This window comes from Physeter macrocephalus, chromosome 8 (assembly GCF_002837175.3).
Source record: "Physeter macrocephalus isolate SW-GA chromosome 8, ASM283717v5, whole genome shotgun sequence".
Lineage (NCBI taxonomy): Eukaryota > Metazoa > Chordata > Mammalia > Artiodactyla > Physeteridae > Physeter > Physeter macrocephalus.
This window is the reverse complement of record NC_041221.1, coordinates 30,066,825-30,121,541: the sequence shown is the minus strand read 5'-3', so window position 1 is coordinate 30,121,541 and position 54,717 is coordinate 30,066,825. Positions and strand designations below refer to the sequence as shown.

The 54,717-nt window shown below is 41.6% G+C and overlaps 2 protein-coding genes across 2 annotated transcripts; both read right to left on the bottom strand.

The window, feature by feature from the left end:
- Nucleotides 1–10,031: 10,031 nt before the first annotated feature.
- On the bottom strand, nucleotides 10,032–20,658 carry LOC112065329 (cytoplasmic 60S subunit biogenesis factor ZNF622-like). Its single transcript, XM_024125711.3, has 6 exons — nucleotides 19,922–20,658; nucleotides 18,998–19,246; nucleotides 18,619–18,781; nucleotides 16,255–16,367; nucleotides 11,329–11,472; nucleotides 10,032–10,159 (listed from the first exon to the last, which is right to left on the bottom strand). Exons 1-6 carry the CDS (start codon nucleotides 20,529–20,531, stop codon nucleotides 10,032–10,034), a joined length of 1,407 nt encoding a protein of 468 aa, XP_023981479.1. The 5' UTR covers nucleotides 20,532–20,658.
- Nucleotides 20,659–30,667: 10,009 nt separating this feature from the next.
- Nucleotides 30,668–39,385, bottom strand: RETREG1 (reticulophagy regulator 1). The gene is made up of 6 exons (XM_028492823.2): nucleotides 39,259–39,385; nucleotides 37,073–37,157; nucleotides 35,026–35,163; nucleotides 33,908–33,972; nucleotides 33,588–33,714; nucleotides 30,668–31,227 (listed from the first exon to the last, which is right to left on the bottom strand). Exons 1-6 carry the CDS (start codon nucleotides 39,316–39,318, stop codon nucleotides 30,734–30,736), a joined length of 969 nt encoding a protein of 322 aa, XP_028348624.1. The 5' UTR covers nucleotides 39,319–39,385; the 3' UTR covers nucleotides 30,668–30,733.
- Between the last annotated feature and the right edge of the window lie 15,332 nt (nucleotides 39,386–54,717).

Here is a 54,717-nt window from a genome sequence, read left to right as displayed (position 1 = left end):
GAGTGTCCTCATAACATGGTTGCTGGCTTCCCTCAAAAGTAAGCAAAGTGGAAGTCACAGTATCTTTTAGGACCTAGCCTTGGAAGTCACACAGGGTCATTTCTACGATATGCTGTTACTTAGGAAAGTCAGCTCTGTTTAATGTGGGAGGGACTTTGTAAGGGCATGAATGGGGTGTCATTTGGGGGCCGTTTAGGGAAATGGGCCACCACTAGCATTTGTTGTTTGTCCCTGATTTCCCAGTTTTAGCACTGAAAGTCCTGTATCCGACAAACCCCCTCCATCCTGGGCAAACCAGGATAGTCAGTCCCAGTATAGGTTAGTCATGCACCTCCAGACTACAAGCTCCATGGGAACAGGGACTCCTTTCCTTGCTGTGTACCCCAAAGCTAGAACAGTGCTGGCACATAGATTGTTCAGTATTTGTTAAACACATCTTTTGTAGTGCAAGTTAAGTCTGCTGCTTTTTATTCCAGAAGATTTGAGTTTTAGATTATCAAAATCTTTCACAATAGCTGAGCCCTCTGGACAGATACTCACTTTAAAAATGTAACTAGTATTAGTCATCAACTGGGATAAACAAAACAATGTATATATTTCAAGACTCTCTAAAAGTAAAGCAAAAGATGGTTTTATAAAGTAGAGAACTTGTTTTCTCTTTCCCACTATCGTTCACATATGGTTCTTCAAGCATCTGTTCCTTCTCCAGGTCATTATTTCCTCCCTGCCTCCTCCCATCCATTTTCATGACCCATTTCAGCATCTTTAAACTCTCCACAGTTTTTTTTTTTTTTTACTTTTCCTTCAAAGGGACATTATTTTCTCCACCATGTTAGATTTCCCATGGGCTGCAATTCTACTGCAGTTTCCTGGACAGCCTTCTCTTTCCTCTTAGTCTACCCTACATCACATAATCACACTAATTCCTCTCAGCCATTTTTCCTGTTGTGTCACTCCTTTTGTTCAAGAATGGTTATCTGTTGCCCATAGATGAAGTTTAAATTCCTTGCCTGGTTTTCAGTATCTCCTGAGACTAGGAAGAGGGCCCTCACCTCTCTCCTGTGCTACCTATATCTCCAGGAATATCTGGTTTTTTTCCAGACTACCAAGCAATTCTCCAACACCAGCTGGGAGTTCTCCAATTCAACTCAATTCTGACACTGTTTACCTGGAGATGATGTCAGATCCCACAGGTTAAGGTCTCAGTCCTGCAAGACTTGCCCCACTTTACATGTGAATCCCAAGTCTTCTGACCAACTGGTTATAAATCAAAAGTTCTGACGATCCCCTCCTCATGTTTGATTAATTTGCTAGAGTAGCTCACAGAATTCTGGAAGCTAGTTTACTTACTAGATTACCAGTTTATTCAAAGGATATTAAAGCATATAAATGAACAGCCAGATGAAGAGATACATAGGGTGAGGTCCACAGAGATCCGAAACATGGGAGCTTCTGTCACCATGGAGTTTGGGCTGCACCATCCTCTCAGCTGGCTACCTAAGGGCTTTCCAAAAGTCAACTGGTTAACATAACAAAAGATACCTTTATCACTCTCATTACTGAGTAGTATTCCATTGTATATATATACCACATCTTCTTATCCATTCATCTGTCAATGGACATTTAGGTTGTTTCCATGTCTTGGCCAATGTGAATAGTGCTGCTATGAACATAGGGGTGCACGTATATTTTTGGATTATAGTTTTGTATGGATATATGCCCAGGAATGGATTTCTGTCATATGGTAATTCTATTTTTGGTTTTTTGAAGAACCTCCATACTGTTTTCCATTGTGGCTGCACCAATTTATATCCCCACCAACAGTGTACAAGGATTCTCTTTTCTCCACATCCACTCCAAATTTGTTATTTGTAGACGTTTTGATGATGGCCATTCTGACAGGTGTGAGATGATACCACATTGTGGTTTTGATTTGCATTTCCATAATAATTTGCGATATTGAGCAACTTTTCATATTCCTGTTAGCCATCATTCTGTCTTCTTTGGAAAAATATCTATTCAGGTCTTCTGCCCATTTTCCAATTGGATTCTTTGTTTTTCTGATATTGAGTTGTATGATCTGTTTGAACATTTTTGATATTAACCCCTTGTCGGTCACATCATTTACAAATATTTTCTTCCATTAATCGGGTTGTCTTTTCGTTTTTATGGCTGGTTTCCTTTGCTGTGAAAAACCTTTTAAGTTTAATTGGGTCCCACTTGTTTATTTTTCTGTTATTTATTTTGCCTTAGGAGACTGATCAAAGAAAACATTGGTACAATATATGTCAAAAACTGTTCTGCCTGTGCTGTCCTTTTAGGAATTTTATGGTTTCAGGTCTCACATTTAGGTCTTTAAGCCATTTTGAGTTTATTTTTGTATATGGTGTAGGGGAATAGTCTAACCTCATTGTTTCACATGTAGCTGTCCAGTTTTCCCAGCACCACTTCTTGAAGAGACTGTATTTTCTCCATTGTATATTCTCACCTCTTTGTCATAGGATGATTGACCATGGGTGCGTGGGTTTATTTCTGGGACTGTTCCATTGATCTATGTGTCTGTTTTTATTCTGATACCAAGCTATTTGATTACTGTAGCTTGGGAGTATACTCTGAAGTCTGGGAGGGTTACACCTCTAGCATTGTTCTTATTTCATTATATGCCAACAAATTGGACAACCTAGAAGAAATGTACAAATTTCTAGAAACATACATCCTACCAAGACTGAGTCAAGAAGAAACAGATGATTTGAATAGACCAATCACTAGAAGCAAATTTAAAAACAAACAAACAAACTCCCAGCAAATAAAAATCCAGGGCAGGATGGCTTCACAGGGGATTTCTACCAAACATATAAAGAAAAGCTAATACCTGTCCTTCTAAAACCATTCCTAAAAATTGAAGAGGAAGGAAATTAATTCTGCGAGGCCAGCATTACCCTTAACCAAAACCAGACAAGACACTACAAAAAAAAACCCCCAAATTGCAGGCCAATATCCTTTATGAATATAGATGTAAAAATCCTCAACAAAATATCAGCAAACCAAATCCAACAATACATTAAAAGGATCATACACCATGCTCCTGTTGGATCTATTCCAGGGTCACAAGGATGGTTCAACATATGCAAATCAATGTGATACACCACATTAAAAAAAGAAATAAAAATCACATGTTCATCTCAATAGATGCAGAAGAACCATTTGACAAAATTCAACATCCATTCATAATAAAAACTTTCATCAAAGTGGGTATAGAGGGAACATATCTCAACCTAATAAGGGTCACTTACGACAAATCCACAGCCAACATAATACTCGATGGTGAAAAGCTGAAAGCCTTCCTGCTAAATATAGGGACAAGTATGCCCACTCTTACCACGTCTATTCAACATAGTATTGGAAGTCCTAGCCACAGCAATCAGACAAGAAAAAGAAATAAAATGTATCCAAATTGGAAGGGTAGAGGTAAAACTGTCATTATTTGCAGATAAGAGGATACTCTATATAGAGAAAATAAAGTCTCCACCTCTGAATCCCAAGTAAGAAAAGACACGTCTCTAGCAAACGACAGCTGGTGAATACACAGTAAGAGCAAAAGCAAAATCTCCTGGCATCCTTGAACTCATTCCTCAGAAAGACCACTGCACTGACCAGAACATCACCTTCCTCAGCGGGGTACCTGTTCCACCAGAGAGAACTTGAAACACTTATTTTGTGGTGGGAACTGAGTGATGGGTCCCTTGCTGATATAATTAACCGCACAACAACCTGTGAGGTAATAAATACTTCATTTTATGGATTCTAAAGACCAAATCACTTTTCCAATGTCAAGACGTTAGCTCATGGGGCTTCCCTGGTGGCGCAGTGGTTGAGAGTCCGCCTGCCGATGCAGGGGACACGGGTTCGTGCCCCGGTCCGGGAAGATCCCACATGCCGCGGAGCGGCTGGGCCCGTGAGCCATGGCCGCCGAGCCTGCGCGTCCGGAGCCTGTGCTCCGCAACGGGAGAGGCCACAACAGTGAGAGGCCCGCATACCGCAAAAAAAAAAAAAAAAAAAAAAGAAGTTAGCTCAATGGATTTTGAACTTCATATTTACTTTCATTTTCAATATATCATGGCCTTGCTGTAAACCATCTAAACTGTGAATCCATTGAGAGACTGAACCCTGAAAACATTTACACATTTTACATTTATTTTCTTCCCACTCTAAAGGCAACCCTGGATCACATTTAGAAATGAAGACCCTTGACAGCAAGCCACTGACATGCCCTTTGACTTTCCCTGGGTTTAATGAAAGTGCCCAAACTGTCACCATCTCTGGAGCCACAACGTTCGAAGAGGGACATGCAACTCTGCTCCTCCAGAAGCTTCAAAGCCCCCTTACACAGGTCCCAGCGCCATGATACGGTAAGGTGTTCTTCTGAAAATTAAACCAGGTTTGGAGCAGACAAGCTGCTCTTGAATTCCCCACACTATTCTGAAAGCCCTAAATCAGTTTCAAGCCGAGACAACAAAGCAACTCTCAGAAGGGCAGGGCCGGCGTCCAGCTGACACAGCACTCACTTGGTAAAAACACGACATTTCAACCCTGTCCAAAAATTACACTGGAGAGCCAATATGATTCTGACTTTTATTATCAGGTCAGGCCAGAGGAAGTACAGGGAGAAGTAGCAGCAAAAGGGTCTGCTGTCCAATCCGGCTTCCACGGGTCCCCAGGCAAGGAGGACGCTTGTGCAGGAGACGGGCGATGACTCAGCCCCTGGCCGACTCAGAACGGCACCTGGGGCCTGAAGTGCACCTGCCTGGTGGCATTGTTCTTCATTCCCACCCTCAGCAGCCATTTCGACTTCATCCTTTGGACATACTGCATGTCCCGCTGGCGCACGAGAGCTGCTCCTTAGGTTGGAAAGGGGATAGGAAATGAGGCAAAGGTCTGCGACCTGTGATCAGAGAAGACCCAGCTTGGCAGAGAATCGAAGCTAGTTTCGGGTAAGTGGGTTCTCCTATTTTAACAAGAGTTATTATCTGGGGTCTCTATCCAATGGGCCTTGGGGGGTTTATTGCATACCAGAACTTCCCTCTATATACATTCTTCTGGGATGAGCCTCTTTAGTTTCCATCATCTGAAAAGGTCTATAAGCCCAAAAGGTGAAGCCCCATTGACCAAAAAGGACTGAGAAAGGCAGACTATAAACCAAGTCAGACGAGAAGTCCTGACAAGACTAAGATGAAGTCAGTGTCCACTAGATTTAAGTGCCCTCACCGCTCACAGGGAGCCATAGTGAAGGAACCCACGTGTAATATAAACACAGAGGCATTTACAACGGATTCCAGTGTCAGAGCTTCCCAGGCCATCAGAAGGCAGCTCTCCCCCTTCTCCCCCTACTGTTTTCAGTGGATGGAGGTTCTCCTTGAAGACAGCAATCTCAACAATTTCAGAAGATAGCCTCCTTTATTCTTCTGACTCTTAACAACATTTTCTATGGGAAAATTACAAAAAGGAGGACTGACAGCTGGCCTTTATTATGTACATGTACTAGTCATACATGCTTTATGATATTCAACCTGCACAATTCCACAAGGCAGGTCCTATTATTATCACCTCCATTTTGCAAGTGAAAAAACAGAGACTTCGATTAATTAAATTACTCATATTCATGTTATAAGTACCAACAAGAATATCAGGGAAGTCATGTTTGACTCCACAGCTCAAGCTATTGACATAAGAATACCATTTCATTCCCCTGTGAAACATCCAGGAGAATTTCAACCTTTGTTGATCACTAAACAATTATTTTTATTACTATTATCTTCTGAAAAATTAGGGGTATATATGCAGTTTTTAGAAAGTTACTGTGCCAGGAATATGAAGTTTTAAAGTCATGGAGCTTTGGACTTACTGCCAAAAATGTCTCAGGTGGTCATAGAAGCCCCCAGAGCCAAGAAGGTAAGTTTCCCCTAGAGCGGACCCACAAGGACAAAGAAAAAAAAAAAAAACAGTTCACCCGAGGCCCTTTGTGTGATGCAAGTTCCTGGCCTGGTCCTTGTGGTCCACGTGGACGTACCTGTGCTGCCAGTCCATCCCAGGGCTCTGTACTGCTGGAGGACCCGGCCCACGGCCTTCTGATTTTTAGCAACTACCACAGCTCTTGACAAGCCAAACCGCTGTTTGTAGTATCTCATCAAGGAGCGATGACCCACTCTGGCACCTGTTTTTCAAAAGAACACTATTGAAGCACTGAGTTGTAAAATTTTTCAAAATGGAGCCATAAAGCAAGGGCTTTCCCAATCAGAATTTTCACTTTTATCTAGCTAGAAAATGCATGTGACAGAAGAAAGAGTGCTCTACTGGCTGAAGAAAGATGAAGCCACATGTTAAAAAATAAAGGAAGGAATAGAGAGATTTAAGAAAAGAGACAACAGTAAAAAGCTAAAGCATTTCCCCTAAGATCAGGAACAAGACAAGGATGCCCACTCTCACCACTTTTATTCAACATAGTTTTGGAAGTCCCAGCCACAGCAATCAGAGAAGAAGAAGAAATAAAAGGAATCCAAAATGGAAAAGAAGTAAAACTGTCAATGTTTGCAGATGACATGATGCTATACATAGAAAGTCCTAAAGATGCTACCAGAAAGCTACTAGAGCTCATCGATGAATTTGGTAAAGTTGCTGGATACAAAGTTAATACACAAAAATCTGTTGCATTTCTATACACTAACAACAAAAGATCGGAAAGAAATTAAGGAAATATTCCCATTTACCAAGATATCAAAAAGAATAAAATACCTAGGAATAAACCTACCTAAGGAGGCAAAAGACCTGTACTCCAAAAACTGTAAGATGCTGATGAAAGAAACTGAAGAGGATACAAACAGAGCCCAGAAATAAACCCACACACTTACAGTCAATAATCTATGACAAAAGAGGCAAGAATAAACAACAGAGAAAAGACAGTCTTTTCAATAACCGGTGCTGGGCAAACTGAACAGCTACATGTAAAAGAATGAAATTAGAACATTCTCTAACACCATATACAAAAATAGACTCAATATGGATTAAAGACCTAAATATAAGACCGGATACTCTAAAAACTCCTAGAGGAAAGCACAGGCAGAACAATCTTTGACATAAATCACAGCAATATTTTTTTGGATCTGTCTCCTAGAGTAATGGAAATAAAAATAAACAGATGAAACCTAATTAAACTAAAAAGTTTTTGCACAGCAAAGGAAATCATAAACAAAATGAAAAGACAACCTACAAACTGGGGTAAAATATTTGCAAATGATGCTACCAACAAGAGATTTATTTCTAAAACATACAAACAGTTCATACAGCTTAATATAAAACAAACCCAATCCAATCAAAAAATGGGCAGGAGACCTAAACAGACATTTCTCCAAAGAAGACATACATACAGATGGCCAAGAGGCACATGAAAAAATGCTCAATATCACTAATTATTAGAGAAATGCAAATCAAAACTACAGTGAGGTATCACATCACACCTGTCAGAATGGCCATCATCAAAAAGCCTACAAATAATAAATGCTAGAGAGGGTGTGGAGAAAAAGGAACCCTCCTACACTGCTGGTGGGAATGTAAAGTGTTGCATCCACTATGGAGAACAGTATAGAGGTTCCTTAAAAAACTAAAAATAAGGTTACCATATGATCCTGCAATCCTACCCCTGGGCATATATTGGGAGAAAACTCTAATTTGAAAAGACACATGCATCCCAAAGTTCACAGCAGCACTATTTACAACAGCCAGGACATGGAAGCAACTTAAACGTCCATCGACAGATGAATGGATAAAGAAGATGTGGTATTATATATACAATGGAATACTACTCAGCCATAAAAAAGAATGAAATAATGCCATTTGCAGCAACATGGATGGACCTAGAAATTATCACGTTACGTGAAGCAAGTCAGAGCAAGACAAATATCATATGGTATCACTTGTATGTGGAATCTAAAAAAAAATGATACAAATGAACTTATTTACAAAACAGAAATAGACTCATGGACATAAAAAACGAACTTAGGGTTACCAAAGGGGATAGCGGGTGTGGAGGGGAGATAAATTAGGAGTTTGGGATTAACGTATACACACTACTATATATAAAATAAACAACAAGGACCTACTGTGTACCACAGGGAACTATATGCAATATCTTGTAATAACCTATAATGGAAAAAAAATCTGAAAAAAAAATATATAAACTGAATCACACTGCTGTACACCTAAAGTAACACAACACTGTACATTAACTATACTTCAATAAAAAAGAGAGAGACAGTGGTAAGTCACTGTCAAATGCAAATCTCAGCATCTGTACTTACTTATATAGAAGTGCCTCCCTAGAAATTCACATAGCTGCCCCTACTAATACAGATAAACGTGCCCTAAGAGGTAAGGAATTTTAACTTTTTTTTTTAATAGAAAAGAGATTAAGCACAGATAATGGCCCTGATGTTTAGGTCTACAAGCCACAGTCTGAGTCTAGAAGAGACACCAATCCACTTTTCCTTTGCTTAAATTCTCTATTGCAGTGGTTCTCAAACAGGCGATTTTATCCCCAGAGGACACATGGCAATGACTGGAGACATTTTTGGCTGTCACAGCTAGAGGGAGGCTCCTGACACCTAGTGGGTGGAGGCCAGGGATGCGGCTAAACATCGTACAATGCACAGGACAGCCCCCCAAACAAAGAATTATCTGGCCCAAACGTCCACAGTGCTGAGGCTGAGAAACCCTGCCCTACTGCTTTCTAAATGACGGAAATCTCCTGGTGAACCATAATTTTAAAAGATGACTAAGATGAATTCTCTCTCCAGGTTTCACTTACTGAGAAGGATCTGATACAACCATGCCAGTCAATCACGCTTTCAGAAATGAACTCTTTGGACTATCTGCTCTTTTACAGGAAAATTGCGCTCACCCCTGGATCTCTGCTTCACAGTAGGTGAAAGGGAAGGGGGCAGGCTTCAGTGATGACTCACTCCAGGCTCCATCAGAGCCCTGGCTCTCGAAAAGTGCTCCCGGGCCACCGGCATGAGATCACCTGAGAGCTTACCAAACCCAGGCTATACTTTCACAAGAGTATTAACTAGAACATAAGCAATCAAATACATTCCCAGACAGACATCGACGCATAGAAATTTAACAACAGCATGCACCCAAGGCGCGGAACAGCTATTTCCACTGAAAATGAATAAAGGAAATACAGCCACGTAGAACCATGTGTACGGCTGCTATGGAAGTTTTACACTTATATATATAAAATCATTTCTTTCAGAATATTTTGTGCAGAAAGACCATGAACAGAATACTGTTAGCTATTGTAGATGACTATATTCGTTTGTAGGACCTAGATTTTTAACTTTCAAGAAAAAATTATGTCAGGTTATTTCGTTTCAAGTCCCTATACCTGGCAAGCTACCTGGGAAGCAGTCTGCTCTCTACACAGATATGGAAAAGTGGTTACTTCCAGTTGACTGACTGGCGATCAGACGCAAGAGATGACAAAAAGAAACTTTCAATTCAGAGATGATATGGCCTTTGGATACTAATATGGATGAAAAGATGCTTCCCAGGACCTGACTGTTCTGGCAGCAGAAGAGTTAACAAAGCTCCTAAACCACAAGAAATAAGTGAGACACAGCGGATGGAGAAGGACTCACTCTTAAATCGAGGCTCTAGCAGGAAAGCCCAGCACTGCTGATTATGACTTTCTATTTATAATGCAGGTCAGGATGCTCTGAGTTTGCAATGATGATTTCCTCAAAATCATTAAATGATAATGCTGCTGGTCATTAGTACTTAATAAATCGATTTAGGTACATTCGTAAGCAGCATTTAGAAATACGTTATTATTGAAGGTTGGCTTTTAAAACATGCTTGAAAAGGTTTCATTAATCAACGCCAAGGTTTCTGACACCTGACAGGAGAACTCCAAACATTCAGTGTTTAAAGTTACTCCTGTCCTGTGGCAATGACAGCGAGCACATTAAGCACCAGACTCAGAACGGCACCTGGGGCCTGAAGTGCACCTGCCTGGTGGCATTGTTCTTCATTCCCATCTTCAGCATCCATTTCGACTTCATCCTTTGGACATACTGCATGTCCCGCTGGCGCACGAGAGCTGCTCCTTAGGTTGGAAAGGGGATAGGAAATGAGGCAAAGGTCTGCGACCTGTGATCAGAGAAGACCCAGCTTGGCAGAGAATCGAAGCTAGTTTCGGGTAAGTGGGTTCTCCTATTTTAACAAGAGTTATTATCTGGGGTCTCTATCCAATGGGCCTTGGGGGGTTTATTGCATACCAGAACTTCCCTCTATATACATTCTTCTGGGATGAGCCTCTTTAGTTTCCATCATCTGAAAAGGTCTATAAGCCCAAAAGGTGAAGCCCCATTGACCAAAAAGGACTGAGAAAGGCAGACTATAAACCAAGTCAGACGAGAAGTCCTGACAAGACTAAGATGAAGTCAGTGTCCACTAGATTTAAGTGCCCTCACCGCTCACAGGGAGCCATAGTGAAGGAACCCACGTGTAATATAAACACAGAGGCATTTACAACGGATTCCAGTGTCAGAGCTTCCCAGGCCATCAGAAGGCAGCTCTCCCCCTTCTCCCCCTACTGTTTTCAGTGGATGGAGGTTCTCCTTGAAGACAGCAATCTCAACAATTTCAGAAGATAGCCTCCTTTATTCTTCTGACTCTTAACAACATTTTCTATGGGAAAATTACAAAAAGGAGGACTGACAGCTGGCCTTTATTATGTACATGTACTAGTCATACATGCTTTATGATATTCAACCTGCACAATTCCACAAGGCAGGTCCTATTATTATCACCTCCATTTTGCAAGTGAAAAAACAGAGACTTCGATTAATTAAATTACTCATATTCATGTTATAAGTACCAACAAGAATATCAGGGAAGTCATGTTTGACTCCACAGCTCAAGCTATTGACATAAGAATACCATTTCATTCCCCTGTGAAACATCCAGGAGAATTTCAACCTTTGTTGATCACTAAACAATTATTTTTATTACTATTATCTTCTGAAAAATTAGGGGTATATATGCAGTTTTTAGAAAGTTACTGTGCCAGGAATATGAAGTTTTAAAGTCATGGAGCTTTGGACTTACTGCCAAAAATGTCTCAGGTGGTCATAGAAGCCCCCAGAGCCAAGAAGGTAAGTTTCCCCTAGAGCGGACCCACAAGGACAAAGAAAAAAAAAAAAAACAGTTCACCCGAGGCCCTTTGTGTGATGCAAGTTCCTGGCCTGGTCCTTGTGGTCCACGTGGACGTACCTGTGCTGCCAGTCCATCCCAGGGCTCTGTACTGCTGGAGGACCCGGCCCACGGCCTTCTGATTTTTAGCAACTACCACAGCTCTTGACAAGCCAAACCGCTGTTTGTAGTATCTCATCAAGGAGCGATGACCCACTCTGGCACCTGTTTTTCAAAAGAACACTATTGAAGCACTGAGTTGTAAAATTTTTCAAAATGGAGCCATAAAGCAAGGGCTTTCCCAATCAGAATTTTCACTTTTATCTAGCTAGAAAATGCATGTGACAGAAGAAAGAGTGCTCTACTGGCTGAAGAAAGATGAAGCCACATGTTAAAAAATAAAGGAAGGAATAGAGAGATTTAAGAAAAGAGACAACAGTAAAAAGCTAAAGCATTTCCCCTAAGATCAGGAACAAGACAAGGATGCCCACTCTCACCACTTTTATTCAACATAGTTTTGGAAGTCCCAGCCACAGCAATCAGAGAAGAAGAAGAAATAAAAGGAATCCAAAATGGAAAAGAAGTAAAACTGTCAATGTTTGCAGATGACATGATGCTATACATAGAAAGTCCTAAAGATGCTACCAGAAAGCTACTAGAGCTCATCGATGAATTTGGTAAAGTTGCTGGATACAAAGTTAATACACAAAAATCTGTTGCATTTCTATACACTAACAACAAAAGATCGGAAAGAAATTAAGGAAATATTCCCATTTACCAAGATATCAAAAAGAATAAAATACCTAGGAATAAACCTACCTAAGGAGGCAAAAGACCTGTACTCCAAAAACTGTAAGATGCTGATGAAAGAAACTGAAGAGGATACAAACAGAGCCCAGAAATAAACCCACACACTTACAGTCAATAATCTATGACAAAAGAGGCAAGAATAAACAACAGAGAAAAGACAGTCTTTTCAATAACCGGTGCTGGGCAAACTGAACAGCTACATGTAAAAGAATGAAATTAGAACATTCTCTAACACCATATACAAAAATAGACTCAATATGGATTAAAGACCTAAATATAAGACCGGATACTCTAAAAACTCCTAGAGGAAAGCACAGGCAGAACAATCTTTGACATAAATCACAGCAATATTTTTTTGGATCTGTCTCCTAGAGTAATGGAAATAAAAATAAACAGATGAAACCTAATTAAACTAAAAAGTTTTTGCACAGCAAAGGAAATCATAAACAAAATGAAAAGACAACCTACAAACTGGGGTAAAATATTTGCAAATGATGCTACCAACAAGAGATTTATTTCTAAAACATACAAACAGTTCATACAGCTTAATATAAAACAAACCCAATCCAATCAAAAAATGGGCAGGAGACCTAAACAGACATTTCTCCAAAGAAGACATACATACAGATGGCCAAGAGGCACATGAAAAAATGCTCAATATCACTAATTATTAGAGAAATGCAAATCAAAACTACAGTGAGGTATCACATCACACCTGTCAGAATGGCCATCATCAAAAAGCCTACAAATAATAAATGCTAGAGAGGGTGTGGAGAAAAAGGAACCCTCCTACACTGCTGGTGGGAATGTAAAGTGTTGCATCCACTATGGAGAACAGTATAGAGGTTCCTTAAAAAACTAAAAATAAGGTTACCATATGATCCTGCAATCCTACCCCTGGGCATATATTGGGAGAAAACTCTAATTTGAAAAGACACATGCATCCCAAAGTTCACAGCAGCACTATTTACAACAGCCAGGACATGGAAGCAACTTAAACGTCCATCGACAGATGAATGGATAAAGAAGATGTGGTATTATATATACAATGGAATACTACTCAGCCATAAAAAAGAATGAAATAATGCCATTTGCAGCAACATGGATGGACCTAGAAATTATCACGTTACGTGAAGCAAGTCAGAGCAAGACAAATATCATATGGTATCACTTGTATGTGGAATCTAAAAAAAAATGATACAAATGAACTTATTTACAAAACAGAAATAGACTCATGGACATAAAAAACGAACTTAGGGTTACCAAAGGGGATAGCGGGTGTGGAGGGGAGATAAATTAGGAGTTTGGGATTAACGTATACACACTACTATATATAAAATAAACAACAAGGACCTACTGTGTACCACAGGGAACTATATGCAATATCTTGTAATAACCTATAATGGAAAAAAAATCTGAAAAAAAAATATATAAACTGAATCACACTGCTGTACACCTAAAGTAACACAACACTGTACATTAACTATACTTCAATAAAAAAGAGAGAGACAGTGGTAAGTCACTGTCAAATGCAAATCTCAGCATCTGTACTTACTTATATAGAAGTGCCTCCCTAGAAATTCACATAGCTGCCCCTACTAATACAGATAAACGTGCCCTAAGAGGTAAGGAATTTTAACTTTTTTTTTTAATAGAAAAGAGATTAAGCACAGATAATGGCCCTGATGTTTAGGTCTACAAGCCACAGTCTGAGTCTAGAAGAGACACCAATCCACTTTTCCTTTGCTTAAATTCTCTATTGCAGTGGTTCTCAAACAGGCGATTTTATCCCCAGAGGACACATGGCAATGACTGGAGACATTTTTGGCTGTCACAGCTAGAGGGAGGCTCCTGACACCTAGTGGGTGGAGGCCAGGGATGCGGCTAAACATCGTACAATGCACAGGACAGCCCCCCAAACAAAGAATTATCTGGCCCAAACGTCCACAGTACTGAGGCTGAGAAAACCTGCCCTACTGCTTTCTAAATGACGGAAGTCACCTGGTACGCTGGAATTTTAAAAGATGATTAAGCTGAATTTTCCCTACAGCTTTTGCTTATTTGTAAGGATATGGTAAAACCATGCCAGTGGGTCAAGCTTTAAACAGACTAAGACTATTAAACAGTCAAGACTATTAAACAAATAGTCTTAGAAAATATATTATTAAACTTATTTCTGAGGTTCTGCATTGGTGTTTTTCTCAGAGGAAGATGAGATTAGGTCCTCTGTGATAATACATAGGCCTGCTTTGCTACTATGTATTGTATAGGCCACAATATTCTGCTGCATTACAGCTTCCCTACCACTGTAGAAGAATTATATCCTCAAGACAGGTTCTGCCGGCACTTTCCTTTCACTGTCATTGTCTAAAGCTGCCCTTAGCCTTAGAAGGTTATTACTCTGGGTTAAGCAGGGCTCTCTATACCGAAGCCGTGATATTCCAGGTGGAGAGCAGCACCTCAGGGTGGCTTCTTCATGGCAGACGTCTCCACTGGCAATGTGGCTGTTCCTGCTCCCACCATTACTGCAAATCTCCCAGGCAGTGGAGAGAAGTGGGGAAAGGGCTTCACTGACGAGGTCCACGATCCTGGGTAAATTACTCAACCTGCCTAAGCTTCAGTTGGCTCATATGTCAAATAAGGATAACAGAATCTAACTCAAAGACTTGATGTAAAGATAAAATAATATATCTGCCTGAATGTGCTAACTGCTCAGAAAATACGAGGTATTATTAGGATCTTATTATCTTATCCTCCCATTCCCTGTCCTTTTCAAATGCATCTTCTGTAGCTGCCCCCATTCCTATTAGCTAAGCATAACACTGTAAGCAATACTGCATAATTCTCATTGTCATGGCTTTCCTTCTTCTATTCATATCTGGGACAAAATCCTGCCATTATGAATCCTGTTCCCCAAAGGAGAAGGCAGAATTCAAACTCCAAGCCTCCCCCTACACCCAGAATACGGACAGGAAACCTGGGCGCTGTCAATCAGGTCCACCCATGCCAGACTAACATGTGCAAGTTGAGCCACCATAGAAACAGGAATGAGTTCAAGGAATAAGAGCAAAGTCAAGTTTAACAAGAAAAACCTGGATGGGGCCAAAAAAAACAGATAATAAACAGAATACAAAAGGTCTATGTATTGAAAAGAAAGGCAATGACTGATTAAAGCATTACGAACCGCAACAAGTGAGGAAAACATTGATGCAATTTAAACAAAACAGCCAAGACAGAGCTACGGGGCAACCTTCAGCGTGTACCTCGTCCAGGGGAACACAAACACACACCTGAAGTTGAAGGGTCTCTCCCGTCGGTGTGGAAGGGAAGTGATGGGAACACGCCTCTCCGATAACGTCAGCAGCATGAAGCTATGTATTTGGACAACCGCACTTACCAGAAGGGAGAATCAGCTCCATGGTGTCACCATCGTATTCCAAGGCCCTCTCTGAGGGCAACTCCTCAGTCTCACCAGGGTCCTCCCCTTCCTTGTGACCTGGGTAGCTACCCCTGGAACCAAGGAATGGCGTTAATACAGAGACCAAGACCCCAAATTTAATTAAAAGACATATATTTTATTTGTCAATGTGAAAAACCCACTTGCTACCTAAAGGGGTTGGGGGACAGGGATAAATAGATGCAGAAATTGCCAGCTGAAGGATTTTGGAGGAAAAAACAACTTGTTAGCATTTTTCTGTAGTAAAATACACAAGTTACCAATGAACTTAAAGTGGACCACAGACTTAAATGCATAAAAACTCCTAGAAGATAACATGGGACAAATTCTAGATGACTTAAGGTTTGCTGACAACTTTTTAGGTACCACACCAAAAGCACCGTCCATGAAAGAAAGAATGGATAAGATGAACTTCATTCAAATTAAAAACTTCTGCTCTGTGAAAAGCAATGTTGAGAGAATGAAAATACACGACACAGACTTGGGAAAAATATATGCAGAAAACACAACTTTAAAGCATTACGAACCGCAACAAGTGAGGAAAACATTGATGCAATTTAAACAAAACAGCCAAGACAGAGCTACGGGGCAACCTTCAGCGTGTACCTCGTCCAGGGGAACACAAACACACACCTGAAGTTGAAGGGTCTCTCCCGTCGGTGTGGAAGGGAAGTGATGGGAACACGCCTCTCCGATAACGTCAGCAGCATGAAGCTATGTATTTGGACAACCGCACTTACCAGAAGGGAGAATCAGCTCCATGGTGTCACCATCGTATTCCAAGGCCCTCTCTGAGGGCAACTCCTCAGTCTCACCAGGGTCCTCCCCTTCCTTGTGACCTGGGTAGCTACCCCTGGAACCAAGGAATGGCGTTAATACAGAGACCAAGACCCCAAATTTAATTAAAAGACATATATTTTATTTGTCAATGTGAAAAACCCACTTGCTACCTAAAGGGGTTGGGGGACAGGGATAAATAGATGCAGAAATTGCCAGCTGAAGGATTTTGGAGGAAAAAACAACTTGTTAGCATTTTTCTGTAGTAAAATACACAAGTTACCAATGAACTTAAAGTGGACCACAGACTTAAATGCATAAAAACTCCTAGAAGATAACATGGGACAAATTCTAGATGACTTAAGGTTTGCTGACAACTTTTTAGGTACCACACCAAAAGCACCGTCCATGAAAGAAAGAATGGATAAGATGAACTTCATTCAAATTAAAAACTTCTGCTCTGTGAAAAGCAATGTTGAGAGAATGAAAATACACGACACAGACTTGGGAAAAATATATGCAGAAAACACAACTGATAAATAACTGTTATCCAAATGTAGGAAGAACCCTTAAAACTCAACAATAAGGGCTTCCCTGGTGGCACAGTGGTTAAGAATCCACCTGCCAATGCAGGGGACACGGGTTTGATCCCTGGTCCAGGAAGATCCCACATGCCACAGAGCAACTAAGCCCATGCACCATGACTACTGAGCCTGCGCTCTAGAGCCCACGAGCCACAACTACTGAAGCCCGCGCCTAGAGCCCGTGCTCCGCAACAAGAGAAGCCACCGCAATGAGAAGCCGGCGCACCGGAACGAAGAGTAGCCCCCTCTCGCCGCAACTAGAGAAAGCCTGCGCGCAACGAAGACCCAAAGCAGCCAAAAATAATAAATTAAAAAAAAAAAACCCAAAACAAAAAACTCAACAGTAAGAAAATAAACAACCCGATTAAAAAATGAGCCAAAGACCTTAACAGATTGCTCACTAAGAAGATATACACATGGCAGATAAGCATGTAAAGAGATGCTCCACTTCATATGTCATCAGGGAAATGCAAATTAAAACAGTGAGATACTACCACACACCTATCAGAATGGCCAAAATCCAGAACACTGACAAGACCAGATGCTGGTGAAGCTGTGAATCAATACGAACTCTCACTCAGTGATACTGGGAATGCCAAAGGGTACAACCACTGTGGAAGACAGTTCGGAAGGTTCTGGCAAAACTGAACATACTCTTACCACAGGACCCAGCAATTGTGCTGCTTGGTATCACCCAAAGGAACTGAAACTTATGTCTATACAAAAACCTACAAATGGAGGTTTATAGCAGTTTGATTCACAACTGCTAAAACATGGAAACAACCAAGATGTACTTCAGTAAGTAAATAAACTATGGTACATCCAGACAATGGAATATTTTTGGAATTTACCAAAAAGAAATGAGCTATCAAACCAGAAGACATGGAGGAACCTTATACGCACATTACTAAGTGAAAGAAGCCAGTCTGAAAAGGCTACATACTGTATGATTATAACTATACTATGTTTTGGAAAAACTATGCTGACATTAAAGATGCCAGGGGTTGGAGTGGAGGGGAGTGATGAACAGGCAGAGGACACAAGAGGATTTGTAGGTCAGGGAAACTACTCTGTATGATACTTTAATGGTGGATACATGTCATTATATGTACATTTGTCCAAACTCAGACTGGACAACACCAAAAGTGAGCCCTAAACTATGGACTTTGAGTAATAATTGATGGGCCAATATAAGTTCACCAACTGTAAGAAATGTACCTCTGAGGGATGCTGATAATGAGGGAGGCTGTGCACCTGTATGGTAAGGAGTATATAAGAAATCGCTGTACCTGCTGCTCGGTTTTGCTGTGAACCTAAAATTGGTTTTTAAAGAGTGAGCAAATGACCTATAACTGAATTCTTTCCCCTAGTATTTGATTCTCTTTAGGAAGGTTCCAAGATGTGACGCCTAACTTCCCTGCCTGTGTTCCTGAGGTAACTGGCAAAACTGAACTTCTGACCATGGAAACCACAACAAGCAAAAACAAGTTTTCAAACCACACAAACTGACAGTTTGGGCCTGAGATCTTCTCTTGGTCAGATATGTGTGTTTAACTCTGTGATACTCAGTTTCTCATCTACAGAATGAGAGGAAATAACTACCTCCTAAAAAAGTGTGCTAAGAGGTATGAAGAATACGATACTGGACAGAGCCAGACACGGACAGTAATCAGGTAGGGGCACATGCAAATCCATTGCAAATGTGATCAGTTGGCTTCGCTCGATATTACAAACCAGACTTACCTAAAATCATAGAAGTCTGCAAATTCCAAAAGCGCATCCCCATCTGTGAAGAGCTTGCAGTGACTCCTGTCGTTCATGTGAGCCTGTACAGCTTCCGTGGAGTAGAAGGACTTCCCCCTCTCATTGCACCACAAGCAAATCTTCCCCACACCAACTTTCTCTCCTGGAAAAATAGGTTGAGAAAAAAATATGAAAGCAGCTTTTTGCAGCCAGATTACGGCTCATTGTCTATGTCCACAATTCAAAAAACAGCCACCAAGTTCCTGATTTTCACAAAATTGGGTGGTCATTCAATCCAAGGTAGAGAAGAAGCCCCAAACTAAAGCCCCCCAATAATGTGGTATTTTGTCAATAAAAAGGAAAAAACGACTGAACTTACCCAAATATTTAATCAGTCCCTTAAGATCTGAAAGATACTCTACATCAGGAATAAAGAAGCTGTGGACTTTAGTCATATGAGCCACATTCTTCGTGAGGGAGCTGGAATGATGGGGACAAAATAAGCAGTCCGTGATGGGGATGGCACCAAGCGGGGTGCTTCCTCCAGCCTCTTCCTCCTCCTCCTCCTCCTCCGTGGCTTCAGCATCCTCCCATTCCAGTTCCTCATCAGAATCAATATCCTCCCAGTCTGCAAGCCAGAGATTTGAAAAACAAAGTTAGCTGAAGATCTCAAAGTCAGCCAGTCATCCACCAAACACCGGTCGGCATGGCTAAGGAATGCCTTCATCCTTCTTTTTCAGCGCACAGTAAACCCCTTGAAGGAAGCACGTGCTCCTTTCCTATGCATATAAGAACGCATGCAATCAGCGTCAGTGGGATGAGGGAAAAATAGCTCCTCAAGTCAAGAAGCCTAGGTTGCTGACTCCAGCCTCACACTGCAAGTTAGCTAGCGGATTCTGAGCACCTCAAACTCAGAGCAAAGCCATCATGACCAGAAACCCAATGGAATTAAACATTCTGCAGCACATGCTGTGAGGGTACTATGTTCTCCTTCTGCATATGTTAACAATCTCCTCCTTCAACAGAGGAGGCATCCCTTCATTCTACAAATATTTACTAAGTAACTATTCCCCCCAACCCCCGTTAAGGTTTCAGTCCCCGAGTTGACAACAGTGAACTAAACACACAAAATGCCCTGTGGGGGTGCTGGCCACCCTAGCCACTTCAGAAACCAAGGAAACACCCTCACGCATCACCTTCACCTGAAAACGGACACCTCCCCCCTCCAACCTCAAAGATAAACTAGAAGCTTGAGGACCAGCCCCGTCCCCCGCCCCGCCCCGCCCCCCAGACAGGCCCCCACCATCTGCATCCAGGTCCTCCTCACTCTCCTCCTCCCCCTGCTGCTTGGCCAACTTCTTCGTCTGCTGTTCAAACCACTGCAGCCGGGGAGGTTTCTCGGCCGGGTCTCGCTGCTGAGTCCCACGTCCTCCAGCGGCCACGGTCACGGGATTCCGGGACTCCGCCTCGGGCGCTGGGGCCGCCTCCTTGGGAGACGTGGACGGCTGAGCCTTGATGACCTGCTGGATGGCCGCGTTCACCGCATCCTTGTCCACACTGTCCACGCCCAGCCCCTTCTCCAAGTTCTTTTCATTCAGGATCGCCACTTTCCGGCTCACCGCCTGCTTCTCCAGCTCCACGTGCCGCCGGGACCTCAGATGGTTTTCGTAGGCCTTGAAGGAGGCAAACTTCTTACTGCAGACGGTGCAGTAGGTGGCCGCGCCCTTGCTCTCCGGCTCCGCCAGGGCCCGCTGCGCCCGCACCCGCTCCTGGAAGCCCTCGGCGCCGACCGGGGCCATGCCGGCCACTTTGCGCCTCAGGTTGTAGCGGTGCCAGTCCGTCTTGTAGTGGGCCCGCTGCGCCTCCGCGTCGTCCAACAGGGCCCGGCAGGTGTTGCAGGTGTAGGTCGCCATCGCCAACCGGGAAATGCCAACCGAGGCAGGAGTCTAGCGACCACTGAGTGCCCTGACCCCACCAGACACTCGGACCGTAAGCCTCAAGGCCCACGAAGAGCCGGGCTGCGAGCCGACTTCCGGTCTGGATCCAATTATTGCCGGCCGGACAGGAAGTCCCGCCTCCCGACCTGTAGCCACGCCCCCGCCGCGGAGAGGCCAGAGGCCCCGCGAATGTGGGGGAAGCCCGGGAGGGATCCGGCCCCGCCCAGTCGGCCTGAGGTGGGTGTTGATTGGGTTGGAGTAAGGAGGGTTGTGATTGGATGGGCCGGAGGCGGGTGGTGATTGGATGAACCTGAGACGAGTGGTGATTGGATGGGCCTCAGGTGATTGTTGTTTAGGTCTCCGCGAGGTGTGGGATAGGTGGATCCGCGTGAGCTGGGTTGACCAGAAGTAGTAGGTGTTCATTGAGTCGACCGAGGTGGGTGTTGCTCTGAGCTGGGTGTGATCGACAGGCCTCGCCCCCGCAGGTTACTGTCCTTTTTGGCTGTGCTGTGAGGCGTGCTGGGAAGGCGACCACCGCGCGGGACGGAGGACTGGGGAGCCGGGAGGACTGATGCGTGCGACCACCCGACAGTCTGGATTCTCTGAGGTCCGCGCCCTGCACCCCTGCAGCCCGGGGAGTGCGTGTCACGAAAGCCGGGGATGCTGGTCAGCCCGGGGGTCGGACCGGAGACTCGGGTTAGAGGCTGAGGGAACTCACAGGAAAACCGGAGACTCCCGGCCAGAGCCTCGGCCTAACTGGGGCGGGAAGGGCGCAGGGGAAACTCCTGGATGGATAGTTTACATCTCGGAGCGCAGAGCCCAGCCCCGTCGCTGCCCAGTAGAAATAGAATCCCAGACAAGTAGGTCCTCTTGAATCTAATAGTATCCACGTTTATATTAAAATGGAAAGAGAAATGTAAGATGGACATATTTTATTTAAGTCAGTATATCCAAAATATTATCATTTCAATATGTAATCAAGCCAGAAGATTTAGTGAGACGTGTTACATTCATTTGTTGGTACTAAATCTTGGGATTCCAGTGCGCATTTTATAATTAACAGCAGACCTCACTTCAGACGAGCCTCGTGTCCTGTACTTAGTTGACTATGTCACGTCATGCGTAGCAGCCCGGTTCTATAGGAAGCATGAATGTTAAAGGCTTAGGGAGTTGTTACACTCGTCTGCGCAGCCTAGCTGAACCAGTCCGTCCTTTTTCAGAATTGGACATTGCATGTTTAAAATCCAAGCGGCCCATAGCACCAAAGAAGATACCGACGTTTTTTAAAATGTAGGTTAAGTCGCATTGTTCTTCTTGCTGAAAACCTTCAGTGGCTTCCCCTGACTGGGAATCAAGTACAAACACATTCCTTCTCTGGTCTGACTGTTTGTGCCACCCCCGTCAAAAAGGAAAAAAAAAATTCATATATTGACAAACGCATTCCCAAAGTGATGGTATTAGGAGGTGGCACTTCTGAGAGGTGATTAGATTCTGAGCACGTAGACCTCAGAGACCCAGAAAGGGATAGAATAAGAAGTCAGACTAGGAAGAGGCCCCTCACCGGACCATGCTGGCACCCTGATCTTGGACTTCCAGCTTCCAGAACTGTGAGAAAAAAAAAAACTGTTGTTTATAAGCCACCCAGTGTGTGATATTTTGTTATAGCAGCCCAAACTGACCAAGAGGATTGCCTTTCTACTCTAGGAGGCCCTACCCCTCCTTCTGACCGCCTGTCACACCCCCTGCCCCACCCTGCTCACCCCACTTTGGTCACACTGACACTTGATGTTGCTCTAACAAGGCTAAGCAAGCATCTTTTGTCTCAGATGCATACTAAGTCTCAGAAATCCTTTACTGTTATGCGTGGATCGACTATTGCTGTCTTGCTCCCTTACTTTGAAGGCTTCTGCCCAAATGCGTTTACAGGAGGGGCCTATCCATATCCTCTTTTCACAGTAGTGCCTATCGCAACTCATCAGTCTTTCCTAAGCCGACCTTTCCTCGGTAGCACTGTACTAGCCATCTAGTACTCCATATCACGTTACCCCAACATTTAGCAGGAAAACAACAAACTTTGCTTCTTTCCATTTCTGTAAGTCGGAAATTTACGTGGCTGATGGTCTCATGAAGTTGCAGGGGGACAGGGCTGATCATGTGAAGGTTTGACGGCAGCTGGAAGGTTTGACTCTGGCTGGAGGATCCCCTTGGAAGAGGCTCATTTACACACTGATAGCAAGAGCTTTGGGGTCCTCACTGAGTGGACCTCTACCTAGGGCTGCTTGAGTGTCCTCATAACATGGTTGCTGGCTTCCCTCAAAAGTAAGCAAAGTGGAAGCCGCAAGGTCTTTTATGACCTAACCTTGGAAGCCACACATGGTCATTTCCACTGTGAGCTATTACTTAGGAAAGTCAGCTCTGTTTAATGTAGGAGTGATTTTGTAAGGGCGTGAATGGGGTTTCTTTGGGGACCATTTGGGAAATTGGCCACCACTAGCATTTGTTGTTTTTACCTGATTTTCCAGTTTTAGCACTGAAAGACTTGTATCCCAGGAAACCTTTCCATCTTTTGCAAACCAGGATAGTCAGTCCCATTATAGGTTAGTCATCTACCTCCAGACTACAAGCTCCATGGGAACAGGGACTCCTTTCCTTGCTGTGTACCCCAAAGCTAGAACAGTGCTGGCACATAAATTGTTTAGTATTTGTTAAACAGATCTTCTGTAGTGCAAGTTAAGTCTGGTGCTGCTTTTTATTCCAGAAGATTTGAGTTTTAGATTACAAAATATTTTAAAATAGCTGAGTCCTCTGGACAGATATCCATCTTAAGAAATGTAATTTGTGCAACAGGGATAAGCATAATAATGTATATTTTCAAGCTTCTCTAAAATTAAAGCAGAGAATGGTTATATTAAGTAAAGAACTTCTGTTTTTCTCTTTCCAGTTATCGTTCACATATGGTTCTTCAAGCATCTGTTCCTTCTTCAGGTCATTATTTCCTCCCTGCCTCCTCCCACTCATTTCCATGACCCATTTCAGCATCTTTGAACTCTCCACGGGTTCTTTCCTTTTCCTCTTCAAAGGGACATTGTTTTCTCTACCATGGTAAATTTCCCATAGGCTGCAATTCTACTGCAGCCTCCTGGAGAGACTTATCTTTCCTCTTAGTCTACCATACAGCACATAGAGATAATCACACTAATTCCTCTCAGCCATGTTTCCTCTTGTGTCACTACTTGTGTTCAAGAATGGTTACCTGTTGCCCATAGAAGAAGTTTAAATTCCTTTGCCTGGTTTTCAGTATCTCCTATCACCTCTCACCCATGCTCCCTGTCTCCAGGAACATGGGTGTTTTTTCCAGACTACCAAGCAATTCTCCAACACCAGCTGGGTGTCCTCAAATTCAACTCAGTTCCGACACCTTCTACCTGGAGATGCAGTCAGATCCCACAGGTTAAATGCTCAGTCCCACAAGACTGGCCCCACTTCAGAAGCCAATGCCAAGTCCAGGTTTTTACCTGTGCTTCTGACTGGCTATAAATCAGAGGTTTCCATGACCCACTCCTCAGGTTTGAGTAATTTACTAGAGCAGCTCACAGAAATCTGGAAACTCGTTTACTTACTAGATTACCAGTTTATTACAAAGGATATTAAAAGATGTAAATGAACAGCCCAATGAAGAGACACATAAGGTGAGGTCAGGAAGTTCCCAAACGAGAGATTCTCTCCCTCTGGAGTTTTGGTTGTGACACCCTCTCCGCTAGGCTACCGAAGGGCTTTGCAAGTCACCTCATCAGCATAACAAAAGACACCCTTTATCACTCTCATCACTTAAGACCTTCCAGGGGTTTTAGGAGCTCCATGCCCAGAATGGAACAAAGACCAAATATCTGTATTTTATTATAAACCACAATATCTCATATATAATATCCTACTGGATCTAAATTAAAAGATCTCTGTCTTCAAGGAGATTTTTCTGCTTTGTTAAGGATGGTAAGAAATACACAATTAACTAATAGAACAAAGATGGGGTCAAGTAAGATGAAATACAAAGGGGCACTGGGTATTTAGAACAGAAAAATGGCATCAGCTAGGGAGATGAGAAAAGTTTTCATTAAGGAGTTGACAGTTCAGATGGGTGGGTCCTGAGAGGGGACAATGAGGGCTTCATCTGCAAGTGGAAAAGGGGGCGGGAGCACCTAGAAGAGAAAATAAGGGACATATTTAGGAAGACTACAAGTCTAGTTTTCTTGAGGCAAAAGATACGGGAAAGAAGACTAGAAAGTTTTAAGGTATCATTGGGTAAAGAGTTGAATTCTAGAGTTTGCTGTTCATTTTTCAGTTGGTGAACAGTAGGGACTCCAAGAGTGTTTCAGTTTTTCTGGGCATCAGGAATAGAACTGGACCTTGAATAGATCTAGCAGCAGTATCTGTAATTGATTGGAGAAATATCAGAAAGGAGCAGGTCTATAGCCAGTAGGTCCTTGGTAAATGCAAGCCCTTTGGCCAAGAGACCTTTGAGTTAAATTTCTCCATGGCATATCTAGGGTATTATGTTAATGTGTCTAAACTCTGCTGATAATACTATCAAGAATTTTTATTACCAAATTAATCATTCTTCCAAAGAATTTAAACTGAGTCTGCCCATGAAAAAATTTTAGCTTTGAAAATACTGGAAATTAGAATTCCTTCTGGATACTGTGACATAGCTCTTAAAAACGAATTCACTTACCAAATTATTGAAGTTACTCTACACACTGTAAAAGTGACAGTACCCACGATGATGTTCTTTTTCAGCTTGGATGACACTGGGATGGTGATCTTTGATAATTACAAAATTTAAGACCAAAACTAATAAGGTCACCTTCAAGTCAGTTGATACTACTTTCCACATTCCTATATTGCAGTGGCAACTTGATTTTTAAAGGGAAAAGTATGAAGGTGATTGGATTAGTTGAGGTTAACTGATAGGGGGTAATAAATATAGAATATAAAACATTAAATGATTTACAACTTCTATGACTTCTGTGTTCATAAAAATGTTAAGTAAAGCATTATGATTTTTAATAAACAATTTAAAAACATTTTACTACCTCTTAGTTTTTGGATATCTAGATATGCAAAAGTTTTCTTAAATTAACAAGGGATTGAAATTTATAGCAAAATCTGGTTATTGCAGCATTTAAAACAGTTTGGATCAGCTGATTTGTGGATTCTTTGAAAAAAGAAAAATTAATCTAAGTCATATAAAATCAGTCTTTAATATTTAGTGAAATTCTGTTAAACTATTACAAACATGATCATTCTTTTTTAAAATTTATTTATTTATTTATTTATTTATTTTTGGCTGCATTGAGTCTTCGTTGCTGCGCGCAGGCTTTCTCTAGTTGTGGTGAGCAGGGGCTACTCTACGTTGTGGTGCGTGGGCTTCTCATTGCGGTGGCTTCTCTTGTTGTGGAGCATGGGCTCTAGGCATGCGGGCTTCAGTAGTTGTGGCTCGCGGGCTCAGTAGTTGTGGCTTGCAGGCTCTAGAGCACAGGCTCAGTAGTTGTGGCTCGCAGGCTTTGTTGCTCTGCGGCATGTGGGATCTTCCTGGACCAGGGCTCGAACCCGTGTCCCCTGCATTGGCAGGCGGATTCTTAACCACTGCGCCACCAGGGAAGCCCATAAACATGATCATTCTTAATGTATTTTAAAAAAATGAAAAATATTAGGTAGTGTGACATATTAGAAAGAGAATAGGCTTTGGGGTCAAACTGGCTTTTCCTCTTAGTAGTTGTGTGACTTTGGACAATTTATTTGACCCCGTCCTTCTGAGAAAAGCTCTTAATACCACTTAATTGTAGTCATGAGGATTACACAGGACCCTGACTGTAACTGAGTGTTTTCCACGTATTAGACCAAGGATTGGCAAACTTCTCCTATAAAAGGACAGATAGTGAATATACTAGGCTTTGTAGGCCTATGGTTTCATCACAACTATTCAACTTTTCTGTTTTAGCATAAAAGGATGCATAGACAGTACATAAATGAGTGTGGCCCTCTTCTAATAAAACATTCTTTATGGAGGCTGAATTTTGAATTTCATGTATTTTTCATATGTCATAAAATATTCTTCTGGGTTTTTGGGAACTATTTAAAAATATTTATATATATTTTTAAATTTTATTTATTTATTTTTGGCCGCACTGGGTCTTCGTTGCTACAAGCGGGCTTTCTCTAGTTGCAGCCAGCAGGGGCTACTCTTCGTTGTGGTGCACGGGCTTCTTATTGTGGTGACTTCTCTTGTTGTGGAGCACGGGTTCTAGGCACGCAGGCTTCAGTAGTTGTGGCATGTGGACTCAGTAGTTGTGGCTCGCGGGCTGAGTTGCTCTGCAGCATGTGCGATTTTCCCGGACCAGGGTTCGAACCCATGTCCCCTGCATTTGCAGGCAGATTCTTAACCACTGTGCCACCAGGGAAGTCCAGAAAAAGAAAATTATATTTTTAAATGTTCCATAAAGACAGGTGGCAGGCCAGATTTGGCCCATGGGTGGTAGTTTGCCAACCCCAGGCTTAGACATTTAATCCTTATAACATACTATGAGGCAGGTGCTTTATCTTAATTTTATAGGTGAAGGAAACAAGTACAGATGTTAGGTGACTTTCAGTCCCACAGCCAGGAAGTGTTAGAACCATTCACAATGACTAGTGTAGAACCTTACACATGTTTCAGAGTCAAATGAGATAACAATTTGGCAACACTGTCTATCCTCTTATTCTACAGGATTTATTGGATTATGAGGCCAATATCATGCTAGGCCCATTAAAAGAACTTTAGAGTCTTTTGTAAGCAGGTTCTTGTTGACTGACTTTTCTTTAAAGTTCAAAAAGATGGCTTAGCTGAAATAGGAAAAAGATCACTATCTTCATTTTTATACAGCTTTATTTCCCTCCGAAAATGCTTCAGACATTTTTTTTTTCATTCATTCTCAAAACATCCCTGTGTGAGAGGACAGGAATTAGCTTCCTAATTTTAAGTTTTGGGAAACTGAGGTGGTGGTTTGAGATGCTGTGTGACTTGACATTGTGTCTTAGGGTCACAATGTTAACATCAGAACCAGAACTCATAATTCTGACATCCCATCCTACCTTAAATGCTTCAGTGGAAAAGGAGGAATAATATACAAAAATATAGTTCAGAGACTGTCTTCATTGTGATACACATGACCTGTGACACATGGTAGTAGTTCAGGAAGGGTTTTCAAAATAATTTCCTATCTCATAACTAACATAGCCAGAGCAGTATAAGGAACTACATCAACCTAAGGTATAAAGAGAAAAGGAAAACTTTTAAATCGCTTTTTTCTTAAGTGTAGATTTGCTTCTGGCCTAAAATCAGTAGTATGCTGGCACTTGCCACTTTTTAAAAAGGAATAAAGTCGCACTTATTTCAAGTATAAGAGTGAGATGCCAAAATACGTTGAGGGTGTCTGCCACTTGCCAAACCTCATAAAAGTTTCTTTTCCTGACGTTCTACTAAATTGGGGAGGGAGCAGTTTTTAAAAATCGCTTCTGAAGATTTTTAGGGTAGAAAGAAAGTAAAGATGTTCAGCATGAGAATATAAATATTGCTTTAAGCCTGGAATGACCTTCCAAAACAAGCTTGAACTTCAGCCCTGCTTTATTGCTTCAGATCAAAATGCATGATCAGTGTATGCTTTTCCCATTGTATGGTTTTGCTCAGCATTTCCTACAGGAAGTGAACAAAACATCTTTCTACAGCTCCTCTACAATTAAGAAATATCCATGCTTCACATTTTAATGACTGCATAAATTCTCATGGTAAGGAATCTGTAGTTTCCCACTGTACTGAATCAATCACAGGGTTTATTGTTAGTACATCTTAAAAGCCAGAAACAGGACTATATATGATGTTCCCCCCACCCTACCCCCCGCCAAACACACACACACACACACACACACACACACACACACCCAGAGAGAAAACGAAACCCCTTGACATCCCTACGTTTGATAGTATTAAGAGTACCATTATTACATTGTGTAAATTTATAGCCACATATATTCTGGAACAAATACTACTGAAATGCATGTGTGGTTATAATCCTGCTGTCCACAGAGAGCTGGTATGTCTCCACCATAGGGCTGTAACACATTTTTCTACCCTAACAACCTCCCCAAACCCCTTTTAATTTATAGTTTATAATATTTGATTCTAGCTTTACTGTTCATGCCATCAAATTGTGAGTTTATCTCCTTGTAAGCTTGTCCAGTGACTTGTAACACATTTTTTAATTACTTAAGTTATTTAACTTCTCATTTTCCCCTCAGTGAAGAAACTGAAAAGACCTTTAAACTTTCTGACTTCATGGCTAAGAATATTTTTTAAGTAAAGAAACATACACGTAAAAAAAAAAAACTGGTAACAAACTATTTTATAAATACGTGACTGTATTTTTCTTCATGTCCAGAAACTCTTACTGAAATAGAATTCAGGTATATTCCTTGCAAACCCACACAGTTCATAGATCTAACACCAGGTTTTCATTTGTACCGAAACGGGCAAGATAATGAAGGCACAGGCTCACTTTGTATCAGTAAAGGACTCAAACACAGTCAAGAGGCACTAATGACACAAAAGCATCGTCAATCACGAAAAGCAAGTGTTCAGAGTCTGCAGTAACTTCTCTCCCTTTAATATTTGGCAAAATTCAGTCTACATATTTTAATACCTCAGAAAGAAAAAATAAATAAGAGATGCTACATTAAAATGTCAGATGACCTATCATTACTCTTTAGACATATAAGGAAAGGGATAAAGTAAAGGGAGGGGACCACAGATTTCCTATATTCTTGGATTATCCTTCCTTTCTGAGGGGCTCAGATGTCTGTGTGCATCTGTCAAAATGCCAGCTGTACCTGAAGATTGAAGAGATGGTTGGTAGTTGCTGACATGGTCCCTCAACACTATTAAAAGTTTCTATCACGGAAACAAAATTAGCCTGATTTCTGTTCTTTAGTCCTTTGTTAAACACCTAAGTGAAATGTGGTTACTTAAAAGTGATCTAAAAAGTTTAAAATAAAGGAAAAATATATTCTAGCTTCCTAAGAAGAAACAGATTACAGATTTAGACTTCTATGGCAAATAAATACACTTGAAAACCAAGCAAGTTTCTCTCCTGTAGGAGAGTCAGACTACAAAAACAGTTCTTGTTTCTCCACGGCTGATGACCACATCACTCATAGAACATACCACGAACTAGTTTCACAATTTTAAGAGACTTTTTCCGTAATATGAAAGATGAGGTTTAACTTAGTTCTGAGCAGGCAGAATAGATCTGCACTCACAACATCCCTATCATAAATATATGACAACTGAACAACAAAGCACAGCCCGATCTCTGCTTACATCGAAACCACCGTCTACATGATATCTAATTACTTGCTTTCGATGGGTTAATACCACCTGTTGCAAGACTATTAGAGCTGGCAGTCAATGGAGCACGCCATTTACAAGGAAGCCTCAAGTCTATAACTGCAAAAATAACATGGAAATGTTATTTCCATGCCCATCCAACGTAGTTAAATATATTTTCAAAATTGTTCCTAGGAAATGAATTTTAATAGTATCTCCCAAGTCTTTCAACCAAAGTGACCTTGATCATTTTTGTCTTTTTACATCAAAATCTACCAAAATTTTCTGACTGTTTCCAAGTATTAGGAACAGAGGAGCCAATATAGCATGTTTCACAATTAACTGTTAATATTTCAGCGAGTTACAATAAACTGTTTTTGCATGCTTGAAAAATGAATTGTGAAGAAAAAATAAGGAATACTAATGGGAGGCCCTCAATAATTGGGTGTTTTCATTTTGCTTTAAAAACAACCTCTAACAGTCAACTCTGACAACACAGTAAATATATATACATATATATAAAGTTCATTTCCATGCGCATTACATAAAAATAACTATGAGAAATATCAATCTATCAGTGTCGGCTGATATACATCCAATTAACTCACTGCAGAAGGGGAAAAAAAAAAAGGCCAAAAAAATTCTAAAGTAATCAGTAAAGCTCACAGTTCAAAAAGTTTTTCTTTCCTTTTTTTTCTTGTTTTGCTTGTTTGAATTTTTTTGGTAGTTTATCTGTGCTCTGTCATACAAGCTGATTCCCAGACTAATGGCCTCCGAGTAGATTTGAAAGAAAGCCTGAAGACTTCTTACTTTGCTGTGCTTCTGCTTCCTGGTCTTGTGAAAGCCCCAATTCACTCTCAATTTGGTCAAGCTCTGACTGGTCCAGTAGTTCAAAGTCATCCCCTTCCTCCGTGTCTGTGTCCTCCCCTGGGCCGGGGGCAGCCTGAGACAGTGCTTGCTGCACGCCTGCTAACTGGTCTTTGACGGCGGCAGTCACCGCAGCGGTGATGACGTCCCCAGCCAGGTTGCTCATCAGGTGGAAGGTTTGGTCATCGCTCAGAGGAAGGGTGAGACCAGCCACTGACTGCCTCTCTGAGCTGGGTCTGGGACCGCGGTCCAACTGCTCCTTTCTTCTCTTGAGCTCTGTGGGGAAGCCAAGGCTTAATTCATCTTCATCGTTTGTTCCTGTGCCATTTTCTAGAGATGGAAAATCTGAAAGGTCTCGAGAGAAAACTTCCTCACTAGGTCGGTCAAGATCTGTGAAATGTAGAACAGAAGTTCATGCTTAAGCACCATAAATAAATTTTTTTTTATGATTCAACTTTTAAGTTATAAAGTAGTAACTGATAAACCTTTACTGTCTCAGACATACAAAAAATAGAAAGTCAAAGGTTTATAAGACCCTGTAATAAACCATAATAAATTTGAAATCAGAGAATTGTCTAAAAGATCCCTGCTTTTAATTGGAATCCTCTGAATCACTCTGGCATTGATCTAGCCTCCCATCAGACCCCCCCAAGTCTGGGACACTCTCTCCACAAGTACACACAAACACTACATGTCCCCCAATGGCCTTAGCTTTCCTCTTAAACACAAAAAGTGTGTAATGACTTACTATTCAACCTGTCTTAATGTCAGCTTGGGGCTCTGACTAGAGTTTAAACGTTCACCAAAATTTCATCCTGCTCCTGGGGAGGGGATTAGCTTAAGCCAATGTGGATATGTATAATCCAGAATAAAAAATATTTCAATTGGACATTTTCATAGATTTTGGTCCAGCAGAGGGTGACTATTATCCAGGCTTTGCATTTTCATTCATAGAGATCTGTTTGAGTATCTGTAACTGTGTTTGTTTAAAGCAATGAGTTAAAAGAAGCTATTGTTCCTTCTATTCCATATTCAACCTAAGAGCTTATGGAAACATTTAGCTTTCCATGAATATAGCTGAAATTAACCATACTGTTTTAGCAAAACATAGGTCCTGAATATATACAGGAACGCTTTAAGATTTGGGACATTTGAAAGCAATGTCAGGTTAGTAGGCAGACAGTGATTTCATTGTTTTTCACTTTTCACAGAAAATCAGTAACTCTTTGGAATCTTCAATTTAATTAACGAAAGCCTTCTATATGGGTTCGATTACTGTGGCTCCCTTTGTTGTGTAAATCCGAGATAGGATGCTTAAGAACAAAGCGTTTGTTTTCCTGGTCTTGTAGGTATTTACAGCTTGTAGAGCTTGAGAGGACTTCAGTGACCCTCTTGTTCTAATGCACTTTAAAGATGAGGAAATTGAGATCCACAGAAATTATGTCACCTGTTCAAGGTCATACAGTAAAGTTAATGACAAAAGCAAGGCTACACTTGGGTCTCCCAATCTCCAAACCTGTATTTTTTCAACACTACACAGCCTTCTTCCTTCCTCTAGAAAAAGAAAGTGTGTTCTTGCTTATAAAGACACATATAAAATAATTTATTCATAATCCTCCATTATAACCTGCTTATATTTTCAGTATATTATTAAAATGACTTGAAATAATCCAATGAGACTAGCAAAAGTTATTGCACAAGACTTGTCTCAAATTTCATTTTAAATTGTACTTAACCTAATTATAAAAGATAAGAAAGATTTTTTTTTTTTTTCGGTACGCGGGCCTCCCTCTATTGTGGCCTCTCCCGTTGCGGAGCACAGGCTCCGGACGCGCAGGCTCAGCCGCCATGGCTCACGGGCCCAGCCGCTCCGCGGCACGTGGGATCCTCCCGGACCGGGGCACGAACCCGTGTCCCCTGCATCGGCAGGCGGACTCTCAACCACTGCGCCACCAGGGAAGACCCTTTTTTTTTTTTTTAAACTAACTTGGAAGAAAAGCAAGTTAGTTAAAAAAAAAAAAAGTATATGAGAAACCCTGGAATCAGCTTTGGATTTGGGAAACTTGCCCCCCATGCTTCAGTCCCTCTTAATGAGGACTAGCCCTGGATATATGGGATTAGCTTCTCTCCTCCACCGTCCCACTACTGCTATAAACAATGCCACCAGATATTCCAGAAGTTAAGTTTTTTCATTGTCAATTATTTGTTGTCAAAATAAAGGCAAAGATTTGGACATTGATTAGCTTAGATGTTTTTCTCATACTCTTCAAAAAAATAGCTTTTGAGATACAATTCGTATACTATAAAATTTACCCTTTTAAAGTATATGATTAAGTGTTTTTTAATATATTCACAAAGCTGTTCAACATCACCACTATCTAATTCTAGAACATTCTCATCATCCAAAAAGAAACATATTAATTACCAGTCACCCACCATTCCCTCTTTCCCCAGCCGCTGGCAGCCACTAATCTATTTTCCTTCTGCATGGATTTGCCTATTCTGGACATTTCATAGAAATGGAGTTACACAATGTGTGGACTTGTGTGTCTGGCTTCCTCCACTTTAGCATAACGTGTTTAAGTTTCATCCATGTTGTAGCAAACGTGAGTACTTCATTTTTATAGCCAAGTGAGATTCCATCGTGTAGATGTACCACACGTTGTTTATCCAGTCAGCAGCTGACAGAGTAAATACCTTTGCACACACTCATAATTATAAAAATCAGAGCGTCTGAAGTGTGAGCATACCGTCAGAAGTGTCCGTCTGTGGAGTGTATCCTTCTGAAAGGTTGAAGGTCCCGTTGTCAGTCCAGGAGACCTCGGACACATCTGTGTCAGACACAGACAACTCTTTGGCGGCAACGGTCAGGCTAATCTGTGTTAATATAAACACCAGTGACACATTTCAAACTTCTGTGGGGAATCTTTTGAAACATTTTCCTTTCAATATTGTTCAATCATCTTAGAGAAACAGGAGGAGCCTATTAATATCATTCCAGTTTTGGTACATTGAGACACATTTACAGTCAAACCACAGAGGAACAAATTGAAAACTAAACAAAAAATACCTTAGGACAGAGAGCTGAAAAGTCTAATTCACTGTCATCTTTGTGACTTTTTTCTTTATCTGCTTCTGTTGGGAAAAAAGTTGGAAGCTTTCAGTTTCCTGGCCAGCTTAGACAGCGTGTATTTTACGCATTATATATCCTTACGCCACCTTCCTCATATTCTCCGACACCTCCACGTTATTAAATGTTTGCACATAACAAGGTCCACGTATTTGCAGCTGTTTGGTTCCCGAGGGCAATGGTCCATATCAGTGGTCCTCACAGTGTGGCCCCTGGACCGGAAGCGCCAACATCACTGGGAAACTTCTAGAAAGGCAAATCCCCAGGCCCTCCCCTAGACCAGCTGAATCAGAAACTCTGGGGTACGGGCCCCGCAATCTAAGCTTTAATAAGCTCTTGAGACAGTTCCGACGCTCCCTCTAGTTTGAGAATCTATAAGGTCACAGGCCAAGTTAAAAAGTGAAAAAGGAGCACATTAGTCTTTCCCCTATTTTCTTTTCCTTCCCCTGTTCTACTGCCCCCCTCTTACAGGGCTCCCACACACAGCCCTACCTGTGTCATTTGTTATTTGCAACCGTCCACTCCCAAAGAAAACGATTTAGGGAAAATAAATAATAAGTAGCAAATACAGAAGTGTTGAAGCCTTTTCTCTCTCCCCTGACGATCTGGATTAAAAAGTCGATTTGCTGTAGGTTTGAGAAAAGGATAAATGCCTAAAATAGGGCTTCCCTGGTGGCGCAGTGGTTGAGAGTCCGCCTGCCGATGCAGGGGACACAGGTTCGTGCCCCGGTCCGGGAGGATCCCACGTGCCGCGGAGCGGCTGGGCCCGTGAGCCGTGGCCGCTGAGCCTGCGCGTCCGGAGCCTGTGCTCCGCAACGGGAGAGGCCACAAGAGTGAGAGGCCCCAAGAGTGAGAGGCCCGCGTACCGGAAAAAAAAAAAAAAAAAAAAAAAAAGCCTAAAATAGGAAAAATCTATGTTACTTTGGGGGGATTTGCTTCTGTAATAATATGTGGTGAAAGGCTAAAACACCCTGAAATATATTAAAGGTGATTTCCTAATAAATAGCCAGCCGATGTCTCATCTCATACGTAGAAACTAAAATTCAAACGTTACCTACCAGCTCTCTCACGTTTCTTCTGGTTAATATATTCTCTGATTCCAAAATCTAGTTTCAGCAGAAATGACTTGATTTTGTTGTATATTTTTTGTCCAATATCATTACACTTAAACAGTGGACACAGAAATGCACATAGTACTGCAAGGTAAGGAGGAAGAGAGTTTAGGGGAAGTGACCTTACTTTCCAAAGGCTACATCTTAGTATATCACAAAATTATTTCAGGTCCCTTACAGACAAATTGGGGTTTTTTTCTTAGGGAAGCGCCTCTGTGAAATAAGTCCATAGTTTTTATTCTTCCCCCTGTAATGAAACCATTTTCTCCTATATACACACAACCCAACAGTCATGGTTTTTGACTTGCAGTTAGATAACTCCATCCCTTCAATCCTCTTACCCTCCAAATTTATACGAAGGTTACGTGCTTTCCCAACAACAGTCCTGGATTAAAATATCAACTCTACTTATTTGTTAAATGATCATTTCTCCATAGAAACGTTTTTAACTATCTGTTAGCCTCTCGTCAGTAATATTGGGATAATAACATCATCTCTTGGGGTTGCTGGGAAGATAAATGAGATAAATACAGACCATCTGAATAACGCCTTGCCCGTATTACACTCTCTTTCCCTAGGTCTCTTCTCATTTCCCTCCTAAACAAGGCAGACAGAGGGCTGATATTCCACGAGTTCTACTTGGGAGAATGGATGTGAGCTCTGACCATTGGCCCTCTGTGTGAGGCATTAGGAATACAAAAAGAAATGAAGATCAACACAGGGCATGCATTGTATTCCCTACGGTTTATTTCTCTGCTGTTGTCAGGACACGTGCCCATTTACCTTTTAAATAGGAGTTGCAAACTCAAATATCTCTGGAAGACATGGAGGTATATGTCAATTTTAAAGGCTGGTGCAAGAAAACTAGGGAAATACGAGGGTTAGTCGGATGGAGGGCGACTGCCCCATCTAAAGGTGGCAGGGCCAGGTCTTTATAGTTTTTAGGAGAAGCAGGAAATCCACACTTTTTTTACAGCACTTTTGAGTTACAACTGCCATACAAGAAATTGCATGTATTTAAAGTGTACAATTTGATGTTTTGACATATGCATACAACTAAGAAACTGTCATCATGATAAAGATAGTGACCACACCAGCCCCAAAAGCTTCCTCATGTTTCTCTTAATCCCTCCCTCTGGTCTTTCCCTGCCCTACCGGCCTCATCCCCAGGCAACCATGTATGTGCTTTGTGCAAAGATTAGTTTGAATTATATATAAATGGAATCAAACAGTATGTACTCTTTTTTTACCTGGTTTCTCCCACTCAATCTAATTATTCTGAGATTTATCCAGACTGTTGCATACATCACTTTTCTAGTGCTGAGTAGTAATCCATTGTATGGATGTACCACAGTTTGTTTACCCATCTATCTGTTGACGGACCTATGAATTGTCTTCTGTTTCTGGCTAACACAAATAAAGCCACTATGAACATTTGTGGACAAGTCTTTGTATAGGCGTAGGCTTTCACTTCTCTTGGGAAGACACCTAGCGAATGCCTCGGTCACACAGTAGCTTTTAAAAAACGACCAAACTGTTATCCAAAGTGGTTGTACCATTCTACCTACCCACCATATCCTGGCTAACACTTGATATAGTCAGTATTTTTAATTTCAGCCGTTTTGGTGGGGATATAATGGTGTCTCATTGTGGTTTTAATTATATTTTGAGCCGCGGATCATGCACAACGGCAAAAGTATTCATGTATTTGTGGGGGGTGGAGAGTAGAGCTTGTTTACAGCTTTATTGACATAACTTAAAATAAGATGAATCACTTATAACCTTGCTTTTTGACAGCTATTCTTATAATTTTGAAATAGCAACATGTCTCTAGAAAAAGGAGAAACTTTGTACAGCAGGAAATTAAAGAATAATCAACTTGCTTTATAATCAAGAACACATCCCTCCTCTTCTAAACTGTGGAACGTCTTGTAGACCATTAAATGATACCATATATGTCACATCAATTAGATAAATGTTCTACTATACTTACACAGTAGATAGCTCAGTATAACCCCAGGAATGTAACTTCCCAAGATCGTAAAAAAGGTGCATACACTGCAGACCAGGAGACAAAACTAAAAATAATAGAAGTAACATGTGACAGTTGTACATAACATCAAGATACTTTAGAGTACAGGAGGATACACACAGAATTATTGATCTCTATGCCACTATCATGTTATGGCAAATGTTTTTCAAACAATGTTCTTTGCACTTAGATCTGACTAATGACTGCTGTGTTCAACCAGCCTTAGCCCACTTTAACATTAAGTGATAATCATTTTGAAGCTTCCAGAAGCTAACCTCTGGCACAGAGAACAACATCTCCCATTAATCATGCCTGCAGCTGTATTACCAGATGCAAGAGGCCTGAAGAATAGTATGTACCCAGAAACTTGTTTTACTCAGGGTCACTCGCTGAAAACAATGCAGCCCAGTAACGAAATCTGTAGGTTCAAACTGTTTCTATAAATCCACAGAAATTCATAAACACAGCAAAACATGTTATAGAAATTAGAGGTATTTACATAAATATAACAGTGATTCGCACAGCTGATAAGCAGCCGGGATAAATCGACTGGCAATTACTCTCCTCCTTCCTAAACATATCTGCTCGGCGAATGGAACTAAATTCCACGAGTGAAATTTGATTATTTTCTTTCTGTCAGTTGAAGCCCAAAGAATCATGGTTGTTTTAAGTAAGTAAAACATCAAGACAGAAAAATTCTCCCATAAAGTCTTCACTTCTTTTTCACACTCTATTATTTAAAATAAACTATCTTACTTCTTTGCTTTACCCTTAAATTATGGTACTAAATTTCACTGATCAGCCAAGAAAATTCATTAAGGGAATTTCAAAAAGACACACAAGGAAAGGATACATAACTCTGATCAATAACTGATTAAGAGAAACAGCAAGGGGGTCTAAAATTCAGATTAACTTTGATTTTTCATTCTTGGCACAGGGTTAATAAATTCACTAGTCAAAAGGAAAACAAAATGAAGAGCTGTTTCTCAAACATCAGGGATCCTTGAAGAATATGGAATTCTAATAGCAAAATGGAAGAGGAAAGACCATAAAAGTTAAAAGAACAAATAAAAGCATTACTATATCCAGAATTCAGTTTCACAAAGGAATCTCATATTATCCACTAAATCTGCAGCATCGTTATCTTAGGTTAATTGACTTGGGGTATATTAATGCAACCCAATGCAGAAGTTTAAGTTCAGAATCTTCTAAAAATGTGTTCAATCATCTCAGTAAAATAAGCATCAAAAACACAAGTCACCCCAGCCCGCTACCATGTTGATATCTATTCTAAAAATCACCTTCGGTGATTAAAATAATTTATCCATATACAATGTTGCAACTTTCGTATGCTCAAAATGTGTCCGAATATAGTTCTATTACTCATTGAAGGTAGATTTCCTGCAACACGGTACAAAGAGAGGGATTCTAACTGAAGACATTCCTAGGTTCTCCCTTCCAACTACAGGTGGACATTCGTTTCTATAGCACTGGAAGGGAAGGGGTCTATTGATGGCTCTGTAGCTCACCCGTGCTGTCAAGATACAGTGGAAGCTGCCTCTACACATAAAAACCCTATAGTGGGCATTTCTTGTAACCCCTTTCAAACCAGTCAACTCTCTCCTCGTGGGTTTTCATCTTTGTTGGAAAAATACTCATGCCATTTATGTAATCACTGTGGATGTTTCTGCCAAAGATTTTCTTTCTTAAGTAAATCATACAAGAATCTCCGCTTTTTAGACTGAAAGTGAGACTCAGTTACCTCCAAAAACACCCTCAAAGGGCTATGTGTTCCTTTGACTTGAGAACCAGCCTAGATAATATAAACTGAAATTCTTAATAACACGTTTTTATCCTTGGTCTGGCTGAGAGGACAAATCATCATTCATTTTAGTTAATAAGCTACATAAATATGGATAAGATAGAAATCCAATCCAATTTCAAAATATAAGGTTAAGGGTTTTCTAGTGCTAACAACACTAACGTTTCGGAACCTCGCTAATATCAGTTTTTATGGCACGTGTTCCTAGTGTATTATATTCAGAATTGGAGAACCCTTACAGGCTGATAAAATAGGTAATTCATTTGTTTCCAAGTTTATTTCACATTTTAAAGCACACATCATTCTCCTTTTCTGGAAAACTTGCCTTGCCAGGGCTCTGCTGTTTAAACAGAGTCATTTCTTGAAGAAATAGGCTGAAATTCATCCATGATTCTGCAAGACAGTGGCTGAGCCTGGGTCTTTCATCTGGTTTGGAATTGATAACTTCCCAGCTAAAGAGAGAAAAAGAAAACAACAACTTGTAACTGAATTTTGGATGATTCACTCAACATTTATTGCTTTAGCAGATATTCATTGAGCACCTCCTAGTGGCCACACTCTCTGGAAAAGCCATGTGAATTCAGAGATGAACAAGCCAGACACCTGTCTAAGGAAGTTCACAGGCCAAGGCAAGCAACAAGCTCCACGATTATCTGGTCACAACGAAGGAAAAATACAGGGTGGAGGCTTTGGGACATCTTCTCTTTAGATGTCACTTTTATGCTATGATCTGGATTTGCACTATTTACCATGAAGGCTTGGAAGGGCTCCGGACAGAGCAATGTACAGCATATGCAAGAGGTCCTGTTGTGAGAAGGAGCTAAAGCACCATTGGTCCCAGTATGGCTGCAGTAGAGCGAACCAGAGAAGAGCATTGCAGGGAGCTGGGATGGTAGGAAGAAACCTGATCATACAGGGCCTTGTGGGATTGTTAGAAATGTTTTAAACCTTAAAGGTAGTAAAGGTACTACCTTAAAGGTAGTAAAGCCACAGTTTATGGCTGTGGCTTTAAAACTTTAAAGAAGTTAATGAAGGCATAAACTGATAGCTTAACGTCCCCAAAAGTGCATTTCTTACAACAGTCGGGAAATCATTTGGCAAATGTCTACCTCGTGGAGTAGCATCAGCCTGGACGCCGGGCAGCTCAGTGACTCTCTGGCAGAGCATTGGTTGAGGCTGATAGAACAAAGAGGAAGGACAAGAACTACCTTTTTATTTTTTTTGCTTTTTTAATGCTATTGCACTCGTTTAAATATAACTTAAAATTTATATTATAAAGGGAAATTGTATTATTTAATTTACAATTTCCTTGATGTTGATTCGAAAGTTTATTAAAAAGAAACAGAATCTAGGGCTTCCCTGGTGGCGCAGTGGTTGAGAGTCCGCCTGCTGATGCAGGGGACACGGGTTCGTGCCCCGGTCCGGGAAGATCCCACGTGCCGCGGAGCGGCTGGGCCCGTGAGCCATGGCCGCTGAGCCTGCGCGTCCGGAGCCTGTGCTCCGCAACGGGAGAGGCCACAACAGTGAGAGGCCCACGTACCGGAGGAAAAAAAAAAGAAAAAAAGAAAAAAAAGTGTGCTTGGTTAATAGCAATAGAAACAGAATCTAAATGTACACAATTTCTGGGCAGTTGAGCATTTAAGGGCCAAAGTAGTTTTAATTTGTCGCAGGGCTACTGGAGTTGAATCCAGAGATCAGTCTCACCCTGACACCCTGGCAGTCATAGCTCAGATGACACTTCACTAACAGTGTGTCCTCTACTAGACACATTTGTTTAAAATTATCTGTGTAATAAATGAATTTGGGTGCCCTTAATAGAGCTTGTGTGAGCTGGTATATTTATGTGATCAGTCAGGATTGCAAGAGTGGGATTTGAACTTGATGGCATTGTAAGTTCAGGAAATGCCCGGTATTTGCATGTCTTCTTCCTGGAGCAATTGTTACTAGTTTTTAGCTCACTACCATTCCTGTGGGAAAATGAAGGCGGGGACCCACAGCACGTGCCTGGCACACACACCACATTCAACACATTCTATGATGATGATCGGGAAAAGATACTCTAGACAAATACGGGGTATTGTGAGATCCTGTTGAGTTTGACAGTTTTCTACTGAGTTGACCAACATAGTATACAGTCGACCCTTGAACAACCTGGGTTTGAACTGCGTGGGTCCACTTAGAGTGGATGTTTTTCAATAGTAAATTCTACAGTGCAAGAGGGTCTGTCATTGGCTACATTTGTGGATGCAGAGGAACCACAGATACGAAGGGCCAACAATAACTTATACATACGTGGATTAACTGCAGCATTGTACAAGGCTCAACTGTGGACTGAAAATGCTTTGTTCGTGTTGATGATGAGGATAATGATAAGATTAAAGCTAAGGTTTCTTTCTTTTTCTTATAGGAAAATCTTGTAATGGAACTGTTTATTATTATTTTAACAATTCCAATGGAATAGGTGAACATTTTGTATTTTGAAGCAAATTTAAAATATACTTACTTCCATTAGGATAATGAACAAATAAAGTGAGTTGTGTTCAAAAATGAAAGATGGGCTTCCCTGGTGGCGCAGTGGTTAAGAATCCACCGGCCAATGCAGGGGACACAGGGTTCGAGCCCTGGTCCAGGAATATCCCACATGCGGCAGAGCAACTAAGCCCGTGCGCCACAACTACTGAGCCTGCACTCTAGAGCCTGCGAGCCACAACTACTGAGCCCGCGTGCCACAACTACTGAAGCCTGCATGCCTAGACCCTGTGCTCTGCGACAAGAGAAGCCACCGCAATGAGAAGCCCGCGCGCCACAACGAAGAGTAGTCCCTGCTCGCCGCAACCAGAGAAAGCACGCGCGCAGCAACAAAGACCCAACGCAGCCAAAAATAAATAAATAAAAATAATAAAGTTCCCTTAAAATAAAAAAAAGAAAGATGGAATGGATATGAAGGAACTCAAACTCCATGTTTATACCTGAACCTCAGGATCATAATATTGAGAAAAACATCACAGAGGTATAGACACAGCATGATTTCATTTATATAAAGCTCAAAATCACATTAAGCTAACAGATATTTAAGCAAGGAAATGATTTTTTAAAAAAACCAAGATTCAGGAGAGGGGATACCTAAGATGGGGGTGTGTAGGGAGACTTGAGATGGCAAGTGAGAGCTTCTTGGGTATTCGTCATGTTCTATATCTTTTTTAGGTGCTGGGTACACAAGAATCGATGTATTTCTGTTCTTAAAGCTATACATGTACACACATATGGCCTGGATTTAAAATTCCTGGATACTTAAATGTATAATAATTCTTTTTATTTAATGAGTAACATTCTTACACGAGTATATGCCACTTCACATCCTATAGTCAAAATACAAGTGTTACCTCCTGTGACAGTACTTTGGGACAATAAATTCCATTGTTACTTCTATTTATTTTTAGCAAAATCACCTTAGGGAGTTCCCTGGTGGTCTAGTGGTTAGGACTCAGCACTTTCACTGCTGTGACCCGGATTCAGTCCCTGGATGGGGAACTGAAATCCCACAAGCCGTGTGGCAGGGCCAAAATTTTTTTAAAATCGCCTTGAACAATTCTAATGATATCTGAATTACTGTTACCATCACAAACAGAAATGAGAAATGCATCGTGTAAATCATGAAAATATTATCTAACCAAATGGGTTTTGGGAAGAGTAGTAAATGTCTGAGATAAAATAAATGTATAGATTGTCCTGAATAAAATTTAATGGAAATATGTATGATTTAAGAAGAAAATCCGAATTCAAGGGCAAAGAAGAGGTGTCACCCTACATGTACACTCTTATGCACCTAGCCATCACTCTCTGGGAGTTTCATAATAGTTTTTAATTGTCCAGTGACTAATTCCGAGGACCAGTGGAACATACATTTCTAATGTCTTCCATTATATACAGTCCACCATTAATTTATGTCACCACAGTTCAGTTTAGGTAATATAGTTACATAATATATTTGAATAATGCAGTTATGTAATTTAGAATAAGATGGGCCAATTGATGTCAACTTTTCAAATTCCCTTCTTTTATAGACAAGGAAAGTGAAACCCACTTTTTCTCAGCTAGTTCAGGGCAGAGCCTGACTGGAGGCTCCTGATTTCCAACACAGTTCTCTTCCCTTTAAAACATGTGCCCTCTGCAAGGGAAGAACAAATTCAATGGCATCTTGGAAGAGGCCACATCTTGTAATTTAGAAAAGGAAGGAACCTGTGATGCTCCTCCTTGCTCTTTTCTAGAGTCAGGAGGAACGAGGTGTGATTGACCAGGACCAACATGGCATCATTTAAGACCTACCCATTCCAGAAAAAAAGAGAACTTCCTGTGCAGAATCCAAATATTTATTGGAAAGCACGATTCATACTTGATGGTTGGTCAACCATTAATACAAGTGACATCTGCACGTGTACACACACACACACACACACACACACACACACACACACACACACACACACACAGGCTCTGAGTTGCTCCATAATGAAACTCTAGGTTTTCCTAGAGAGCCTTGTCTGGAAAACACATAATCAGAGAAAGGATCTCCTGTGAATGCTGCACGATGCTAGGGAAACAGATCTTTCACATGGTGTGTGGCTGTCTTCCCACCATCCTTGGCGCTGATAAACGTGCAACGAAAGGCCCAACAAACAGAAAAGGAGGCTGAAAAACAGTGTGAATCTTTACCAAGTTCCTCACCAAAGAGTGTCAGTCTTCTATGATTGAAGCTCATTCAAGGGAGAAAATTAGCTACCAAATGGCTTCAGCATGAATATTCCAGGGCTTAGTTTTTTTCTTCCATAGTTTCAGAGAGAACATGCATTTTCCAGGTTCAAAGGGAAGTAAGATCCTTTTGTGGGTCTGTCTGTCCTCTTTCTTTCCTTCCCTTCTCTCTACCCTTGCTTGCTTGCTTCCTTCCAGCTAGTTTTCTCTCTCCTTCCTACCTCCCTCCAGCCAGGAGGTAAGGACCTCTTAAGAGTCCCTCCCTTGTGACCACCAGCTCCAACTCCCCAGACTCTCCGAGAATCCAGTTCACGTGGTTCCCAGTGAGAAGCCACACCTCCCAGCCTTCCCACGGCCATGGCATCTTTCACATGGGCTCTGCCCAAGGACCTGCAGCTGTGCAGAGCTTGTCAGAAAAGCTCCCAAACTGAGGCCCTGGCAGATTCCGTTTAGTTACATGCTCCTTAAGAGAAACTAGAGGGACAGATTTTTGACAAAAGACACTCTGCATGGTCAAGATAAGCAGCTGTTTACTGAAGAACCGATATGGTTCCACCAGTCCGAGAAGTTCTAAGGGAATAAGAATTAGAGATAGCTCCTCAGACAAGCAGCCTCGCTTTGGCACAGAAGGGAGCTCTGCTTCCCAGCAGGATCCGAAGCCAACACCCCTTCCTTCTGCCTCCATAACCCTACTGGAATACAATTAGGCACAGACGTTAGACGTGGCCAAAGTAATCTCGTTAGGCAGTTCCCACGTGGGAAGTGTGTGTGAACCCCAGGGCACTGTTTCAACAGCAGCTGTCGTGGCCTCACTCCAGAAACTCTGATGGAGCAGGCCTGGGGTGACCTCAGAAATCTGCCTTTTGAATTAGTGTCCCAGGCGATTCTGAGGCCCATGTTTCTTATCCTAAGAGTTACAATAGGAAATACCCAGTGAGAAAGTGTCAGGCCGCAGAGCAGGGAGGTGTCCCCCAGGTGGGTCCTGGCCACTACCTGAGTTGAGCGGAAGTGAGTGTCCAAAGAGGCTGGAGTTGGAGGGACAGAGTGTGGGGTGTAGAGCCTGCACAGAGAACACTGGCCACCTGCGGGGTCCCCTGACCCTCCAGCTGAGGCCGCACGTGTGAGGAACAAGGCATGGGAAAGGACGAGAGGGAACAAAGTCCTGTGCTCACAGGGCTGGGAAGGATGTCTGGAAATCATTCCCACCGACTAGACTGGAAAGCCTCAAAATTCACACGTCCGGTAGAGTACGCACAAGGGTCCTACCTCAGCAGCAGAGAATAATGAGCCCTAGACTGAATGCTGCTGTGGTCCTAACACGTCTTAAAAGCAACGTCCCAAAGGATCCAACTGATTTTAAGTAATTTAACTGTGTGATACGTAGGAATAAAAAGTGGTGAGTTTTGTTATGAACCAAATAACCCACATGGTCAAACTGAGATCTGAATGATTTTTTAAATTTTTCTTTCATACCTATCTCTTATTTTTAGTTGAGTTTTCATTTATTTATAACATAGGAACTTACAAAAATGAAATTTTAAAAAGTATGTCATTTACAATATCATCAAAAAAATACCAAATTCCTAGGAATAAATGTTACTAAAGATGTAAAAATCTCTACCCTGAAAACTACAAAACATTATTAAGAAAAACCAAAGAAGACCTTAGTAAATGGAGGAATATGTTCAAGTAGACATATTGGCATATTGTAAATATATCAGTTCTCCCCAATTTGACCTACAAATTCAAAATCTCATCAGAATTTATAATGCCTGCCTAATCCTAAAATTTAAATGGGAATTTAAAGTACCAAGAACAGCCAAGGAAATCTTGAAGAAGATAAACAAAGCTGCAGACATATGCTACCATATTTCAAGCCCCATTATAAACGCTATTGAATACACACACACACACACACACACACACACACACACACACGTATGAACACATAACTATAATTTTGTTCTTCTTTTATCATTTGTGTATAGTTCTTAGTGTAGAGGGTTATGCATCCTTTAGGACATTTGTTCCTAGAAATCTGATGGGTTTTGATGCTATCATGAATGATGTACTCTTTTAATATATGCATAGTGATTTCCTTGCACAGTATTTATGCAAGAAAATAGCAAACTAATCATGATAATAAATGATGACACTACAGTTCAGTGGGTAAAGAATTTTTCATTAACCTATTTTCACTGAAGTGTAGTTAATTTACAATGTTGTGTTAGTCTCAGGTGTACAGCAAAGTACCTTGCTTTTTACATGATTGTGTACCTTCTTTCTTTAAAAGTCTACTTAACAAGAACAGTCTTTAAGGGTTATATTAAAAGACAAATTAGCCTTTGCACAGTTTAAGGGCTCCATACATGAACCTTGAATGCACTTGGTTTTCAGGGTGCAGCACACAGTTCTCCCCGTTAGGGGGTTCTGTGAGACTAAGAAATGTGACACTCGGGTGCTCTTTAAATACAGACGGTAATTCTGGAGGAGAGAACACGTGCCAGCAGCCTGCTACATCTCTTTCACCCCAAGTGTCTTTGAGCACAACCAAAAATCATGCTGAAATAAATGAATCCTGGCAGAGAACAGATAATGTGTCTCAGTGTCATTTCCCTTCCATTCATTTCAATCACCATGCGCTGAGTGCAGCTGTCTGTCTGTCACCAGTCCCGCCTCAGGGATTTCGCGATGACTAAGGCACAGCCTCTACCAGGGAACGACCCCAAAGTGATTTCTCTCTCGCTCGTGTTACATATGAAATTCACGTTTACAAAATGACATTTCATTGAATCTAGGGCTGTTGGGGGGAAAAAACATTCAAAAACTAAGCTGGGGATTGGATATATGAGGAGAGCCTGTTGAATATAAGATACTCTCTTTTCATTATTGTACACTTTACAGGATCATACATCTTTTTAGCTTATACTAGTCAACCTAAAAAGTCAGAAGGTATTTTTATAACTGAAAGTAATTTTTCAAAGCAAACAAAGGGATTTTTTAATATATCAAAGCTCAAATCCTTTCACATATTTCTTGAGCTTTCGACGTGAGGAGATGATTAGCAACAAGAGACGGGAATCGTGGAGCATGGAGGGAGAGAGAAGGACAAGGAGAGTGAGGTGGAGGCGGAGGGCACAAACGAGCCCTGATGGTCGGGTTTGAGTTCCCGGGTTCAGCTGAGCCCCAAACAAATTCAAACACGGACGTCCTCTTTGTGGAGCCCATTCCCTTAAAGCCCAAACCCTTTGAGCTGGTTTCAGTTTGGTTTCTGGCATTTGCAATACAAAATAAAGTGCTACATTTTTCCGGGGAGGGGGGGTGGACAATGCAGAACTGTAGAATATATTTTAAATTGTAAGGTAGAAACAACTATTAAAAAGAGTTATGGAATAAGATTCCACAGAGATCAGCGTGACAATTTATTTACTTTTTTTTTTTTTTTTAGTTTTTAGTACCTGAATGGTTTCGTTTGTTACTTTTTTCACTTTACTTTTTTTTATTGAAGTATAGTTGATGTACAATATAGTGATTCCCAATTTTTAAAGGTTATACTCCATTTATAGTTCTTATAAAATATTGGCTATACTTCCTGTGTTGTACAATATATCCTTGTAGCTTATGTTATACCTAACAGTTTGTGCCTCTTACTCCCCTCCCCCTATATTGCCCCTCCCCCGCCACTGGTAACCACTAGTTTGTTCTCTATATCTGTGAATCTGTTTCATTTTTGTCATATTCACTAGTTTATTGTATTTTTTAGATTCCATATATGAGAACACATAGTATTTGCCTTTCTCTGTCTGACTTACTTCACTTAGCATAATACCCTCCAAGTCCACCCATGTTGCTTCAAATGGCAAAATTTAATTCTCTTTTACAGGCTGAGTAATATTCCACTGTATTTACCACATCTTCTTTATCCATTCATCTGCTGATGGACACTTAGGTTGCTCCCATATCTTGGCAATTGTAAATAATGCTGCTATGAACACTGGGGTGCACGTATCTTTTAGAATTAGTGTTTTTTAGAAAAACAGTTCTATTTAGGTGATGGTTTTAGTAGAATGGAAGGATGCTAATAGCGTGAAAACTTCACACCAAGGCAGCTGATGAAAAATTCAAGTAATGGGGGTTCCAGGCAATGTGAGATAAGAATAATAGCTAACGCTCACCAGGAGCCAGGCACCGTTCTATGCTGTAAATTCACTGTCATATTCCATCCTTACAGGCAGCCTATGAGCGAGGTCCTATTATTTATTCTGTCCTACAGATGAGGGAATTGAGGCTCAGATACATTAACTGTCCTGCTGAGGCCACAGAACAAATACACACAAAATAGGGCCTTCATAAATGGAACCGAGAATGCTTATAATGGGAGACACCGGAAGAACTCTCTGGAATGGAACTTGGCATCGTTTCAGAGATGAGTGCGAAAGAACTCTAGAGCAGTAACGTGGACCGATTATGGACTCCCTGAATGCAGAGCTACAGAAATAGACATATCGATAAAGCATCTCAGTTCCCAGGTGAAGCCTGGGACCAAGGAGTTTAGATTCCTATTTTCTCTCTCCACTGCTTCAGCTCTTTCCAAGCCAGGACCCTCAAGTGACTCCATACCCTGTGCCAGTGATACCCTTGATCTCTGGGCCCTCCCAGGCCTGGCACTGTGTCACGAGCACTATGCACATCTCCTCCCTGAATCTCTCCTCCTGAGCCCTGCCCACCTCCACCAATACATCATTGTCTTTTGTAGCAATTTTTCAATTGTAGTTCCTTTCCTTTGTAATGTTGACACCTCATGAGACTTAAATGCCCTGAAGGGATTCACAGATAGGCTGTCTTCAGCAGCTGACAGAACTTGACTTCTACGAGGCACATAAAATATCGAATGAAGGAATGGATATAAACAATGAACAAATATCAAACAAAGAAAAACAAATCAAAAATAAATAGTTTAGTGACTTTTATTGTTTTTTTTAATGCACTTATCCAAATGCTTCCATACATTACCTATCGCAATAATTAGTGTGTATTCCTTTATATGTGTAGGAATACATCATAGGCAAAAAGTATTAAAAAATTTGGAAACCAACTTTCACTTATATGGAATAGTTTTATTTTTTTTTTCCTTGGAAATGCAGAATTAAACTGCCTTCGAAATTAAGTAACCAGGAAATAGGGCTCATTTATTTCAAATGTTTCCTGAGGTGGAAATTAGTATTTTGTGTGGAATTCCTTCTGGCAAAACTTGGGTCCTAACGCCTGCCTTCTCCATGGAGATCCCTGGATCCAGCACCTTCTGTAGACATTACTCATTCTGTAGACCCACAAGCACCTGTGCGACCCGTGGAGACCAGACTGGGGCTTGTGAAGTTGGCCAGAATGTGAAACCCCATGAATATCCATCTTTCTATCGGGATAGGGAAAATCAGTCCCTTGTTTGTTCCTGTCGGGTGACCTCAATACACTGGAGAGTATTTTCAGCTATTGCTGCTTCCTCTCAAACACATGTGCACGTTCACACACACACACACACACACACACACACACACACACACACACACACCCCTTTCTGGTCACTTTTTAGATTTTCCATATCCTTAAGGACTCATATTGCAATAACCATTTCCAAAGATCTTTAGAAGAACTGTCAAAGTACCTCCGGAGAAAATACATTATTTTACACTAATTTATTTTATTTTTAATCCACAGGAATTGGAAATTGAAGCCAAACCATATTTTACAGAAAGTTAACAATGTCAATATCCCATACTGACAAACTTTTGTAAAGGGGGATTTGCTAGAACCTAAGCTGTCACCTAGCAACTGGGACAAACAGCTGCTTCACCCATCGCACCTATAAATATGCTTTGGCCGGGAGCCCTCGCCGCCCTGTCATTTCTCGGCTGGTGACTAACGGTCTCGTGTTCTCTATTGGTAGTGAATATCTGTTGATATTAACTCCTGCATAATTTTTCTTAGAAAGGTCAGTCAGTCTCCAGTTACAGATTTGAACATTTCTGAGTGCGATGTGTTAGAATTGTTTTTAATCCTCTGGATCCATGTCGTGTTCCTCCGAGTGCAGGCGTGTTTGCGTGTGATTGTGTGTAGGCAGAGAAACGAAATAGACACAGGGATCCTGTTTCCCTGCACAAACACTCACAGAATTAGAACCATGACAGAGCAAATAAGATATGTCAAGTGGAGGATTAAATAAGCAAACACAAGATTAAGAAATTGCAGAGCACTCAATGCGAAACTGTCACTTTCTCAGACCAATTAACCACGTGGACAACTTCTCCCCCCCGCCAGGGACCAGGAGGCGCCACCTGAGTGTTGGCTCTTCCTGCCCTGAGAAGCTGAGCCTCACCTCCCTCTGGGTAACTTGGTGTTTTATTTGGAGTTCTCTCGTTCTTTTTATACCAAGTCTCCAATGAATTAGAGATCAGTCACTTTGTGAAACTGCCCCTTTCTTCCTTCCACCTCGGTCTCTGCCCTGCCACTTCCCTGGGGACACAGATTGTCAACTATCCAATCCACCAAGATCACCTGGAAGCCTGGCACTCAGCTGCCCATCACGTTACTTCTTGTATGATTCTAGTTTCCATGAACAGATGCCAGTAGAAGTTATTTTCCAGCGTTTTCAATTTTGTTAACTTTTCAACAAGTAGACTTTCATAAGCCCAGGGCATGAACAATTTAAATTCCATTACCAGCTCCGAACAAGCTCCTACTTGAGACCTGCAGGAGATTAAACACCCTTTCATTTGTGAACACGGAGATTTGCTTTAATCACTACCCCTGAGGGAAGAAAAGGTTTCTACTTTATCCCCGAAGGACAGATAATACCTGAGCACCAGGAAACACTCCCCAAGGAAAACAAATTGTTCTGTAAAGCAAGTTTGCTAATTTAGATATAAGCCTTTCTTTTGCATTGTTTGGGATCCACAATTTCCAATGAAGTACCATCCAGGATTTACTGCAGTTGGAATCAAAAGGAAATGTCCTCTCCCTGCTTTTCTTTCTTTTTTTTTTTTTTTAACCTCTGGCCTAGTTACACGAAACCTAAGCTTCTGTGACAATACCGAAGAAAGTATTTCTTACGGTGCAAAAATTTTTCATTAACAATATAGTTCCTCATTTTGTTTTTTGAGAGACCTTACCCATCACACTGGGCTGGAACAGGTATATACAACGCAGACAGGCTGAACGATGATAAGGTTCCTCCAGAGGGCTTTTGAGATGAAGGCCAATTAAAAATAGTTTTGTCGGGAGAATTTGTCGTCAGCCTTTGTGTTGAAGGGGGACCTTGGAATATGGCAAACCTGCAGTCAGTGACTGTCAGTCGCTGAGATATTTATTCAAAACGCTACACTGTTAAATCGCAGGCCCACAGTCCCACCTTAGTCCTTTAAAGACTGCATCTCCCATTTATCTTCATTTAAAAGCCGGTGATGGGCTTCCCTGGTGGCGCAGGGGTTGAGAGTCCGCCTGCCGATGCAGGGGACATGGGCTCGTTCCCCGGTCCGGGAAGATCCCACGTGCCGCGGAGCGGCTGGGCCCGTGAGCCGTGGCCTCTGCGCCTGCGCGTCCGGAGCCTGTGCTCCGCGACGGGAGGGGCCACAGCGGTGAGAGGCCCGCGAACCGGCAAAAAAAAAAAAAAAAAAAAAAAAAAAAAGCCGGTGAATGATGTTGGAGACTCTCAAAGGAACATACCCTTACCAAGAGGATCCCTGTTGTCAGTCATAGAAAACAAGGAGAATCGCATTATGATGTCTTACCGCTTGCTAAATTGGCCATCGGCCTCCCTCAAAAGCAGACTTTTAACAATACGCTAGTGTATGGATATTGCATGTTTTCACGGTGAATAATGCAATACTCAACAGCGGCACGGCGGGAAGGTGCGGAAGTATTTGGGAGCGGGGAGGGCGCGAACTAGAAAGGAGTCTGTGTGGAGGAAAGGGAGGAGTGGACCTGGGCACAGGTTACCGAGGAGGCACCTCTTGCCCAGGGAGGGTGTGCAGTGGTTGATGCTACGTTGTGAGGACAAATTTCAAAAGCACGTATTTCTCCTAGTGATAGTTTCTTTAGGAAAACAAAATTCTAAAAAGTAATTAATAGAGCCTGTCTGCTTTAGAGAGTGAGTTTCTACGGGACTGCATTTCCCCCCTTTCTCATACACAGAGAAAAGCAATAAAAATCTGGCTGATAATTAACTAAAAAGGAGTTGCCTTCCGTGCATTTCTCACCGCCTTGCTAACCGTCATTGTGCATTTTATACCTGGAGACTGAAGGGACTCCTGCAAACACTTATGTAAAGAGTTCCTCCGACGTTTCACTTCCATTCACATTATAAATTCGCTCCGGAAAACTTATTCTTAAAAATTTGTATTCCCCTGTGCAGTGAAGTTCAGTGAAAGTAAATGAGAGTGGAATGATCTAGACTGAACCTTATGCCAGTGAGAGAGGTGACTGCCATCTCCCCCATCCTCCTTCATTTTTGCAGACACTCACACCTGCCCCCAGAGTCCAAGTTCCTGTCCGTGGTGTTCAGGAGAATCTAACGGCTGCCACACGCGCTTTCTGTATGTGTCAACTGCCAAGCCGGCGTATTGGAGATCATCTGCTTTCCCAATATTCTAGCCATTTCCAGGAAGCCACCGACAACTGAATCAGATCTCCTAGCAAGTGCCTGTGTGTTCACAACTCCCCCAGCTCTCTCCGGGGCACACGGTTACATCCATACCCCTTTCTCCTCTCCCTCTAGGTCACTGTTTACTGGATTGGCTAGTCGGTAAAATGTTAAATGCCTTCTGGTTTTTATACACATATAGAATGTATTATAATCCCATGTTCTGCTTGTACTCTATTGTAGGGATGCAAAATCTGCCACCCGAGTTGTCTCTTTGGCATGCATATTATTTCGAGGTAAAAACAATCAAGGGCCAAAAAAACTCAGGAAGAAACTTTGACCTTCCCCCTAACTGCCTAAAATGTATCGACAGATAGTGGGCTTGTTCCAAGAAGCAAGCTAGCAGCAGAGACATCTGCGAAGAAAATGGGCTGAGTGTGGTGAGGGAAACTCAGCAGGACCTAGAGATCAGAGCCCACTCTGTGTCCCATTGTCTCTTCCTGGCCCAGCAAACCTTTACTTCCCAAACATTTGCTTTTCTATCTCCATGTCAATTGCCTTCCTAGCCTTTGAAGTTCCAAACCACTACCCTCAACACCTCTTTTGTCTTTAGCTGAAGATGGTAGTTCAGGTGAGGGTTTTGGCCATTCTGGAGAGTTACTCAGCTCTCCTAGGTCTCTCCCATGTGTACACGCTATTAAACTTTTGTTTTTCTCCTGTTAATCTGTCTCATGTCAATTTAATTCTTACACCAGCCAGAAGAACCCAGAAGGGTAGAGGAAAATTTCTTCCTCCCCAACACGATAATCTACTAACATGAAACAGACTTGGTAAGAGCCTACATAGTAAGATGAAATAGCTCTTTGATCAACCTTAATCATTTATTTGGTTGGCCACAAGTTCTTTCAGGTTTTTCCGCAAGATGGTATGGAAAAACCCGAACGAAACTTTTGGCCAAACCAATACTTTTCCCATGTGAGAACCATCCAGAACCACAAGGACAAAACTACTGTGAAATGGCATTTAACCGGCCTGGACATTCCAAGGGTTGTCTCCACCCAGTTAAGTAGATCAATTAAGTGGTGCTAGATATTTCATCCTGAGCTCCTTGTGAGTTCATCATCCTGGGTGAGAGCCACAAAGGTAATGAGTCTTCAGGGAACTGAGCACAGCCAAAAGGGGATCAAGGAGCCAAATGGTCGAAGAAAATCACCTACAGTTAAACAACACAATGGCTATTTTAAACAAACGTTCACGGAAAGACAGAGAGAGAGAGATCTTGTAATCATTGTCTTGAAAGATGTTCTAGGTTTAGAATTGTATTTTGATCAGAACTTAATTTATTATGTATATTCTTCTTGCTTTTTTTTTTTCCCCCTAGCTCATGCTACCACAGTGCATTTTCAAGAAATGGAAAAAATGGCTCATCAAAATGTTGGGTTCCAGAAAAGATAATTGTTTTTAAAGACAGGTATCTGCCTTTGTTTTTCTTACAAACAAGCCCATACCTTCTAATCTATGTAATCTTTAACAAAACTATCCAGTGCCAACAGGATTTGAGTGATCCCTCTACATACCACAGCCGCTAGACACCCCAGAGGCTAAGAATACGATTAGGCTCACTTAAATATTCAGTTCACGGGCTTCCCTGGTGGCGCAGTGGTTGAGAGTCCGCCTGCCGATGCAGGGGAACTGGGTTCGCGCCCCGGTCCGGGAGGATCCCACGTGCCGCGGAGCGGCCGGGCCCGTGAGCCGTGGCCGCTGAGCCTGCGCGTCCGGAGCCTGTGCTCCGCAACGGGAGAGGCCGCAGCAGTGAGAGGCCCGCGTACCACAAAAAAAAAAAAAAAATTCATTTCACTTTGAATATATAGTCCGAGAGGCCAGGAATGAACCAACTCTGTGAATTCTGTTCTGAACTGACTCTTTGGAATCGTAAGAGGAAATGAAATTAATGTTCTTTTAACAAATTATGCTAAAGAATGCCACAGATCACTGGCAGGGCAGCCATAGAAGTCCCTGGGAGGCTGTTCCGACTAGTCCACAGGAGGAATTCGGGTTTCTCAAGTCTATAAAATAAGGAGCTGGACCAGATCGGATATTAACTGTTTTTGGATAATGGCCCCCTTCAAAATACCTCGGGAATTCAGAGGGTCCATGGGCCCCGGGTTGAGTGCTGCTGGATTTGATAATCTATGATGCCCTTCTGCCCAAGGATTTTATAATCCCCTCACGTTTACCTAAAAGGCTGAATTTAGGAAAACTCCAAATATGACCTCTACTTTTATGAAATAAACATTTATCTTCTCCTATAAAGAGTTGATTTAGAATTGATATTAACTTGAGAGAGGAATTCTTAAAGCTGGCAATATCCCTTAACACATCCCTGGTGGTATTGATGGG

What these genes read in the sequence shown, in the direction of transcription:
- LOC112065329 (XM_024125711.3), bottom strand. Translation starts at nt 20,531, where the DNA reads ATGGCGACCTACACCTGCAACACCTGCCGGGCCCTGTTGGACGACGCG. An exon ending in GGAGCTGATTCTCCCTTCTG is followed by an intron (nt 11,473 to 16,254) that starts GTAAGTGCGGTT and finishes TTTGAAAAACAG; the next exon opens with GTGCCAGAGTGGGTCATCGC. An exon ending in GGGATGGACTGGCAGCACAG is followed by an intron (nt 10,160 to 11,328) that starts GTACGTCCACGT and finishes TTCCAACCTAAG; the next exon opens with GAGCAGCTCTCGTGCGCCAG.
- RETREG1 (XM_028492823.2), bottom strand. Translation starts at nt 39,318, where the DNA reads ATGAATTTCAGCCTATTTCTTCAAGAAATGACTCTGTTTAAACAGCAG. An exon ending in AACAGCAGAGCCCTGGCAAG is followed by an intron (nt 37,158 to 39,258) that starts GCAAGTTTTCCA and finishes TATTATTTTTAG; the next exon opens with TTTTGTCTCCTGGTCTGCAG. An exon ending in ACAGACGGACACTTCTGACG is followed by an intron (nt 31,228 to 33,587) that starts GTATGCTCACAC and finishes TACATTTCACAG; the next exon opens with ATCTTGACCGACCTAGTGAG.